The sequence below is a fragment of the Cajanus cajan genome, chromosome 7, assembly GCF_000230855.2.
Source record: "Cajanus cajan strain Asha chromosome 7, NIPB_CcT2T_4, whole genome shotgun sequence".
NCBI classification, from domain to species: Eukaryota; Viridiplantae; Streptophyta; class Magnoliopsida; order Fabales; family Fabaceae; genus Cajanus; species Cajanus cajan.
This window is the reverse complement of record NC_138523.1, coordinates 42,635,694-42,701,850: the sequence shown is the minus strand read 5'-3', so window position 1 is coordinate 42,701,850 and position 66,157 is coordinate 42,635,694. Positions and strand designations below refer to the sequence as shown.

At 30.6% G+C, this 66,157-nt stretch overlaps 4 protein-coding genes, 3 long non-coding RNA genes and 1 other non-coding gene across 14 annotated transcripts in view; 3 read left to right on the top strand and 5 right to left on the bottom strand.

The window, feature by feature from the left end:
- Nucleotides 1-17,751: 17,751 nt before the first annotated feature.
- LOC109795270 (uncharacterized) lies at nucleotides 17,752-21,260 on the top strand. Of its 4 annotated transcripts, none has more exons than XM_020354721.3 (5): nucleotides 17,767-17,925; nucleotides 18,539-18,869; nucleotides 20,055-20,159; nucleotides 20,264-20,311; nucleotides 20,773-21,260. In XM_020354721.3, exons 2-5 carry the CDS (start codon nucleotides 18,597-18,599, stop codon nucleotides 21,010-21,012), a joined length of 666 nt encoding a protein of 221 aa, XP_020210310.1. In that variant the 5' UTR covers nucleotides 17,767-17,925; nucleotides 18,539-18,596; the 3' UTR covers nucleotides 21,013-21,260. The 4 variants fall into 4 exon arrangements, with proteins under 4 accessions (XP_020210312.1, XP_020210310.1, XP_082915815.1 ...); XM_020354722.3 differs by lacking the exon at nucleotides 17,767-17,925 and adding an exon at nucleotides 17,995-18,149; XM_083059689.1 differs by lacking the exons at nucleotides 20,264-20,311; nucleotides 20,773-21,260 and adding an exon at nucleotides 20,236-20,254.
- A 552-nt stretch (nucleotides 21,261-21,812) lies between these two features.
- LOC109788588 (C2H2 and C2HC zinc fingers superfamily protein) lies at nucleotides 21,813-22,525 on the bottom strand. The gene is made up of 3 exons (XM_020347351.3): nucleotides 22,295-22,525; nucleotides 22,147-22,222; nucleotides 21,813-22,081 (listed from the first exon to the last, which is right to left on the bottom strand). The coding sequence occupies exons 1-3, from the start codon at nucleotides 22,469-22,471 to the stop codon at nucleotides 21,999-22,001; spliced, it is 336 nt and encodes a 111-aa protein (XP_020202940.1). The 5' UTR covers nucleotides 22,472-22,525; the 3' UTR covers nucleotides 21,813-21,998.
- Nucleotides 22,526-24,094: 1,569 nt separating this feature from the next.
- On the bottom strand, nucleotides 24,095-28,435 carry LOC109815504 (shaggy-related protein kinase alpha). Of its 4 annotated transcripts, none has more exons than XM_020380256.3 (13): nucleotides 28,280-28,435; nucleotides 27,507-27,681; nucleotides 27,278-27,370; nucleotides 26,619-26,678; nucleotides 26,232-26,504; nucleotides 26,082-26,156; nucleotides 25,847-25,903; nucleotides 25,600-25,740; nucleotides 25,471-25,521; nucleotides 25,103-25,198; nucleotides 24,898-24,981; nucleotides 24,607-24,709; nucleotides 24,095-24,496 (listed from the first exon to the last, which is right to left on the bottom strand). In XM_020380256.3, exons 2-13 carry the CDS (start codon nucleotides 27,627-27,629, stop codon nucleotides 24,414-24,416), a joined length of 1,239 nt encoding a protein of 412 aa, XP_020235845.1. In that variant the 5' UTR covers nucleotides 27,630-27,681; nucleotides 28,280-28,435; the 3' UTR covers nucleotides 24,095-24,413. The 4 variants fall into 4 exon arrangements, with proteins under 4 accessions (XP_020235845.1, XP_020235851.1, XP_020235857.1 ...); XM_020380262.2 differs by lacking the exon at nucleotides 28,280-28,435 and adding an exon at nucleotides 28,032-28,273; XM_020380268.2 differs by lacking the exon at nucleotides 28,280-28,435 and adding an exon at nucleotides 28,037-28,273.
- Nucleotides 28,436-33,690: 5,255 nt separating this feature from the next.
- LOC109808593 (uncharacterized) lies at nucleotides 33,691-36,299 on the bottom strand. Its single transcript, XR_014427848.1, has 2 exons — nucleotides 36,258-36,299; nucleotides 33,691-34,002 (listed from the first exon to the last, which is right to left on the bottom strand). It is a non-coding gene; the product is annotated as an uncharacterized LOC109808593 (long non-coding RNA).
- Nucleotides 36,300-38,672: 2,373 nt separating this feature from the next.
- On the bottom strand, nucleotides 38,673-41,245 carry LOC145949556 (uncharacterized). The gene is made up of 2 exons (XR_014427847.1): nucleotides 39,459-41,245; nucleotides 38,673-39,380 (listed from the first exon to the last, which is right to left on the bottom strand). It is a non-coding gene; the product is annotated as an uncharacterized LOC145949556 (long non-coding RNA).
- Nucleotides 41,246-44,685: 3,440 nt separating this feature from the next.
- TRNAI-UAU (transfer RNA isoleucine (anticodon UAU)) lies at nucleotides 44,686-44,759 on the top strand. The gene has a single exon. It is a non-coding gene; the product is annotated as a tRNA-Ile (tRNA).
- Nucleotides 44,760-44,805: 46 nt separating this feature from the next.
- On the bottom strand, nucleotides 44,806-48,506 carry LOC145949555 (uncharacterized). Its single transcript, XR_014427846.1, has 2 exons — nucleotides 45,835-48,506; nucleotides 44,806-45,206 (listed from the first exon to the last, which is right to left on the bottom strand). It is a non-coding gene; the product is annotated as an uncharacterized LOC145949555 (long non-coding RNA).
- Nucleotides 48,507-57,543: 9,037 nt separating this feature from the next.
- The window catches only part of LOC109792125 (uncharacterized), a 12,436-nt gene continuing 3,822 nt past the window's right edge, over nucleotides 57,544-66,157 (top strand). The window contains 12 exon segments of the mRNA XM_083060950.1: nucleotides 57,544-57,624; nucleotides 58,289-58,340; nucleotides 59,240-59,337; nucleotides 59,440-59,510; nucleotides 61,081-61,177; nucleotides 61,276-61,335; nucleotides 61,446-61,500; nucleotides 61,580-61,965; nucleotides 62,036-62,622; nucleotides 62,624-62,842; nucleotides 62,939-63,290; nucleotides 64,949-64,958. Of these exon segments, the coding sequence (XP_082917076.1) occupies nucleotides 57,544-57,624; nucleotides 58,289-58,340; nucleotides 59,240-59,337; nucleotides 59,440-59,510; nucleotides 61,081-61,177; nucleotides 61,276-61,335; nucleotides 61,446-61,500; nucleotides 61,580-61,965; nucleotides 62,036-62,622; nucleotides 62,624-62,842; nucleotides 62,939-63,290; nucleotides 64,949-64,958 (2,068 nt within the window).

Genomic DNA, 66,157 nt, shown 5'->3' with positions numbered 1-66,157 from the left:
AACGTCTAAAGTACAATAGTAAAATGATAATTGGATGTCAAAAAAGAAAAACCGTATAAAGAGTGGAAATATACGACATGCACTTGTAAAATCAACCGTGAAAACTTTCTAAATTCAAAGTTGTTTTGAATTTTGATAATGCATAACAAAAAAATATTTTCTTATGAACCAACTATTTCCTTAAAATGTCACACTAGGGAAAATTTTGCTTGTCATATTTGGTTCTTCACGTTCTTAATTTGAACATGGCCTTAATCCTCGAATTAAATATTAGCCTTGCTTCTACCAAGCAACACGATAAACCTGTAAAACGTTGTCTTGTTCTCTTCTTAAGCCTTGTTTATATGCATATATAAAATTGAATGTGCAATTTAAGATCATTATTATGAGGAAGAATCAACTCTTTCATCCAAGTGGCATGTCTACCCTTTTTATGGGTAGATTGACTATGTTTCCCACCTTGTGAAAGAGAGATACTTGATGGATCATTCATAGGTATGCTAACAGAAACAAAAATAAGAAACATGGACACAATATCATTACAATAACAAATAATATAAATAAAAGTAAAAAAAATAATTATAAACGATGTTTAATACACACATAATTGATGTGTGTCATGCACATTGTTTACTTCATTATCCACATTCAAGATTGACATGCATGTAGAAGAAAAAGGAGTATCAAGTGTTGAATCTTCATGGTCATGAGTATTATGCATGTTTTTTTTTTCTTAGAGAACTACTTGTCATTTTTTGTTAGTAGGATCAATGATATAAAACAATTTGTGCTTGATATGCCATGATGAATGATGACATATCGCCTAACATAGGACCTATCACAAGGACAATGTCAAGGAGGATATAAAAAGAGTGGACTGAGGTGAAGGAAAAAGACATAAGCTCTTATTGAGTTATAGGCTTGTTATTTAGTCCATTTTCTCTGTGTATATTTTTTCTTATAAATATTTTCTTTTATTCTTGACTTTGTATTTGGTTAAATAGTATAAGAATTATTGTATTTGTATTTATTTTAATTTTGGGGTGTAAATAGTAGTTTAGAAGGGTGCAACTAGTAAAGGTTATTTTGAACTTATTGAGTTTGGACGGGCAAAAACATTCGTCTTGGCTTATACTTGGACGTCAACTTGCTTATGCAAGTGAGTTGGATGTCCAATACATGAAGAGGATAACATGTTCCTAATTCATCCAAGTGGCCAACATGTTACATGGCCTTATCTAGTCACACCAAACATGTCATGCCTCATGACAAACTCCTATTGACTCTTCCAAATCTAGGATGATGACATGAGTCACACTTTCTTTACCTTTTCACATGACAAGCTTTTATTGGCTATTCTAGATCTAAGAAAGTGACTTGTTGAGCTTAGGTTGACTAAATGGGTTAAGTAGACTAGGGTTAATTGTTTTGAGTTCAAGTTAACCTAACTTAGGTTATTTTTAACCTAGGTTAGAGTAACTTACACCACAAGCTACTAAACCCTATATATAGGACTCTATTTGTATATTTCAGTCACTTTTGAGATTGATATGAGATATATTGTTGAGTTTTCTCTCTTTCAAAAGTCTTAATTTTCTTCCTTGAAGAAATCTCTCCTTAAGAACTTTTATCAAGGAATTTTCCCTTGTAGCAAGTTCAACTCTCTTTTGCTTATCTTCTCTCTAGAAGTGGTGCACCATTCCTCATCATCCTCCACCATTTTTGGTCATTTGAAGCTTGAATCAACCATGGAAGAAGATAGGGAGTACAACTAGAAGCTAGTGGAAGAATTACACCATTCAACTCTAAGCTAGTTTCATCAATGAATGACTCTTTTTAGAACTTATCTTCTCTAAATTAACCAAGGTAAAATCTAAATCATCAATCTTGACACCAATCTTACATTTAAAAATCAAAACTCTAAAATTAGTAATTGATCATCCAGATGTCTTCAATAATTCTAATAGAACATAAAATCAACCTTAATAAACAACTCCTAAAGGGCTTAAAATGAGCCCCAATTGAGCCATCAAACATCCCTCAAATCAGTTCCTACAACCAAAAAATAAAAATACAATAAATCCAAATCAAACCCCAATAAAAATGCTTCTAAAGAGTTCATAAACAACCCCAAAACCAACATTAATCAACCCCACATGAGCACCTTAAATAATTTTTTAAAATACAATATAATAAATCAACACTCAAAACAACACTTATGAGCATATAGAATACCTTAAAATATCCTCAAATTAGACAAACCAAAACCTCCAAACAACTTCCCATACTCGTTCACACATTTATGCTAATAGGTTATATGCAAACTTTAAAAAATTTAATCCATAAGTTGTTCATCAATTGTCCACAAAATTCAAGACTATAACAACATATTAAACAGTGGAATCGACGTTGCTAAAAAAAATAGAAGAAATTGAACTTGTTAGGCATGAGGTAGTTGAAAATCGTATGGAGAAAAAGAAAACGAAAGAGAATGACGATCAGTAGGCCAAAACAAAGCTCACTAGAGCATTTGGGGATGAAAACAATTGTTCATGCAAGGTCATCAATGTTAGAGAGCAAAAGTTACGAGAAAGAATAATGAAAGCAGAGCATGAATTGAAGTCACGTTTTGATCCCTAATAAAAATGTTTTATATGTTTGATTATGCAAATAACTAACATAGGAAATACATTTCATGTTGGGTGTAATGTCACTCAACATAATAAAATTATATGTGTATCTTCATGTTATATAGAGGTGATAAAATGGGTCAGTTCGACCTATTTTGGTCTAATTAGCCAATGACTCGCCAAAAATGGGTCGAGCTGGCCCATCCCACTATTGAAAAATGAATTGAAAATTTTGGTCTGTCCCGCCTAAATACGGGCTGGCGAGCTAGTGGACTAGCCTGCATTGTATTAAAAAAATGTAAAAAAAAATTGCAAAAAAATTGTCGACGAGTTGGCGGACTTAGCGGGACTATAGTTTTAAAAACTAGACCGGTCATTGAACCGGTTAGGATACTGGGTCAGTGGGTCAAAGGTTGAACCGGTGGGTCACTAATTGAACCGCATGACTCAATTTTTATTAATTTTTTTTAAAAATATTCATGTTAAATATATTTTATACTTATGAATTTTAATAAATTCATATCCTATTTTAAATTTTAATTTTCTTCTTATTTAAAATTATCTTTATTTTTATTTTGTATAAAGAAATACATAAAAAAAAATTACATGTTAAACTATATATTAATACAAATTAAAAATATAAATAATATGTACATATATAATATGCTTGCAATTGATATCACAAAATAAAATATGTAATATCTACATAGATATTATATTATTAAATATATAATTTAAAATTAATAATATGTTATAAAAGTTATTTAAGTTGCATATATTACAAATAAATACATTAGAACAAGTAGTCATTGTTATGTTTAATAAGACTCTTTGTTCTACCATTAAAAGATTCAATTCTCATTGTTATTTTTGTGGTTTGTAGTCCCTTAAAAAAAAATAAAAAAAACTGTGGTTGAACCAGTTTGACCCACCGGTTCATTGGTCGGACCGGAAAATTGATCAGTTCAATCCAGTTTGAAACGAGTCAAATGCATAATCGATCCAACTTAAGGTTCAGACCGGTTGAACCACCAGTTCTCGATTCAACCGGTCCAACTGGCCGATTCGATTCGGTTTTTACAACACTGAGCGAGACGGACTTGTCAGGTTGAAGGATTGGAATAATAGACCCGATCTGCCAATTTTTGACGGCCAATGGGTCAGCCCCGGGCCACGACCCATTTTATCACCCCTAATGTCATATATCTTATATAAGTCACTTGACATAAAATGTATTTTTTTTTATATCGGTTAAAAGTTCAACCAACATAATAAAATCATCTAAAACTACAACTTCATTGAGTCACTTTTTATGACATGTTATGAACTGGCCTAAAAATCTGACAAAAAAAAAACCTTGCACCTGTGTATGTAGGTAAAGAAGTAAAGAGAAGTTATTGTTACAGTGACCTGAATTTGTTCTATAGCGTTGCTTGTTTTGCAGTCATCAAGATGTACTGGTTTAAATACAAGAGACCCGAATCTTTTAAACACGTGATTTGAAGTTTAATTTCATCCACAAAATATTCTACACGTTATCACTTGATCATGTGCCATGTCCTTACATTACTCACCTACGAAGATGCAATTAAAAAAGTACTAGCATCAGTACCATGTTCGATGGCGAAATACAATGAAAATTGAATAAACAAGGCAACTTGGTCTGCAAAATAATGCTAGGCAAGGCAACAATTCCATTACACGGTATTTATGGTTAATTATAAAGAAAGCGTTAGGTCTAAATCATCATCACTTGGTTTCTTGTTATTTCCTTTTTGGGCCTGTGGCTCTGCAGCTTCTTCCTCCTTTGTTTCTTTCCCTGAAGAAGGACCTGCACGTTGATGTAAAACATTTAGCTTCTTCAACTCTTCATCATCCATGAAATCTTCTGCTTCAAACGTTGGTTTCCAGACACCCTTTGCTCTCTCTTCCTCTTTCTCTTTAGAGAGCCGATCCCTCGCATTCTTCGTGCTCTTTATCAGGGCAAAGAATTTCTCCATCTGCTCCTCTTCACTTTCTACCTCCTTCTCCATTTTCCTCTTTCTTCTTTCTCCTTCCATGCTCCGATCTCACTTTCAACTATGCCCTACAAACAAACACAACACCAAGGTTGTTCTTATAGCATACTACGTAATACACATGAAGAAATTAATTAATTAATTAGTATTATTATACTCTCACTCACGTACTCGCTAATAATCCTTTTACTTTTTTGTTCTTCTTGGAATGGTCGATGATGAACCACAAAAAAAAAAAGAAAGGAATTGACAAAGTGAACCAAAATTAAATTAAATAAACACAGTAAACGTGAAGAATTCCAGAATAGAATAATATGTTACCTGCCAATGCCATAGTCAAGTATGGGATCCTCTAATCTAATAATCAATTACACTTCAATGCGTGTTGATTCAAGAAACTGAATGAATGGCACGAGAGGTAATTAATCGAAGACCGTGTGCTTTTATTTGCTAATTGACAAAAATGGCCACGAGGCCAATAAATGAAACATCGTGATTTCATGGGGGTACCCTGGTAATTAACGAAGCACAAGATTTCTAGATATATATATTTTGCGTCATCCCACAATATTTTATAATCTTACGATTGTATGCGTCAAGGTTGCTTTATAACAACCTATGTGGCAACTTTAGGGAAGATGGATTCATGAGAGGAATACTTTAGGTGGGTCATCATGGATGCAGGTGGGGCCCACAATAAAAATATCATAAGGTGAATTCAAGTCCCAATTAATTTTTGTGTCTCAACAAGAGCGACTTCACTAGAATAGCATATGGCCAACTAAGGAGATGATAGTATGTCGTCGTCTTCATCGCATATTTTCTTTTATTCTTAAAGCATCATTGCATGTGTGGGTCAAACGATAATTTTTTAAGTAATGTATAAATAAATATATTTTGAAAAAGATTTGTAGATGGAGTAACTTGGATTTTTGCGAAAATCAAAGAACAAATTATGTTCCACATTGATTTATTATTGTGGAATAATTATAATAACGTCATTTGAAGTGTAATGGTTTGGGTGGTTGGGAGAGAAAACGGAGGAGAACAAGGAGATGAAAGAAAGAATGAGTCGGCGCTTATGAAAATTACCTTCCTCCTAATGGGGGCAAGTTATTTTTTTTAATTCATTTAATAACACATTAATTGTAAAAATTATAGTAGTAACTAATAAGTTTTAATTTTTTTAATTAAACTCACTTTCTATTATTATAAAAATATGTTATATATATATTTTTTATATTTTAAAATATATTAAAATATAAATATTTTAATTACATTTAAATTATTTTTTAATTTTAAAAAAATTTAATATCCACGTATAAAATGATATAGAATTATAATTCAGTTGTTAAATCAACAAAAATTACATTTAATTAAAAATCATTAAATAATATAATAATTGATAAAAGTTATATTAATATTATTTGAATTCATATATATATATATATATATATATATATATATATATATATATAATTCATACATCAATATTATTAATAATATGAAAATTTTAGCATAAGCACTCAAGTCTATGTGCTAATAGTCTCTATGTGCTAATAGTTTAATTTGTTAAAAAATATTATATTAACTAGTAAAATAAAGATACTCCATATGTACACTGTATTAAAATAAAATAATTATTTTTATAAACAATTATTTATTAGTAACTTTGAAATGATTTTTTTTAAAAAAAAAAACAACAATTACTCGTAAGTAGTTTCAGAAGTAAAAAAGAAAAAAAAAAAAAAAAAAAACTGTAGCAACGAAAGAATAAAAGAAAAGAAAAATACTACCATAGAGAGTGATTTTCGGAGAGGCAAAAAGCAAATAGAAGTTAAACTATTTCAGGTGAAAAATAGAAATCAGAACGTTTAAAGAAAGCAATATTCTCTTTTATTAATAGTATAGATAAAGATAAATTTAAAGAATAAAGTTTTGTCCGATTGTTTTTAAAAAGAAAATCTGTTTTTAAAAATAAAATAAAAAATCACAATAATAGTTTTTATTTTAAAAATCAATACATTTTTTAGCTTTTAAAAGTAGAAAACTAATATCTTTAATTTATTTTGATTTTCTATTGGTTATATTTTTTTTTACACCTTCATATTTTCTTTCCTCGTTTCTAATCTGTAAAATGATTTTTTTAAAAAATTATCTTATAAAATAATTTGAAAAATATAAAATATAAGGAAACAGAGCATAGGATTTTAGTGAGGTAGAGATGGTACGTAGCGGTATGGAAAACACAGAACACAGTGATATGACGATGGTGAGAAGAAAGTAGAAAGTGAAGTAACGTGTTATGCTTTCATCAGGGGAATGGAACAGGGATGGTATCATACGCAACTGTAATTCATCCAACTTATCGTATTCCGCATGTGGCCCCCACATTGAAACATTAAAATAGATACACGATCACCCTTCAGCTATCCTTTTTGTCTTTTCCCACAAAATATTACAACCTTCAACTAATCCCTCTCATCATATATGTTCCTATTTTATCATCTATAGCTATTACTATTACTTTTACTTTGTTACAGGTCTTTTTTAAAATTTACAAAGTCCTTCATAGCATGCATGAGACAGCTATAAATTTGTGTTTCTGACTTACATGGACTGCTGTAAGCAACTTATTGTGTTTGAATAACATTGAGAATCAATTCTACCTCTGAATATCAATATTGTAAGAAAAAAAGGTAAATTATTATCTGAAAAGTAAAATACACATACGAATGACCAACATGTGAGAACTATATTAATGGCATGCATAGTTACATTAACATGTTAAGGACTATATATGTTAATATGTCATCTAATAAACTATTATTTGGGTAGGAAAATGTAAATTATATACTCAATGTCGTGTCATGAATAATCCCACTAACTATAATGAAGCTGGTGTTATTCATGCTTCATGAATATCATAAACTATTACTTAGGAGAGAAAAATGTCGGAAATTCTATATTGTTTTAGGTTTACAAATTTTATATTCAAAATATTCGATTGTTAATTAAAGGAGAATGTGTTAGAGATCTCATATTTATTAAAGATAATTTAATATAATTTTTTAAGCAAAAATATTCATATAAACTATTAAAGTAAATATAATGATCGCAAGACACAAGACATAAGCGATATTCAAATTTCAAAGAGTGCTAGCTGCTAGTTGTTTGGTGGAGGGTGTGGACCTTGATCCCATTTCTTGCTGCCATATACCTTGCTTTCATGAATTATTTCTTCTACAAGCAAAGCATTTATTTGTCCCCACATTTCAGTGTGAAAGGTTTTGATTTAACAAAAAAGCTACACTATCCTAATTAATAATATTGATTAAGCACAGAACATAATTGATGGAGGGAACTGAACATTTTTTTTTTTCATTCTCATGGTAGAAATACATTAAAATAACTTTCTGTTTCAAATCAGAATTGAAGGAACTAATTCCAACTGAAGAAATAGAAATCAGAAACATGTTAATTTTTATACATTAGAATTAAAATCTCACGAGATTTCATCGGCTGTATATGCATCTAATTAAGTTGGGAACAATTTTTCACCAACCATGGCTAGCAATCAATTTCCCAAATTGATATCATTTCAAGTGTTGTAATTTGACTTCTCTAGAACCTTGTAAGCATAAATATAATAAAGAATGTCACTGAAAATGGAAAAAAGAAAAAGAAAAAAAAAACAACTATTACTGTATAACATGCTTAAGCATAATCAATATAATAGATTAGTTAATTCTCATTTTTATTTTTATTAATAATAGAAAGATCTTACTTTTTCAAAATCTTGCTAGTGTTCAGTGTAGAAAGTGAAATATGTAAGAGAAGCATCAAGGGCAACTCTGAGGCATATAGCTTTAGCTCCTTTTATAAATAAAAGAATTATTGCTTTGCCCAATTATGCATTGGAAATGAATGATGCATGTGATATACAATTATAAGATTAGGTAGCTTAATTATGGAAGAAATGCTTTTTATTTTTATCATGTTATTGGAGCCCAGTTTGGTAAGATATTAATGTTGATATGATATATAAAGTTGTGTGATAATTTATGAAGTTTTTCAGTAAATTTTTAAAATTGTATTATTTTGGAAGAGGAATACTAAAATTAAATTAGAAAATAATAATATTATATAACTAATATTGTCCAGCGAGTGGATGAAATACCGAATTATTTTAGTTTAATATACAATTTTAAATTCAAATTCTAGCATATAACTTGATTAAATACTTTAAATGTAAATTGTTATTCATAATAATCTATCTAACAAGCAAAAAATTATTTACAGAAAAAAATATATATATATATAATTTTGACTAAATTATAATGGGCTTTTTGGGTTGGTCCAATTTATTTATATAACAAATTTAAATATTTTATACAATGTTTAAAAACTCGGATCCGTCATCCAATCAGTCAGAATACTAGGCCACTAAGTCTCGGATTTGATTAGAACCATATGATTCAATATTTTATTAATTATTTTTAAAAAATATATTATACATATTTTATATTTATAAATTTCTCTCTAAAAAAAATATTTATAAATTTTAATAACATTCATATCATATCTTTAAAAAGTTTCAAAAAAGGTTGTAGTCAATACAATATTAATAAAATAATTAAATTATAAACTAACTAAATCACATAAATTAATATAATTAAATATTTAATTTTAAATTAAAATATACTATATAAATTATTTAAACTAATTGTATAATAATAAAGTATATTGATATAGTGAACACTAAATTGATAAATAATCACATTCATCTAGTTCAAGTTCCATCTTATCTAAAATAATCTTTTGTATTTTTGTTTGTACAAAGAAATACATAAGAAAGTATTTTATTATAAATAATTAATAAAAAATTGGATATTATTAATAAAAAATATAACTATATATAGTTATATATAATTATATATATATATATATATATTATATTTATCAAGTATAATCACACAAGCTAATCTATACTAATATATAAAGAGAATACTTGGATGTGTAACTACCTTTAGTCTTCACTTTTTAATAGACCATTATATCACTCAAACATAAAAAAAAATCTTATATATTCTTTATAAATAATTACATATAATCTTTTAATATTCTATCTATGTATAACTATTAAAGGCACGAAGTACCTCGACCCTTCTAATATAATATAATAGTCATTCAAGCAGTCCAACAACAGTAAGACTCAATTCTCTCTAATTTATCTTAAGTGCTTTAATGACTTCAATTTTAATTTTAGGGTTTAAAATTTTTTATGTGCATAATGAATTTTTTTTTGTCCTACCAAAAATTAAACTAATCATGTTTATTATAATTGCTCTCAAAGAATTTTTGCATATTACAAGAATTGAATATAAGTATAATCTTTCATCATTAATTAAATTTTAATGGACAAAATTTTGTTAATCATTATCTTAAATAAAAATCATTAAAAATATAATATTTATTGTTATTAATTAATGATTAATTTTTAATTAAATTTTATATTTTAAGTTTAATTTTTATCGTTACCTTAAAAAAATTATAAAAAAAATCCAATAAAAACAAAACCTCGACATGAAGTTGGTGTAGTACATAACACAAAATGATGATGATACGCTCAATCAATTGCATCTCAATAATATATATGGATGCACAAAAAACATGTGATTTGTCAAATTAATATAATTAATGTGTGCATAAACGGCCTACAAGCTAAGGGCATTCCCGTTTTGACTAACTCTGTATATCTTTAAGTTCCACTCATGACAATTAACTGTACAACTTGGGTTTAAATTTATAGATTTTATTAATAAATTAAAATATTATTTTAATTTCTATAGCTACGTTTACTTTATTTTTTAGTTTTATAATTTTAAACAGATTTTTGTTTTTGTTTTTATATTTATACTTTTTAATTATTTTTAGTTTTTATAATTTAAAATATATAATTTTAGTTTATATATTTAAAAATTCAGGGAAAAAATTATATACTTACAATTTTTTAATCTTTTTAAGTTTTTATCATTAATTTTTTTTATAATATTGTTTATTTTATATCGATATGATAGAAGTTTTCAATTATGTGAGAGAGTAAAAAATATATATTTTAACAATAAACGTCACAAATAAGAATATAAAAAAATATAAAATGTCAAAAAATTTAATTAAAAGTAACTAATAAAATAAATTCGACATTAAACACATAAAGTTGAATTAATACCTATGTCATATTAACACAAAAGAGAAAATTTTACAAAAGAAAAATTAACAACAAGAATTAAAATCATTAAAAATTACAAATATATTAAATTATAGGGACTAAATAATTGAAAGGAAAAAAAAGTATTAAAATTTAAAATATTTATTTTAAATTATATGAACTAAAAGGTAAAGTAAGTAAAAATATAGAAAAAAAATATTTTAAGCTTATTAATAAATACAATACTGTCTAATTTTATTATATTTTTATTAAATTATTAATTTGTTTTTTTTTTTTAATAAAGAGAATCTTATCTTAGCAATAGCATAGACTTTCATTTAAAAAAGAAAGTGTAAAGCGATGTAATAATTCTATTGAAGCAGCAGGGAGTACTTGTAAAGTGGAAACTGATTATGCTAAACCAAAAAAACAAAAGAATGTTAAATGTTAGGGAGGGAAAAAGAAGAAGCAAGGTGCACTAATTAGGAGATGCTTTCACTGCTTTATTTTCAACAAACAAACAAACAAAAGTTTGTTATTGATTTAAAAAAATTAAAGCAAATTTATAAATAAAGTCTTTTTTTATATTCTTATTCTTAATTGTGTAATGATGGGCACTTGAAATACTATAAAGCAAGAGGAATAAAATAAAAGAATCCATACTTTTCTTCCTTTGTCTCATTGTCTTTTTTTTTTTAGTATATTTTTCTAATCATTGTTTTTCATTTTTCAATGCTTTAATAGAATTCAGAGGATAATGAGCAAAGAATTCTTAAATGGACGGCGGAATGGCCATTGGATTTACTTTGTTAAGATCCAATATCTATCCCAGATCCAATCTATATATCATGTTATTTATTTTAATTTTAATAAAGTATTGTTCTTTATTTTGTTTTCATATCTATTGTTTGATTAATAGTGTATATACGACAAGGTTCTTGATTAAAACATGATTTATTATTATGAGAGAGATTATGACAAGTTTTTTTTATATTTAAATTCAAATTATAAGATTATTATAAATGAGAGATTAATAATTTGGATATATAATAATATTTATTTCTCGATCAAATTATATTAGTTTAAGATGAAGGTTTAAAATATTGGTACAAAATAATAAAATATGATAATATTTATTAAATAAATATTGATAAATATAATTTATAAATATACATATTTAGATGTTGTACATGTTTATGTAATAATTGAATTGACTTATTCATAATTTTTAATGGTTAATATTATTTTTAAATTTTCAATAAGAATTTTTTTAAAAAAAAATTAATAATTTTCTTTAGCTTAATATTGTCATAGTAATTCAGAAGTTGTTTATTATATTTAAATTTCAGACACATATGCCTTAACTAAGATACTAATTAGATAAACAATAGATATAATTAAATACTTGTGTACTTAATGATAAAGAGTTTTATGATAATATTAAGATCTTAGTCAAAGTAATTAAATAAATGAAAAATAATAATTTCCCAAATTGTTCACTTAATAAAAATATGTTTAACTTATTATAAGTAATTAAATAAATGAAAAAAATAATTTCCCAAATTGTTCACTTAATAAAAATATGTTTAACTTATTATAGTATAATATCAATATCATATATTAATATTAGCATAAAATTGTAAATGATTGAAGAAAATATTACATTATTTTTTTACTAATTCTTAAAAGTAAAAGATGTTACTTCATATAATTTCAATAATGAGGGTTGAACCTAAATCTCTATGCTTCTAATTATCTCAATTCCTTTCCACCCAATCACTGGACTAACTTTAGTGATTTTGATTAATTTACTATTAAATTAGTATAAAACATGTAAGATCACACATAAATAAATTTTCTAATTAACATAAGAAATATTTTATTTGAAAATTAAATTAAAAAATTGAATTTAATCAAATGAATATTTTTAATGAAATATTATGATTTTTTTTTTTTTTGTAAATACAACAAATATATAAGCTAACATTTTATTAATGTGGAAGTTGTTCACGAGAATATTTTATCAAAGTAATGCTGGTGATATTTTATTGTTAAAAATACTGTAACTTTTGATTTAGTCAAAAATAATTTCAAATACTATTTTAAATGGCAATGAGAAGATAACCCTCTTTGAAATTGTTTCGTAAAGATAACAAATAAATTAGTTTGTTTCTATTGGATATCATCAAAACTTATATTTTGTGGACTATAAAATAATACCTGCACTTATAAAATCACTTTTCACCTTTTTCCACGCACCGGTAAACGAGGTACAGGAAAAAAGTTTTCATTATTATATATTTGTTAAAATAAAGTTAATTAATAAAAATGATTAGAATTTTAAGTGATTAAAAATAGTTAATTTATTTTTTTTTTAGGTTCGTTCCTGGAGTATCCACCGCCGACAGCAGTGACTAATCTCCTCGCTACGTTGGAGGCACCTCAAAGGGTGGGATAGCTGGCCCCAAGATTTAACGCGGCTGCATACACAGGGTGGGATAGCTGGCCCCAAGATTTAACGCGGCTACATACACAAGGCAGGATTCGAACCCCTGACCTTGCTTAAGCGTGGATCAACCCCTACCGCTGAACCACACGCTTGGGGTTATAGTTAATTTATTTAAATGACTAAATAAGTGATTAATTTTTTATATTATTTTTTATTGTTTAAAAATTTAAAAGTAAAATTATTTATAAAATATAAAGATAAAACAACAGTTATAAATTTATATATCTTTTCCTTATATAATTTATACCTATTATATAAGAAATATTGAGATATATACCTGTTTTTGATTTTCACCTTTTAATAGATGATTATACTTTCAAATGTAATAAAAAAATTATTTTATATTCTTCTTGAATAATTATCTGTAATTTTTTATTTGAGTGTAACTATAAAAGATCAAAGTGCCTCAACCTTCTAATAAAAATAAATATAGTTCCATTTATCTATTTATAATAAATATTAATTTTAATATTGATATAAAAAATCCAAGTTTTCCACTGCGTGTGTTGTAAACACCATTTGTTTTTACAATCATACCTGGATTCAACTTTGAATATAAAGAATACAGCCATTTAATTTAATCATTTTTCTTTATAAAGACAAAACTTACGTATAATATTATAGGTATTATATTTTAATTACGTTTGAAATTTCACTTTAATAATATGTAACTATATTAATTTATAAAAGAAATATGTCTTTTAATAATTAACTTAATCTTAATGTGATAGATTATTATACCTTTTATTATTAAAAATTAATTTTTTTTATTAAATCTAAGACTTAAATTCAAAACCTTCAAATATGAGGACAAATCACAATAATAATTAAACTAACATATTTTTATTATTTAATCTTATTTTTATTTTATTTTTAATCAAAATATAAAATGTTTTGATTCCACTAATAATAAATAATTTAATTAAATGTTAATATATATTATGAAGGTAAAACTTTAATTTTAATAAAAAAAAGACTAAATTATATTTTTTTCCTTTAACATATTTTTAATATTCATTTAAATTCTTTATCTTATTAAAATGTTTCTAAATTTGGGTCGATTATATCCGTTTAAAATAACAATTATTTTCGATTTTTATATATGACTTTGAATTATTTTTCGACTAATTAAAGAATTTAAATTTGTCTAATTAAATTCATTTATGTGAAAATTATTAAACAAAAATAAAGTTCAAACAAAAAAGTATCATAAACATGATAAAAATTACATAAAAATAAGTTAAAAAATAATTATAAGATAAAAAACATTATTTTATATTATTTTTTAGCTACTTGTGAAATATATTTTTTCACATAATTTTTATTATATTTATAATGTGAATTGGATTTCAGTTTATATATAGATGAATTTAATGTTACAAGTCTCATGTCTATGATCAATAAAATATTAAATCAAAATTATGTCATAAAATTAAAAATGATCATTTTAAAATAATCAAATTGATTAAAAAAATATCAAAATAAATATTTTAATAGATAAAAAAATTGCCTTAAAAAACAACACAAATAATATATATTCTTTTGGTATATTGATAAATAAACAAACAAAGAAAACTATATGAAATATAAACCAACTTCATGCAAAAATTATTTGTAACACTATACTTTTTTTCAATTGTTATTTCTTTCAATAATTATTTGTTGTGGTGATTTTATTGCTTATTGTTGAAAAACTTTGAGAATTTAGAAATTCTCATGAGTTTAGGTGGTTTATAAGTTTTTTTTTTTTTTTTTACACAAAGATCCAGTTTGATTTTGAAGAAAAAATATATAAGGTTTCTTTTGAGATTTAAGTTTCATAAACTAAACTGACTTCTCATAGAACCTTAGAGAAAAGTTAGAGAGAAAAACTTTAAGATTATGAAGTCCTCGTTCTCTCTTTCTAACCTTTTTGAGTGTGTAAAAAATTGTAGTTGAACAATTGAGTAGAAATTTGACGTTGAAAAACTTGAAATCAGACCCGTTATATATGCAGCATTCTAAATTTTTAATTGTAATGATTTTTTTAGCAAGTTGAGTGGATATAAGGGATACTTAATTATATTATCATGGAATGATAAAATTTTAAAAGTGTTAGTATTTAATTTTATGTTTGGGTTCCTAAAAATATATATTTATATATAAATTATGTAAAAGTTTATTATATAAATAATATAATATAAATATAAATGTAAAATAGTAGTTTATTTTAGATATTATATATATATATATATATATATATATATATATATATAACCATATCCATTAGGATTTATTAAATAAAGTATATAATGAGAAAAATGAATACTAGTTCTTTCTTTAAAAAAAAAATATGACGAAATAAGGTTACAATGCATATATAAGATAGTGGGGTAAGATGTTTAGTTGTAATGCTAAGTTGTAGACCATGAGGTGTATGTTGTTTAGTTTACATATTAGTGTTTGTTATATAATTGTTTTACTTCAATATTTGTGCGTGATTATTCTTTTGCAATCTAGCTTACCTGTACATATTTTTCTTGTGATTGGATTGCGATGATTATGTTTACATGGAAGCAGTGAAAGGTTAGGTTGAGCAAGATGCGTTGGTAAATACTAGTGGTTGGCTTGTTGTAGTTAGTTGGATTACTCTGAAGTGACCAATTGGTTTAATTGTTCATTGTTTTATTTTCTCAATTATTTTACCCACATATATATAGTACTGTGCATATATCGAAATATTGTATATATTAATTCTAGGTAGTTGTAGCCTTATTTTTTGCTACTAGTAGTTAAACCATTAAATGTAGAGATTATGGAGTATTGTTACAATATTTTATAATTTTTATAAGACTAAAATTTTACTTTTTATCTTTTGTTCTTATTAAAGATTTTTCATATGTGTGTTTCTTGTTATGAATAATGAAAAGAAAAATTAATAAATAATTTTTTTTCTCACCTCTTAAACTCTCTAATTATCATTTATTAATTTTAATTGGTATTGATATATATATATATATATATATATATATATATATATATAATAATATTTTTACATCGTAATTCTGTTTTATAAAATTAACAAAAAAAATTAATTAATATGACTTCTTATATTGATATTAAGAATATTTTATAATAAAATAAAGATTAGAAGTGATGGAGGCCCATGGGCCAAGGGCCCAATCACTAGGGCCATGGTCAAGAGATTGGAGGAAGGATGAATCAATAATCAAGAAAAGCCCATAGTACTCTTTAGTTAGGCTATGCTTTAAAGCTCATATAGAATAGGGTTGACTCATTGGACTTGTAATTTTGTTTGTGGGCCTTGTATTTTGGCCAAATAAGATAGGATTTTGAGCCTTGTAATTTTTGGCCATTTCTAGACTTAGGAATAATTAAGCACATGTGTCATCTCATTTACATGTAATTTAGCTTGCATTTAGTTAGCATTTGAACCATGTGACCGGCCAAGTGGAGTGGCGCACATGGCATGACTCAAATGCTACTCAAATGCAAGCCAAATCACATTTAAATAAGACTTGCACGTGGCCAGAGTCAAATTTGAATTTTTGAATTCAAATTTGGTGCCTTAGGTTAATTTAAACCATACCATGGTTTATCTTAACCTTAGGTTAATGCTAACTTCTCTTACACACTTCCTAAGTCTATATATTTCATATGGCCATGTACTTTCACTCACTTTGGCATTTGAATGAGAATTAACCTTCTTCTAGATTTCAAATTCTCTCACCGAAGTCACCAAGGAGAAATCTAATCTCCAAGTTTCCTTGAGCCTTCCTCTTTGTAGCTTTAAGTTGAATCTTCTTCTATTTCAAGAAGCTTTGTTGACCTTGGAAGCAAGATTCTTCAAGAGATAGGTTCTTCATCTTTTGGTGTGATTTTTCTTGTTATGAATAATGAAAAGAAAAATTAATAAATAAATTTTTTTTCTCACCTCTTAAACTCTCTAATTATCATTTATTAATTTTAATTGGTATTGATATATATATATATATATATATATATTTTGATATAAAATAATATTTTTACATCATAATTCTTTTTCATAAAATTAATTAATATGACTTCTTATATTGATATTAAGAATACTTTATAATAAAATAAAAATTAGAAGGAATATTAATTTTCATATTTGAATTTAAATCTTATTATATAACTTATTTTAAGTCTTTCAACTTTTGTTAGATTGGGTGGATTTGAACCTCTCTAGTTGTAGCAATATTCAAGGTGTGGGACATCTTGTTAAATCTTATATTTAATAATGAGAAAAAGCATGCCGATCAAGTATTATTAGAATAATTAATATTGTAGCAGATGGCATGATATGAACATGATAACAATCCATTACATTACGACGTTATGCTTTGTTGTTTGAAAGTGACTCCCACGTAGCCTACTCTTCTATAATATTATATATTCTCTGCCTTCTCTCTCTTTTCTTTTCTCTAAATAAATCTAATCAGAATCTTCACCAGTTAATCAGCTTTGAGTAGATAAGACTGGTGGATGTGTCATCTCTTTTATTCAACCTTCAATTTTGTTATTATTCCTCTCCCGGTAAGAGAAAAAAAGAAACTCTCTCCATATTCACTAATTAATTCTCATAACACATATGATATGCTTAATCTTAATTATGGTCTCTTCTGTTTGATCATTCGCCTCTGCGATCTTCAATCACCTCGGTGTGTTTTGGTCTAAGGATCCTTTTTGGGGAAACAAACTCATGTGCTCAGTCCCCAAGAGACTAATATTCTTTGAAACATCTTAAAAAAGCCTTGGATGTATGTGTGTCCTTGGGTTTTGATACTCAATTATCCTGTTTGTGTCAATCTTGAAATCTTGGATTTGCTTGCAAGATTATATCAAGACCCTTTCCTGCCTCCTTTCATTAGGAAAACTGGCTTTGCAAAATTGGCAATCTTTGTGGGTTTAGTGATATGGGGTGCTCTTTGTATCTTCTCTAATTTGTTTTCCTTATAAAAAGCCTTGAAATTTGATGGAGTATATTCATTGCTATTACCCTATGCATGCAATTCAACAAAAAAATGTTGGGTTGAAATAAAGTTTGATTATGATTTAGGATTATGAGATAATTTGTATATAATCCACATAATAAAAAAAGTTCAAATTTTGTGCCTTTTAACTTAATTTTGTTCATCGTTTGATGCAGGCATTGAGGAAATACTTTGTTGTTGAAGCTTTGAATATTAACAGACCATCATCTGCAGATGGGGTCTGAAGGTCCTTCAGCAGCAGTAACAACAGTTCATGTAACAGGTTTCAAAAAATTCCATGGAGTTTCAGAGAATCCTACAGAGACAATTGCCAATAATTTGACGGAGTATTTGAACAAGAAGGGTTTGCCAAAAGGCTTAGTTATTGGAGGCTGCAACATTCTTGAGACTGCTGGTCAAGGAGCACTTGTTCCTCTCTACCAGACATTGCAGTCTGCCATTACTTCCAAGGACACTGAATCTTCAAGTTCCAACAAAGTTATATGGGTGAGTTCCTCATATACGTGATGTGTAGGTTCATAGTTTATGCTCTCTTGTCAATCCTTATGAAGTTCTCGTTTATGTTATCAGATCAAGATTCATACCTCTCCATGAACTTCCAGGTGAATTACTTACAAATTAAAAACAAAATAAAAAATGAGACAAGATCATTAGCATGGTAAATAGCTATGATCCTGTTTGGACAATTTTTTCCATACACACTTGTAGAAGTCTACTAAGCTAAAATTAACTTATGTACTTAACTTATATAGATGTTGTCTCATTTGACTTCTCCAAAAGTTCAAGTGTACAAGTTGATATTAGTTTATAAGAGAAGCTCAATTCATTTTACTTACTTATGTTCTTCTCTTAGAAGAGTTTAAGAAGAAATTTATCTGAATAAAGCTTAAATTCAAGACTATTCAGTCTTATTCCTTGTACTCCAACCTACACTAGTTCAATTTGCAGTAACTACGGACAAAGCTAATATTTTCTATTAACTTAGAACAAGCAATGTTGCACGTAGACAGTGGCACAGATAATCTTCCTCTATTACTCTCTCAAGGTCTTCTTGTTAAAAGCTATTATGCAATCATTGGTGTCTTAGTATTCAAACCAACTGGATCTATATTCAAATATGATCATAAATTTAGGATTTGACTATTGGGATTTGGCTCCATTAAAGTGAGCGAAGATAAAATAAATAATCTTAGTCTAGGTAATGAGAAAATCAACAATTGATATTTTAACACATTTGTGATTTGTTTTATATATAAACATAATAACAGCAGTTGATTTTTTTATGAACTACTAACTTATTTTATCTTCTAAACTGAACAACGTACTTAAAAGAATCTGAATCGATACAATTAAGCGTTAACAGTGATTAAAAATCACTGGACTATGAAGTATGAACTGAAATTTCTTGGAAAAGTTTAGTACAGAGCTAAAACGAAACTTTGATTGGACTTCTTTCTTAGTACCTTAACACTAATACTAAGCTGAACTAGAAAGGATAATAGTGAAAGGTGGATGGTCTTTAGATCATCGCTGAGGCATTTTTACCCTCAGAAAGAATGGTGAGAGTACCCAATATGCAAAGACTTTTTCTTGGTTGGATTCAGCTATCTATTTTTTCATTTTACATCCATAAATCTAACATTTTGGCTGTTTCTAATTTTGTTCATTTAGCTGCATTTTGGAGTTAACAGTGGTGCAACAAGGTTTGCTATAGAGCATCAAGCTGTCAATGAGGCTACATTCCGCTGCCCTGATGAAATGGGATGGAAGCCCCAGGTTAGATTGGATTAATAGATGCATTCTAAACTTGCTTTCATCAAACCTGATCTTGAAGAACTCTACCCTCCTTTAGTGAAATTTCCATATTTTTTATGTTGCAGAAAGTGCCTATTGTTCCTTCAGATGGTGCAATTACAAGAATACGGGAGGTAAATTGGATCACCAATTTTTCTCACACTTTAATTCCTAAACTAATTTTACTATTTGGCTGGTGTTAGGCTGTTAATCCTAATATAGTAATGTTGAGGTTGGTTTGTAGATTGCAAATATTTTAAGGTCCTGTTATTTGCTTAATTGATTTGTTGGCCCCGGTCAATATCACTTAGCAGGCCTTTCAATTGTGTTTTGGGGGCCATAGCATCTAGATTCTTTATGTTCTTCGTTTGTCAAAAGTTAGATATAAGGACTCATAGAGATATATTTTTGTTTTATCAGTCTGTACCTCTTGATGGAGGCATGTAGTATAGGTGCTAAGTACAAAGTTATTGGTTTGCATACTGACAACATGATGCAAATGAATGCATGCTTGCTGTATCAAAATTTTGGTATAATGATTCTCTGCTGTTTTCGTCTATCTTATGATTTTGTCTTATGTCCAAATTTTATGCAGACCACCCTTCCGGTAGCGGAGATCACCAAGGCCTTGGCAATGAAAGGTTATAACGTAACGACATCTGACGATGCAGGCAGGTTTGTGTGCAACTACGTCTACTATCATTCCCTTCGCTTTGCAGAGCAGAATGGGACCAAATCCCTTTTTGTGCACGTGCCACTTTTCTCAACAATTGATGAAGAAACCCAAATGCAATTTGCTGCTTCATTGTTAGAGATACTTGGTTCAACATGCTAGTGACACCCGGCTCATGTAAAATGTACGGGTGTTGCCATGCTTACGAAACTGGATGAGTGTACTTTGAATGATGTTATAAATTATGATAACAAGATATTGTTTTGAAATGGAAAACGGTTTATTGCAAATGGCATGTGTAGCAGAGGTGTTTGCTTTGATTGGTAAATGCTTCTGATTAAAGGCTTCAGCAAATTGTCAAGACATTTCAGTGCTACCTTGTGAATAAACGTTCCTTTTACTTGTCCTTACCGCTGTGTTTTTTTTCTTAGCAACTTTCTAATGAATGAAATGTATCCGAGTAAAACTGAAAACTAACAATTCGGTGTTTGTTCAGTTAGATGCTCAAACTAAACTGATGAAACTATTCATAGTTCTTTTAATTGAATTTTATCATTCAGATCACTATTTCCTCGTCATTTATATGAGTTGGTCATTAGTTTATACATGTTAAGTGACTTAGCTGCTCAAACGAATGTCTTTGTCTTCCTGAAACATTCACTTCAAAGACAATACTGCACACTTTTGAAAGTTGAGAATATTTACAAGAATATTCAATTTTTTTTGTTTGAAAAAAAGAATCCTGCCGGATAATGCCAAAACTATCTCTTGTTTCTTGTTAAAAGTGCAATCTTTTTTTTTTTTTTTTCTCGTCAAAATATCCATTGCTCGGCCATTTTTGACTAACACCATAAAAACATAATTGAGGCAGAGTCAGTGGATTTCCATGTAGAAGGCATAAAACCGATGGAATTGTGAGTGTGGAATTGTGAGTAGCAAAATGGGTTGACCAAAATCTGGCCTTGTGCAAGAAACAAATCCACTTTAGATAGAATGAGGTTTATGCATTGAACATAATCACTTGAAGAGAAACGCATTGAAAGGCTCTCATATCAGAAGTTCCACTTATGTTTGTGTATGAAACATGGAAAACTGAAACCACCCCAAAAGGGATAAAAATTTGCATTGTGGTGCGGCATGGTGTCTATCTATCCCCAGTCAAGAAAGGGAAGGTGGGGATATCCACCCTGAGGAGGGGGTTGGAGCGACGGAGGCAGATTCAACACATTCCCTGCAATGCCATTTTTATTATTTTCATTCTCGTGTCATACAAATTGTTAAAGATTAATTAATTACCCGGAGAGGGAGTGGTTTCGATTGGGGACTTGGTGGGATGAAGATACTTGCAAGACTCGCCGTGACGGCAAAATCCCTAAAAAAAACATAGATTAGGGTTAGAGAGAATGAATGAATGATTGAGAATTGAGAAATGAAAAGAGCGTACCGTGTTGAGCAAGTGAAAGCAGAGGGGTGGATTAGGATTAGGGATTTGTTTGAAGGAATCGTACCAACGAGCTTTGGCTTGCTGATGGAGAATGCCCTTAACGTGTCGTTTCCGATCAGCTGGTGTGTCTTGGAATTGCTTGTCGCAGTAATCGCAGTAAAACTTCCTCGCCGGCATCTTCAAATTTCTGGGACAACTTCACCATACATCTAGCCTCCCGCATGCCCAATCTTATAATTAAAAAAATATTTATATATTAATTTAATAAATAATAGACCTAACTTTCATATTAATTTTCTAAAAAAATTATTTTTAAATTATGTATAAAATAAAGCTTATGAATTCTTTTCTATTTTTTTTATAAAGTACTTCAAAAAAAAAAATTATCCAAACAAGATCTAACTCAAATGGAACCAAAATGACCAAGTTTAATCTGCATTTGAATTTTGGAATGAGGAAACAGGGTAAAAAAAAAGTTTAAAATTTAAATTAGAAAAAAAAGTGAAAAGAAAAAATAAATTTTTATTTCTTGAAATAACTCTTTTCTTTACTTTTTTTTTAAACTAGACAAGAAAATATATTTTTTACTTGTATTTTCTTTTCTTTATTTTTTTTTTTTAGGTTCGTCCATGAAGTATCCACCGCCGATAGTAGTAACTAATATCCTCGTTAAGTTGGAAGCACTTCAAAGGGTGGGATAGCTGGCCCCAAGATTTAACACGGCTTGCATACATAAAGCAAGATTCGAACCCCTGACCTTGTTAATTATTACACCGGGGTAACTCTTACTAATTATTACACCGCTCAATAACTCTATGTTAAATGTGAATTTTGTAAATCTAACCGTTAGATTGAAAGTTCATATCTCTTAGATCATATATACAAAATTTTATATTAATTCAAGATGATTTGATACTTTATTTTTATATAAAAAAATTGACATAATATATTCATTTCAAAATACACTAAAATATGAACAATTTGATTGCCTTCAAGTTGTTCAATTTTAACAAAATTTGATATGCACGTATAAAGTGATATGAAGTTTCAATCTAACGGTTAGATTTATAAAATTCACAATTAATATAAAATTATTAAGTTGTGCAATACTTAGTAAAAGTTATACCGGTGTAATTATATCCTCTCTCTCTATATATATATATATATATATATGTTTATTAAACTCTATTTATATTATACATATAATCAGATATTTAGATGTACAAGATAGTCGTGATGAAATGGTCATAGGTCACCCTCATGCTATGAATCCAACGACTAACCATCAAATTGACCTTAGACCCCTTGATCAAAGTAGCTAAGGAATTGTGCTAGTAACCTTGAATATTGGGATTCAAAGTAGTTAGTTAAGGAATACCTCTCAATATGAAAGTGCCTCATGGAAATTAATATAGTCTCCATTGACGTAGATATTCTTACGGTAAAGAAAGATGGAGAAAAACTAGCACCAAACCAATTTGACCTACTTACTCGAACGCACTTGTATATATTTATATTATCTTTGTACCGTAAACAAAAGTCATGCTTGCCTATCCAAGTTTGAGTGTTCAAACAAATCCACTCAAACACCTCAGCCTCGAATTGATAAAATAAAATAAAAGGGCGAATCAGCTTAACTGTTTGATTAAATTAACAACCATCTCTTTCACTTAGGGTGTTTAATATTCGTTAATCCAGCAATATATTCATATTCAAGACAAGCAGGGAGACTTTATGCCATGTCGTTTGGCCAGAGATTACCTAACGAGTGGAAAATGAACACATGCAGAGACAATGCCATTACAACTTCCAACCACCACGCTACGCATAATAACTAAATTAAACCACCCATCGTTGTCTCAACAAATACAAATACTGATGCAACATTTAGATAATTGCAGACATTTGTCTTCTATTGTATGTTACAATCTGCTGTGATACAGGAAACAGGGTATTCTTCATACCCATCGGGGGTTTGGGTAATAATGAGTAGCATGTATCTCTAAATCTGCTTTTACAGGGCAACCGAATACAATAAAGATACCAACAAATATCATATCAAATAGAAGGAAAGAGCAGCATTCTCATACGGTAACAACACTTGCGGTTCTGTTACACTTCACAAGCCAAGAAACGGGCATTGCTTCCTCGCATGCTCTGGAACCAATTTCACCAAAATCTCAGCTGGGACTCCTTTCAGTTCTGGTACACAGGCACCAATAACATAGTAAAAAGTCAGCCAGAACCATTTAATGAAAACAAAAGAAGAGCAGTCACATGAACACAAATAGCCTTTACCAAAATCAACATACCATGAGATTTGAAATTAAATAGTGGTGGAAGGAATCGGCCATTTGGCAAGCGAGTATTTGGATCACGAAGCTCGTCAAAGAAAGGATGGGTCAGGGCATCTAACTGCACCACATAAAGCAAAATCACAAATAACACATTTGGGGATGAGAAACAGCCGTTAAATAATTAGATTAGAAAACATAAAACTGAATACAAACTTGCAAAACCATTATCTGACACAAAGGGAAGCACTATTATTATCTTTTTCCTAAGGTGGATACTAAAGCTTCGATAAGAAGTCATATACTCACAGCTGTGCACCGCAAGTTAGGTGAGTATTGTAGTAGTCTTGATACCAAATCAACAGCCTCTGGAGGCATGCGCTTATGGAAGATCTAGTAGAAGAGAATCAACGATTATATGTTAGTATAGTGTGTACAATAAGGAATTTTAAATACGTTCATATGATGAGCTCAAGAATAAAGCATGAAATGCTATTGAATTTATTTTTGATACCTTGTGCCATGGATGAGCTTTAATCTGTGGGAATTTAAATTCTGTATAATTAGGGTTCATGCATTTAATCTCTTCCCTTGTTGGAGTGCCCAGAACCTATCAAGACAATAAATGGATCATTTACTAGTTATAATACTGGCACTGCATAAAAAAGTAAGGCCAACTATATAATTGATCCAAGTTATCAATTCAATCATAAAAGGCTAAAGCAAAATATGAGACCAACAGTTTAACATCTATCACACACTGCTGTTACAAGTCAGTGAATTGAAATCCAAGTACAACAAGCTCACTCAACGAGTTGCAATGCACTTGCAAACAAGAAAAATATAACATTAATGAAATAAGTTAAAAATCACAAAGATTACCTTGATGATCTCAACAAGCTGATCAACTCCACTCTCACCAGGGAACAAAGGCTGTAAAAAGCAAATGCAAATCTTAGTTAAACATGCTAAACCACAAGAATTAATGAGATCACATCATCAGCCACCAACCTGTCCAAGCAGCAGCTCAGCTAAAACACATCCAACAGACCAGATGTCAATGGCTGTAGTATATTCAGTTGCTCCAAATATGAGCTCAGGTGCTCTATAATATCTAGAACATATGTACGATATATTTGGTTCGCCTTTTACCTGCCAAAAGACAGACCAGATAAGGAAAAACAAAACTACTAACAAACCTAGGAAAACAAAAGATTGAATGAAAATGAAGGGACAGAAATAGAGATATATAACATACCAAAACCTTTGCACTTCCAAAGTCGCATAATTTAACCTGGTGAGTGTGTGGATTGACCTGCACAGAAAAACATTTAGTTAGTAATTTCCAAACAACAGTCTTGTCACCAGAGTTTAATCAATCCTTTCCTATCTTTTAGCTACCCTAAACACAACCATAACTATGAAGCAACAGAACTGGAATAAAAACAGAATAAATTATGAATGATTTACGCAAAATAAAACAAAGGCCATACCAATAGATTTTGAGGCTTGATATCGCGATGGCAGACTCCAATACAACGGTGAATATAAGATAATGCCCTAAAGATCTGCAATATATCAAAAGAAAATTGTTAAGACCTGAGCAATTATGAAAGCTGAATACAGGAAGGGAACAGGCATACCTGGTATGTATATAGTTTCACATATATCAGCGGCATCCTTTGGTTCAATTTGTTGTAATGTTTGATCACACGATTAACTGTTTCAGGAACATACTCAAGTACCAAATTCAGGTATAGTTCATCCTTTTCAGTGGTTGAAAAGAAACAGTGCTTCAAAGAGACAACATTCGGGTGGTCAAGAAGGCGCATTGTTTGAAGCTCCCGGTTCTTGTACCTCTTGTCTTGAAGAACCTTTTTGATAGCCACAGTTTCACCAGTTTCCAAGCACTTAGCCTACAATCATACACAATGTCAGAACTAAGGCAACAATTATAATTTATGAGTCACTTGTGTTGAGAAGGCTAAATATACACATCTCATTTAGTCAATTGGCTACATTTTTTTTACCTGGAAGACAACTCCAAATGATCCATGCCCTACTACCCGCTCTGCCATGTAGCTTATAGTCTGACATATTAATAAAGATATAGAATTATTTTAAAGTAATAAACACATAGAAGAAAAAAAGCAAAAGGAATAAAAATAGACAGTTAAAGAGAATACGTAAGATGAAAGAACCACATCACGGCATTTTTACACTATCCAATAATATCTAAGAGATTCATCCGTTAGTAACCAATCAGTGACAATAATCGCAAATCACTCACAAGACATGTCAAAGACACGTTGAACAGAGCAAGAAGTTATGCTAGAAACCGTAAAAAGATTCTTGTTGGAAAGCAGCGACCTAGTTAATCAATTTTGGGGATTTTTTTCTCCTTTTTCTGACTTAAAGATAAATACAACAACTTCGTGCTAAATTTTAATATTTGGCAGAAATTCCCAATTCTCAATCCAAATATCAAGTCAAAATCACAGCAGTTATAGAAGTGAGGAGAACATTTGCACACAAATAATGATATGAAGCTGGAGCATTGATTGCTATTGGCCTTCCGAGTACCATGAGTACCATGAGGTAGGCATGATCCAGTGCAAGAGTTAAATTATTTCAAACTGTCAAACCACATACATGATTGATAGCAGAAAACAAGGGGAGAAAGGTATACCTGCTTTGGCTGACCATTTCTACCTCCAATGGTAGTCACAATGATATGTCCCGTCTCCGTTCCATTGCCATCAACAACCGTGGCTTCCATGTCCTACAAAATGAAGCACACTGTAAGTAACTGGGCCAGAAATTCAAAATCAACCACAAAGACACACACACCAAAAAAAAAAAAAAAAAAAAAACTAACATTAAAAAAATGTAAATTTAAGAAAGCAGGGATTACATACTCTATCATCCCTAATTTTCATATCGTTCATCTCCTCTGGCAATCTATCAACACCTGCTGCTCCATGCCCACTGGCTTCTCTCAAACCTGAACCCGAAGTTGGTGCCACACCAACCGATGTCATCTTCACTGAATCCCTTTCTCTTCCAATTGCTGCTCAAAAACCACTCATTTACCTGCCAGAATGAACAATTCCACCACAATTAAAAAAAGTATTTCCTTTTTCATTTCGAGCATTAATCAGAAGCAAAAACGGAGTCAACAGAGATCATGAAAAACGAACCAAAAAGGAAAGTTGCATCACCGTTCAAACATGAATTAAAAAAAATTAAAAATGCAAATCTATTTTGTCCATAAATAAATACCAATTGTGCAAAAAAGAGAAAACATTCAAGGAATCTCAAAAATCCATTAATCTCACGTAAAACAGCAAATCCAACTGAAAACTCATCAATAACGGAAATAGAAAATAAATTAAAAAAAAAAGTTAAAAAAAAAAACGGAAAACAAAAAAAAAATCTCTAACCAAACCTAAACCGAAGATCCCCGTAACAGAAGGCGAAAGAAGTCGATCCAAACACAGAAAACAAAATTAAGAAGCGCAGGGCGTTTGACACGTACGGAAAAGACGCAAAGAAAGAGCTATGACAGCGGAGAGAGAAAAGCGAGAAGAAAAACGAAAACTGTAAGAGAAAGAAAAGAGGGAAAGGAAATCTAGTGAGAAGGAAGAAACGGCGTGAAGGAAGAAAGGGTTAGATTAGATCCATAGCATACCCATGGCGTGTTTGGATTTGTGTGAGTAACAGTTGTTCTCTGCTTTTTTGTGTGCGCTGGTGACAGTCAAAGAAGAAACCCCATTCTAATTTATTTTTAAAATAATTATATATTTTGGGGTAAATCGGAAATAAATAAAATAATAGAAAAATGTAGCGAGTGTAACCTCGTTTTCTCTTAGCTTTTGACCGTTCAAACTTCAAACTTCAAACTCACTGTATTAAAATGGTAACAACTATTAATTGGGCACACCCGCATGTGCCTTTTTGGCGCCTTCTTTTATGGGTTTTTTTTATTTTTATTTTTTTTCTTATTTTTTATCACATGCCAAAAATTACAACGGCCAGGCCAGCAAATGAATAGACCGATTAATAATTTACATTATTTCTTTGATCTCCAGTTTAACTTTAACATGTTACAGCTAAAGAAAAACAGTGTGCTCAATAATTTAACATAGCTATAACTGTGAACATAAAAAATTGACAGTAATATATTTCTTAATATTTTTTTTTTGTCTTTATTTAACGAGATTTATATCTAGTTTTTTAGTCTTAGTAAATTTTAATTAATAATAATATATTGAAAAATACGTTATTCATATTCTTCTTTGGCATGTATTTTGAAAGCTGGCAGTTATGTATTTTACCTGCATAACCAACCAAAGAAACGATTCTATTTTTATTTTTAAATTTTAATTTGTGTCACATAGAGGATAATTATTTATTTTATTAAATTAAATTTATAAAAATAAATATTTATTATAAAGTATATTATAATTTAAATTTATAATAAATAAATAGTTTTGAATATATGGAATATATTTTAAATTTATAAGAAATAATTTATATTATGATATAAAAATATTTTTAATATCGATAATCTTTATTAAAAATATTCAAATAATACGAAAATATATATTTAAATGTATAAAATATTAAAATAATTAAAATAACATAAAAATTGATAAAAAAAATAAGAGATTAAAAATATTAATAATATATATAAATAATACAGATAAATAATATTTAAATTTTAAAATCAAAATATATAATTCATTTTAATATTTAACTATTTTAGTTGGATAGTTTGTTTAATATATGTATATATATATATATACATATATATAAAATAAAAATTATATATATATATAAAGTTCATATTCTCGTAAAAAAAATATTCAAATAAAAATGAATAAAAAGAAGAGCATAAATAGAGAACGATTACAAAATAAAAATATTTTTTTTAATATATATATAATGAAATGAAGAATAATTGAATCATAATATATTAAAAATTATGCTTAATAATTTTTAATTATATTCTAATAAAAATATAATTTTGATATGTATGATCAATCCACCATATTATGCAAGAACATTTTTAGACATTTATTTTTAAGAAGAGAAATTTTAGAAATTCTTTTAATTTTTATAAATTTTAAATTTTATTTACTATATATTTATATAAAAATTAACTTTGAATAAAAATAAATTAACACCTATATATTAGATGTGAACTTTTATTTTTTGTGGAACCATCATGTTTCGTGTTCTAAGACAAATCTTGTAACCATTAAATTAAGAAGTTTGATTAAGAAGTTTTTTAAACTCTTAACTAATTTAATATCTTTATTTATTATAACTGTTTATGAATTAAAATTTAATATTTTTAAAATACATTATCAATAATTAAAAATAATTTAATGTCATAGTATAAATTATTTATCTTAAGTAAAAATATAATTTATAAATTTAAAAATACATATTTTTATAAGTTTTAAATATAATTTATTATAAAACTTTATTATATACAATAAATATTTGACTAAACTAAAATATTAGTTATTAAAAATTAAAAATAATATGCATAATAATATAAAATATTTATTATAAATTTAAAATATAATTTATATATTTATAAATATTTATTTATATATAATTTATATAAATCTTTATTTTATATATTAAATATTTAGTTCATAAAATATATGACTTGAAATACTAATAATTTATTAGTAAATATTAGTAATAAATAGTCACTCGTCATTCATTTTACATATTTTTATATATAACAATATCAACAAAAATTAATTCAAAACATTATATGGTATGCTACTCAAATTCTCCGCGAATAACATCAATTTTAGGAGATTGCAAAATGTCATTCATATAATCCGAGAGACAAAAATTGAATGGGATTAAAAAATTGAAGCCAACTTTCAAAGTATGTTAATGTTAAAAGAGTTACACTTAATTTAGTTTTTTTTTTAACTTCATATTTTAAAATAAATTATTTATAATATAAATTATTTATCATAATTTTAAAATATAATGTACATGTTTAAATTTATTTATGTATACTAATTTTAAATATAATTTATATATTCAAACTTAGTATTTATTTATATATAGTTTATTATATATTTTAATTATATCTTCACTTTTTGGGACCATTATACCCTTTTATTTTAAAAAAATTATAAAAAATATTTTTAATCAAATTTAAAATCTTGAAACTAATGAATTTGTACTAATATATAAAGGGATTTCACTTTCAATAATTACTTTTAATTTTCATTTTTATATGGACCATTTTATCCTTTATTTGTTTTTTAATAACTACTTTTTTATGAGTAACTTCTTATTTTATTAATATTTTTTTCAATACAATATAGGCACGAAGTGTCTTTTTCCTGCTAGTTTTGTATAATGAACATACATGTACGTTACACATGTTAAAATATTAATTTATCATAAATTTAAAATATAAAATTTATATGTTTAAAAACATTTATTTATATAAACTCTAAATATAGTATTTATATATATAATTTATTATAAATTTTAATTATATGCAATAAACATACTTATACATTGCATGTACTAAGATACTGATTTTAATTAAAGACTAAATAAAATCTCAAATAAATATAAAATAAAAAAAACCTAATTTTGAATTAAAGACTAATTAAAATTTTAAACAAATCTATAAATACAATTTTAATAAAGAAATATATTATTCAATTAAATATGAGTTAATTTCCTAATTTAAATTAAGAAAGCAAGTCAAATAACATTGAGGTCTTGATTGCATCTATTCTAAAAATAAAATATTTATATATGGAGAAAAAAAAAGAGAAAGATTGTTTCATGTAAAAACACTCCTTATAATAAAAAAGAAATAATTAATAATAACCCATAGATTAACATAAACAACTTAAATTATATGTTGTGATGATTTGTGATTTGTTATTGGGTTCTAAGCATTTAAGAAATTTCTCTAGACAAAGGTCCAATTTAACTTTGAGGGTAAGGTTTATAAGGTCTTTATTTAGAGGTGGACTTCATAAGTCCATTCAATCAAAAATTCTAAAGAGAAGGCCTTTGGGTCGAAAAACCTTTTTCTTCCCCTTTTTCTACTAAAACCCTTCTTTCATCCTTCCTTACAACTAATTTGAGGTGAACAGGTTGTGGATTGAAGCTTTTGAGTAAAAATCAATTTTGTGATTGGTGGTGATGTGAAGTTCTGAGAGTTTAGCCCATTTTCCTCTTCATCTTTGACTTTGGGAATTCTAGAGGTAAAAAAAATTAGAACTTCATTCTTATTGATTTATGTTGTTGTATGAGTTTGAGTTCATTGAATCTTATGGTTGTGTTGTGGTTGATTAAGGATTTGGTGACAGTTTAACAAAGTTGGGCATGAGTGTTGAGGCTCTATGCCTGAAATAAGGTTGAGTATCATATTTGACCACGCCAGACGTGAGAGCAACAAATTCTCTATCTCAACCACATCAGGAGTAGGTTGAGCGACGCCTAGCGCTAGACATGGGTTGCCTTGTGAAAAGGTGTTGCTTTATTGATGAATTGGTGAATGTGTGTAAGTTAATTGAATCTACTACATGTTATATGTTGACATATGTTGCTTGTCCTTTATACATTGATCTAGAATAATGTATATCGATGATTAAATGTTGATAGTTGAATATTTTTGAATGATGTTGGTTCTATATATATTAATTTGGGATAATATATATAAATGATTGGTTGTTGAACTATTGAGGTGATGAGGCTGAGAATGCTTGAGGCATTAAGGCATCAAGGTGTGTTGTGTTGATTGACTTAGGATTAGAGGAGAAAGTATTTTTATAAAGTTGCATATTTCATTGTGATGATATTAGTGTGGTGCTCTACGATCCCAGTTAATAAAAACACTTTTTAAGTAGTTGACTTTTGAAGTGGATGGTTGAGTCTCTATTGAGATCGTAGTTGATGTAGTGTGTGGATAAGGTCAAGACATATCGAGTACAAGTGACCATAATATAGGGGTCAAGTCAAATTATATTAATTATAAGTGACCAATATTGATCTATATGTGAACAAGGTTGAGATATACATGTATAAAGTGACAAACCAAGTAAGGTACAAGGTCGGAGACCAAAATTCCTAACTAAATACTGAAAGGGTATTTGGAGTGTAGTCGGTGAACTAATCACACAAGTGACTAATTTATGCAAGCTACATCGTGGTAGACTTAGACTCAAATTGTTTTATTTTGACAAGAATACTAGATTTTCTCGTTTGAGTGGAAAAATTCGAAAAATCATGTTATATATTTTTATCCAAATTGGTTGTTGATTTAGATGAACTGAAAAGATCACGTTGTTGGTTTGAAAGGATCAAGCCACTTAAATTATTCACCTTTATTGAAAGAGATCTCCATATATGAATACATAACGACACATGTAATTAAGGTGTTATGCATATAACGTATTGTTGCCAAGTTATTCATATGTTATGTGGATTTGTATGTTAAATGATATGGTCGTGGTATAAGTTTAAATGATTAAGTTATTTTTTTTTTTTAAAGTTGTTTGATGTCATGTTGAGATGTTATTGATATGTTGCTATGTTGTAAGCCATGAGGTGTTATTCATCTATATACTTCTACTTTAAAGTTAAAGTTTAATAAATAAATAAATAAATGATAAAGATAATCAAACCTGATCATCTCATTTTCATCTTTTCCTAACAATTACACTCATCTCTTCCATACCAGTTACATGCTCGAAATACCATATCCACAACAAAAAAAAAATTATGCTTGCTTGGGAACAGAATTACAGAGCCAGCGTATGATGAGCAAATAAGATAGCATAATGCAGTAAAAGCGGTGTGGGCAGGGGACAAAGTAAAAACAAAATTATATTGTATACTCATCCATGACCATTTAGATGATATTTAAAAATTGAATATAAAAAAATTTATCATATGGCCATCTAATTTTCTATTACTATCCTCTTCAATTTAGAAGGAAAAAAAAAAAGACTAAACTTTTAAACATCTTCAGTCATTCCAACATCTTCAGTCATTCCCTATTTTGAAACCTTTGATGGCACTGCGATGAGATCACAGTTTTCACTCTTCAAAAGTCAAAACTTAGCATTGAACATTCTCAATAATTATTACAATGTAAAGAATACCACTTGGCATACCATACAAGCTTACAAGAAAAGAAACGTTCAAATAAGATTCATGACGGTGTATAGTAGTAGGCATGAGAATCGCAATTTATGGGTAGCTTTAAGAAATTCCAAGTCATTCTAAATCAAGATATTCCCTAGTCAGCTATACCAAATACACCGGCTGCAACTAATTTAAATTCCCAAGTAACCATCTACATTTGCTTCTTCTCGTGAGAATGGTTTTGCTTCTTACTAAACATACCTGACATTAAAAAGTATTAAATAGTTACAGTGATTTCAATTACAACATGCACTGATATTATCTTGCAATAGCAGGATAAGAAATTATAAAAGAAATAAGGCCGCATTTCCAAGCTGGTTCAGTCCAGTTTTAGAAAACACTGGCATTGTAAAGACTTCCAAAAAGGCTGCTAATTGCTAAAAATAAAATTGCAACGTATGTTGCTTCAGTAACAAATTAATTGAAGATTTGAGTATTTATTATAACTATATCAAAAGGCTGTGGAAGTATTGTGTACAAAGAATCTATAATTCTACATTTACTTGCATGTTAAGAATTGAGAATAGTAGCTAAATCAGAGGCTAAGCATGGTTGTCAAACTCGCAAGTTAACTTGTAAACTCGTACGAGTCTATGAGTCTAGGTTAGCAAAACTGGTTAACTCGCAAATAGAATCTTTTTTTGGTGGACTCGGGTAGACTCGCTCAGAATCGTGAGTCTGAGGGCGAGTCAGCGAGTCAATTTTTTGCCCCCTAAATGCCCCAAAACGACGTCGTTTCAGCTAGGGTTCCTAAGTACCTCTCTTTTCTTTGATCTTTCTCCCTCTGCGCATACGAAAAGAACACTGCCTCCTCTTTGTTCTTCGACCTCTCTCCCTCCGCGCATACCTCTTTGTTCTTCAATCTCTCTCCCTCCGCCGCATACGAAAAGAACACTTTGCCTCCTCTATGTTCTTCGATCTCTCTCCATCCGCCGACTTCGTTCAATCCGCCCGACGCCGTCATTGCAGCTTCCGGCATCGTCCCTACACTTTGACGAGCTATTGGTGTTACTTATTACTCCTAACATTTTGATTTTTTGGTCTGTTAGATTGTTAGTGTTACTTACTCTTACTCCTAACATTTTGATTTTTTGGTCTGTTAGACTATTAGTGTTACTTACTCTTACTCCTAACATTTTGATTTTTTGGTCTGTTAGAGCTGTTAATGTTACTTTTTACTCCTAACATGTATGGTTAAGACTTGTATTATGACATTTTATTGTTGTTATTTGACTTATTTCAAACTTAGAATGTTGAATTAGTGAAATCATATTGTGTGTGTTCATGTTTTTTAATATCTTTTAATATTAGATAGACTCTTACGAGTCTACGAGTTGAGTCTACGAGAGCTCCACGAGTTTGTGTAGACTCTCGAGTTTGACAACCTTGAGGCTAAGATATAAAGGGCTCTCATAATGGTATATTGCAGCGCTACAAATGATTTGCATATTGAATGCTAAGAATATAAATATATAAGCCCCCCAAGAATTGTATGTTTTTGTGCCTATTTTGGCTTGGATCTCTAATTTACAACTGCAGCGAAGGAAATAATTGGTGCAGAAGTATCAACTTTGTAAGTTTTTGACCAAAGGTTATTATCAGATAAATGTAGAAGTTGGTAAGATGATATATATAGATCTGACTTCCAAAATTTACATATAGCCTATATATTATGGTCGATAGAGACAAATCTAGGAGAATACTGAAGTAAAAAGATGATGGGATTATTTTATGATATTTGTCAGAGGGGATATTTTATGAAAGTTATTTTTATAAGGTTATTATACAAACATATTCCACAATGATGAGATATTGTCCGCTTTGGGCCTAAGCCCTCACGGTTTTGCTTTTGGTCATCACCCAAAAGGTCTCTCAATCATTGAAGTATGTTTGTATTATATAAGTTGTTATTTATTGTGTTATTTTATCGATGTGAGACTTGTTTGTATCCTAACAATCCTCCTCTCAAACAAGGAACCTAACTTTTCATGCAGTGAAATCTGTCTTTATATAGCACATTATATGTTATGAGTTATGAGGGGTTATTGGTTGTCACCGAATCCAACTTGCGACTCTAATACCACTGATGGGGTTATTTTATGGTATTTGTTTGAGGAGATATTTTATGAAAGTTATTTTTATAAGGCTATTACACAAACATACTTTACAATGATGAGATATTGTCCGCTTTGGGCCTAAGCCCTCATAGTTTTGCTTTTGGTCATCACCCAAAAGGCCTCTCAATCATTGAAGTATGTTTGTATTATATAAATTGTTATTTGTTGTGTTATTTTATCAATGTGGGACTTGTTTGTATCCAAACAAAAGATATTATTTATTAAGAGTTTGCACAGGTGGAAAAATGGCAGTGTGCAGTTTACTACATGAATGTAAAATATTCTCTGCAGTGATATGTATTCCTAATTAACAAGAGTAAGTGCAATCAAAACTAGCACCTTAATATCCATATATCATTATAATCCAGCAAACTACCTGCATGTTAAGAAATGCTGAATGCAATTAATGTTACTACTTAAAAATATGGATGAGAAGGGAGGAGATGCACTACCTCTTGATGAATTGAGTAGCATATCGTATAACGAAACACATTAATACAAACACCAAAATATCTGCAAAAGCTTAGGAACTCCAACAAGCAGTACCAAACAGACATGATAGCATATGAATTCAAGAAATTTCTTAACTTGGTCAAAATTCTTTAACATGGTTTCAGTTGGCTTACTAAACAAAGGACACCAAAAACATTAACCATCAATGTTCAGCTAACTTAGAAGGCATGTGACAAACAAGTTTCCAACAATTGATGAACTATTTAAAGAAAAAACCTCACATAAATATCTAGAAATGATCAAATTTTTGCATTCAAGGAGAATCACAAAGGAAAAGACGCATAAAGGAGTTAAAATCCAAGAGAGTGCAACAAAGGATACTGAAAGTACAACGCTCCCACCAATCCAACATATAAAGCCCAAAAGTCACATTGTAAAGGTAGATCTTACGCTGAACCCAATTCATATCTTCCACAGCTGCAAAAACAATTTTCTTTTCTACTTTTGGGTCAGAATCAAGACAAAATAGCTCAAAACGCATCCTCGGCATATAAAATCTCTGAAATTGTTTTCATCAGACTATAGAAACACACAAGCATTAACTACTAGCATGCAATAACTTCAGGTGTATTCCCTATTAATATTATTTCTTACACACATAAGATTAGGGAATTAATTTCTACGTATAGCCTTGACCAGTGCACTAATAGTGGACAGAAATAAACAATTTATAACACACAAGAATTTTTCTAAAAAGTAAAGATTACCCAAAATAAAATAAAATAAAAATCATATTTAATAATCAAAAAGTCTAAAAGGAGCATTAGGGGAAAAAAATACCCAAAGGAATGAAGTCAAAAAATAAAACAGTAGATTTAAAAGGTTTCGTACAAAGCAGTGATCCAGATCTCGTTGACAAAACGAACTCATGAGATCGCTTCGACGTTTTCTACTACACTTTTCATCTTTCTGGAATGCCGCTAACGTTCTATCTCGATCGACAACTGTCAATTGGCAGACATCGGTGGTCTGTCCAAAGTATCAAGCTAAAGTAACCAGTTATCATCTTGAGCATGATTTTCGACAATGACCTGTAGGCAGCTAAGGCCCTTTCTACATCAACCACTTCCTATAGTCATCTCTCTTACCCCCAGGTATAGAGGGAACTTGTAGTGTGCAAGGGTTTGTGTACAGTTTATTTCAAACAAGTGCAAAAATTTAACAAACAAGCAATTATTAAAGCCATGCTAAAAACAAATATTTACAAACAAGGCAAAAGGGGTAAAAATTTAATTATTATTTTTTATTATGCTAAATTTATCATTAAATGGGTCTGACCCTCTTTTAGCTTTCCCAATGGAGTCGCCATCTGTCGGAACCCAAAAAATTTCGATCTTGTCCACAAATGATTTGGACTTCGTTTTGAAAATCTCATCAATTTTGGAATGCCCTAAGACCGGACTAATCCTTCACTAATGGTTTTTGAAAAATGTTCGAAGGAGTCGTCACCGATATTTTACTCAAAACACCAAAAAAAGAAAAAGTTTTCAAAAATTAATTATGGCCTTCATAGCCAGAATCAAGTTCGGGGGTCGATTACGTGTGGGAAAGGTGTTAGACATCCCATAACGCCCTAATTCGGTACTCTATGATAAGTTTAGCATAATAATGGATATAATTAAATCTTTACCCCTTTTATTTTATTATTCATACAATAATTTACATTATATTAATTTACAACATGAGTACTAATCCGCTATCTACATGATAATCAATCTGTTGCATGCACGTAGCGTTATAAGTAAAATAAATAAAGGAGAAAGCGAGAGAGAATTAAAAGAACCTCCAGAGCAAGCTTTTATAGAAAAATCTTCTTAAATGCGTATAGGGGGTGTGTTTTGGCAATCTTTCGCTCTACAAAAAGCCTCACAATCACTTAGAAATTTATAGAGAGCGAGTCAAATCTGATAGAAGTTTGCTTTGTGAGTGAGAAGTGTTGGAGAATGAGCCTTGTGCACGCTTATATAGGCACCCAGGGAAGGGAAACAATCGTTCCCAATACTGGTACCGTTGAGGACCGCAAGTTTGATTAGACACTTGATAATAAGTTTGTTTTCTAAAATAAATGGTAAAGATAATCAAACTTGATCATCTAATTTTCATCTATATACTTTTAGTTTAAAGTTAAAGTTTTAAAAAAATAAATAAATGGTAAAGATAATCAAACTTGATCATCTCATTTTCATCTTTTCCTAACAATTACACTCATCTCTTCCAATATACCCAGTTATATGCTCGAAATACCATATCCTCCAGAAAAAAACATTATGCCTGCTTGGGAACAGAATTACAGAGCCAACGTGTCATGAGCAAAGAAGATAGCATAATGCAGTAAAAGCGGTGTGGGCAGGGGACAAGGTAAAAACAAACTATATTTAGTGGTAACAAGAGAATAGTAGTAGGAATGATTACTTAAACCCAGTCAATGAATGGTTGCTTATTAGAAAAGAGCAATTTAAAAAAAAGAAGTGGGAAAGAGACCCACGTCCTGCCAGAGGGTTATACCATGGGGACAGCATAATTCTAAGGATATAGCACTTCTATTATATAATAAGGAGATTACTAAAAAAAAATATCTTAAATAACTTGTAACTTGATGGCACTTGTTTGGCTGCTCCTGGCACGAAAAATTATTACCTAAGCACTTTTTCCTTCAACTGGCCTACCAAAGAAGGCAACTAGCCTGGCAAACAAAAAGAATCAACTTCATCTGGATTGACCTTGTCTGAGGGGTCTCCTAAGCTAAGACAGGCTTTTTAACTGGACGGCTCGAGAGGAACAAAGAGGTATTTCAGCTGTCTATCCTTTGCCAACGTCAAGGTAGACTGATGGGGAATCGCAACAACTTAAGAAGACTCGTGACGGTACAGAACTCATCAGTTTTAGTTAATACTTGTTGACGGTACAGATCTCAATGTACACAAACCATAGATCTCAATGTACATGAACCTAAACAAACATAATATTAATATTAATACTGATTGCTAAAGTAGAAAAAAAAAATATTACGAATTGTGTATTACATACCATTTCTTACACACCCGCTGTTCCCTTCCTGTATAACTTGTACAATGTAGGTATATTATTAATATTAATATTATGTTTGTAATCAAATTCTCTTAATCAACTAAAAATAATTTTAGCCCTCCCTTATATATAGTCCATATGAAAGGGAGGGCTAAACTAAACAAATTATACCTAAATTTGTTTTCTCTACAATGTATCAGGTACCGTTGACCAAATAATAACAAGTGTCTCCTTTCAAAGGATAACAATGAATGTAACATAAAATCATGTTTGTTTTCTAAGTGGGTCCTTTTGTTCACAATCAAAGCAAGCAAGCCTGGGTGTTGGCTGTGTGCCTAGTGGACCAGCACCACCCCAATCCAATTGCACAGCCCGTTACAGCACCACAACAAACATTTTTCTAAACCATTTTTTCGTATGTGACAATAAAAGTATGCTTACAATCACTATTGTTCCCTTGTGAGGTGAAGTTTAGGTTAGGTGTCCTAATAATAAGACGTGAGTGTCGACGAGTATGAGATCCCAGCATAATGGTATGCCTATTACTTGATTGTAGTTCCTACTGCCTATAATTGCCCAAATGTAAAAGCTATAATTTTCTACTGTTAATAAATTATATGATGTCGTTTAAGAATGATTAATAAATGTGTTTTATATTGAGTACTAAAGGCTGAACAGGTCTGAATTATGTCCAGTAAGAAAGAGATTGAATCATCTATATTCTATACACATATACAGTCAATGATATTTGGATGCAACTTGTAAATTCAAACACATATTCAACAGCTTTCCAAATTCATATTGTTTGTTATGAAATTTGGATGCAACTGGCAGAGAGGCAGCTTTGTGAGGTTATGGTGGGTCATCAAATTCATTGACTTCTACGGTGGTTAACACAAGGAGACTCAACCAAGCATTAGCTAGTGGTTATCGCTCGACCAAGAAACAAAACTTGATCTAGCTTGGAGAAGGCAAGATATGGAGTCATATATCCATATCATTACATTAGGAAATCAGATACCAACTTTGCTAAAGTTAATTTAAATAACTAAAGAGAGATGGGGGATGCAAGGAGAAGGATTCAGATTCCTAAAACCTCGGACGGATTGAAGAAAGACAAAAGAAAAAAAAATGCAGGTGACAACAATGCTGTTATGCTTTGCAGTGGACAAAAGTTTCTTTCAACCAAAGATGACAACAAAGGGAAAAACACTCACATGGCATTATTTGTGCTAATTAGCTCGCTTACATATTCCAGTTCGTAGTTCAGATTTTATTGAATACCCTCCTCCAACTTTAATGGACATCCACGGTCAATGCTACGAAACACAGTTTTCTACAGAAAGAATTCTACTCCATTAACGGTTCCTTTCCTAACCCATTGGGATCTCAGTTCCCATGAACCTAATCAATTGGGGCGACGCATTTGTCGCACACTGTTTAAAGGGAGCTAAGACTAATCTATATTTTGCAATTCTTGTTAATTTGGGGTTAGGGGTTGGTAACTAATTGTAACTATTCTGAATTCATAAACTGATTCCTTGGCTTTCCTAATGATTGATCTAAAGGCTCTCGCCTTCCTTACCAATAATAAACAGCACAGTCTACAACAGAGCATTATTTCATCACAATTTATAACAGAGAAATACCAAGTCCCAAACCCAACGACAAAGACGAAATTAATTAACGAAGCCACACACCATGAACAAATTCAGATATCAGAGTAAACAAAAAACATATTCTGAAAAAAAAAAAAACTAAAACTAAAACTACAATCCAATAACAACACAAACCTGGAGTAAAACGACGAGAGGAATTCTGGAAATCAAAGAGAGACCAATGCTTAGACGAATCAAAGATGAAGATGCTTAGATTATTAGAAGAAGTAGGTCACGATAGTGCAGAGCGTAAAACACCGTGAGACAGTCACTGTTATTTAAGATTTTAATTTTAACTAGGATGTTTTTGTCCAAAAATTTCACTAAACCACTTTTTTTTTAATGTTTTAAGTTGTTTCTAAAAAAAACCTTCTATTTCTTTCAAAATAAATTATATAAACGTGCATAAAAATTCAATAATTAATTTAATATATGAAGAAAGTTTAATTTAATTGGTTGAATTTAAGTAGAATATGCGTATAATGTAAATTTCTTGTATTGAGTATGATTCTCATTGTAAAAAAAACGCGTATTTTAATATGATAACAATTAAATTGATTTATGAGAATTAAATCTAATAATAGTTAAATTTATGCAAAACTCATTCTTATCATTTCGTAAATTATTTGGAGTTTTTTTTATGTAAATTATTTATATTTTTTTTTATTTTTTACTAGTGCAATTTATATAATTTACATGTATCATGTGTAATATATATATATATATATATATATATATATATATAATAGAGATCATAATATTTATAAATAATTTATTATGGCATTTTATGGTATGTGAATTGACATAAAAGTTTTAAAATTAATATAATGAAATTATAGATTTACATAAGACATGTTGAAAATATATTTTTCATAAATTTTAAAATTATAAATATGTTGATATGACCATTAATATTTTTATTTCACTTTTAAATATGTTTGAAAGAGATGAGAGTGAGAAGATAGAAATAAAATATGATGATAATAATTTTTTTATTTGATTAAAAAGAAAATTTGAAATTTCGAGTGTGTGGTTCAACGGTAGTGGTTAATTTATGCTTAAGCAAGATCAGGAGTTCGAATTCTACCTTGTGTATGCAGTTGCGTTAAATCTTGGAGTTAGGAAAATTAGTCATTGCTATTAGCCCTGAATACTCTAGGACGAACCTAAAAAAAAAGGTTTACTTTCTATTAAAGAAGTTTAAAATTATTTTTCTTCTCACTTTCCATTTAATTTATATTTAATTTTTTTTTCTCTTTCCTCACTTGTCATCCTCCTCGACTCTCGACTGACCAAACATAGGTTTAATGTTACAAAATGTTTCCTTTTGAATATCTTTTTGGTTTTTACTAATACATTTCTTGATATTGTAGCAATAATATTCTTTACGATTTGTTAATGAAAGTAATAAAATCAGATAAAAAGTAAAGGAAAAAAATTAATTTAATTTAAATATTATTAAATTAATTCAACTTAACTATTAATTAGCTATGAAAAGTGACAAGAAAAAGTGTCTTTGTTAGTTCAGCAAGTTGAGTGGATGGAGGACTTGGTAACTGGTGAATGATCTTTGACTAAAGCTTCTTTTTATTTTCGGTTTCGAATTTTGTGGATATAAAAAATATAATTAAAAAATATTTAAAATATTATATCATATTTTTCAGTGAATATTAATTATCAACAAAATTGGTAGTATTTTTATATGAATAATATGATTTCTTTGAAGAAATAACAACCAAATCAATATGATTGTTGTTTCATGCAATCTTGGGAAATTTGATTGGCATACTTCTTGTCACAATAAAGGGAAATGGGCACATGAGTTAGGGTTTAGGGTTTAACATCTTTTATCTTTGAGCTGATCTTATTAATTAGTTATTTTTGACAGATCATACAAGTCCAGATCCACAAGTATGCTTTTTCATATCTGCCAAAACAAGCAGCCCTCCTCTAGTAGAGAAAAAAAATCATGCAAAAACAAAAGAAGTTTGCAGACAAGGTAAAGTCATGATTTGGAAGAAAATAGATCCAAAATTTAAGTACCAGAATAAATAATAATTATCTCCAAACAAAATTCAAGAATTAGCATATTGATTTTGAAGTGCTATCTCCTTCTGTGTTTACTCACTCCCACTTCCCCAAAAAAAACCAATGAATAGAAATAAATGAAAATATACCACAGAAAATTGCAATCTAGATAATTTTCTTTCTTTCTATTTTTAGGACAGGAAAGCACTTTGAATCTAATTATGAAGATACAATTCGCCAAATTAACACATTCCAGGATGAACTTAAAGTTTCTATAAAGCATCCTTCTACGACCAATTAGCCAAGTCAAGCATCCACACAAGATATTCTAAATGTAAGATTGAATACTTTAAGATTAACCTCTTCTCACCTCTAATGTCTCACTTTGATATGCTTCTACATGCACATACTAAATTCTAAATGTTTCCCCTATCTAAAACATCAAAGTGTCCTAGACTCTCGGTATTTGTCAAGCATTTGCTTTCATTATGATGAGTTTTACTTTTAGGTGATCCAAATTTCATTAATGTAAATTGCTTCAGAACCCATATGTAATGTTGATAACAACTGGGCACCGCAGTGGAATTCATATATAATAAGGACAATTAGCACAGGACAGGATAGAGGATATTCGTAAAGATGGTGTTGGTGTCTATCAATTGTCTGCATGCAAACCACCATATTTAATTGAAACTTCCTAACAGAACACTACAATCAGTACCTATGTTATGATTGTTGCACTTGTTGGGAAATTTGTAGTATCCAACCCACTTTGTTAGATCAGATGTAAAACGAATTCATCGATTTGCTTCAATAGTGTTGATTCTTGTAGATCCATATGATGTTATCCGCCAAATGTAATTAATGACAAAACTCAATTTTACAAGAAAACAAACCACAACAGAGGAAATAAGAAATTAATGCATAGGAATGGAGTATTATTCAATTCCCCATATAACCAGTGTACCAATATATCAGGCTAGTAAACTACGTAGTCTCAACAGAAGAAAAAGATGAGTCAAGGAAGAGAAATTACACAACACTCAATGCCCCTCTTTTCTTGCTCCTTCCCCAATAACTCCAATCTTCAATTGCTTGACTTTTGTTTCGGTGGCAATATTCGAAAGGAAAAGTAAAACAACTAATGTGATTTAATTTGAGTTTCATCATGTTTAACGTGTTTATACCAAATGGAATGAAGTGTTAAATTATATATAAAAAAAATGTTAGCAAGCTACATGATTTAATTTGGCTTGATCATGGCAAATAACTTATTTGCCGCATAATGATACTAAACACAGTTAAATTTGTAGAGATATAAATTCATAACTAATGGAGTTACATATACAGCTACTAATATATAACCTCTGTAATAGCAGAAACATTCTGCTCTGTCTTTCTTTACGTAAGCTGCAAGCTTGTATGATTATTTTCGCGACTAATGGAACATCTCTTTATGTATAGTGAAAGCTTGTAAAATTTGGCTTCCAAAAATGTAATCACAAAAATCCATAAAGAAATAATGATCAAAATAATATCAAGGTCCCGTAGCTCAGCTGGTTAGAGCGTTGGTCTTATGAGCCGAAGGTCGCGGGTTCGAGCCCCGCCGGGACCACCTTTTTTAACAAAATCCTGCACAGTCATCAGTAAGACACAAAGGCTTCATCATTCTCCACGATAAAGAGTTACATTACTAATAATCTTAAGAAATGTCTTTGATACACTTAGGATATGTTTTTATGGAAAAATAATAACACTACTAATTTCACCTCAATTTGCAACATTGATCTGTCAACTAATACGAGACGATGTGACATAAAAGACATTAATAATAATAGATCCACATGATACATTTTGAGTGTTTTTGGACTAAATCCTAGTCTTTACTGCTGCTGCTATCTCCAACCTTTGTTATGGAAACCTATTGGTATTGGTGTCTGAGTTGGGTAGATGTAGATGTAGATGTGATCAACTCCTCTGTCAATGTCCAGAGATTTTTAAGGACCCTGACTCTTGTTTGAACATCAACTTTCGTTAGTTGGCCAGATTCATCAATTCCCACCTATAATAATAAATGATCTTAAAACTTACTACTTAGTATTATGTATCTCGTGCTTCATCATCGACCATGATTTTTACAACTCAGATGTTCCCATGGCTTAGACCAGCTTAATATATGTTTAATTTCAAATAGGATTCTCCAGGTTAGCTAATAAATAATTTTAAATTTTCTACTACAGTGTTTAACATTAGCGGCATTTTTTGTTATATTTTTAATAAAAATATTCTATTTATTAATTCTTAAGCATTATATTTAATTCGAAAATATAACAGCTTAAGCTTTTTTTTTTTTTTTAATTTCTTTTTTGGATAAAAAAGGAGACTAAAAATCAAACAAAAACACTTTGAAAATTGTATTTGAACTGTTTTCTATGCAGTAATAAGAGAGACAAAAAAAGGAAAATGTAAAATAAATAACTAGTATGATACTATATAATAAATGTTGTAGAAAAATACTACTACTACTACTAAATGTAAAATATAAGATTAAATTTTTTATTTGTAAGTTGAAAGATAATAATAGCATTCAATTAAAAAAAGTGTACCTACATAGGAATGGTGCATTTAAAAGCAAAGGGCAAAGGGATTGGCAGTATAAAAGGGAGAGAAATGTCTCCTAGCATACATACCTAAGTGCTCTCAGAATACAAAGGAAGGAGTGCGTGAGAGAAGATATTAAAAAGAGAATGGAGAAACTGGGTAAGGTGTTGGTGATGTTGGTCATGGTAGTCATGGTGGTTGCTTCAAATGTGGAAGGTGGAAGATTACTGAAGGAGGAGAATGTGGATAAGCCTCAGAACTTTCTTGGATCTGGAGGCCTTGGTGGGATATTTCCAAGCCCAAGCCCAGGTTTCAGCTTCACCGGTATTGGGTTTGGCCCATCAGGGTTTTGCACTTTCCCTGGTGGTTGCACCCCAAATTTGCCCACTATACCCGGTGCTGGAGGCTCACCACCTCATGCATAAAGAAATGGGGAGTCTTACTCTTATTGGCTTTGGTACAAGACCTATGTTATTACTTATTATTACTACCTATTACTTATTACTTAATGCTTAGTAGTACCTTAGAACTTGTTTAAGCTTTAATTTGCCTTTTCTATGTATGTGCCTTGTCTAGATATTAGGGTTTGTTTTGGTCTCGTGAATGACTAGGTTTGGTTTGAGTTCGTGTCTTTGTTTCTATTTGGCTTGTCACTGCTACCATCTCACTGCTCACTACTGTAATAGTGTAAGCTTCTATCATGGATGCTACGATTTATTTATGCTATAATTATGATTTTATTATCATTTGGTTCCTTAAGACACACTATGCCTTTATTCTTGTTGCATTATGTTGAAGAAAAAAAATATTGCTTAATTTGTATATAAACAAAAAAAATCATGTTTAATATCAATTAATTTCATCTTATTTAATGTTATTAGCTAAAAATACTCTTTTATTTAATTAAAATTATAGTTCAGGTGTTTTTTTTATTCATGATATCAAATTTAAAGGAAGAATAATTTTAAAAAAAATGTTGTATTTCTAATGAAATTAGTAAAATTAAATAATGTAAATTAACTTTTTCACATACTGTAAAACAATTATATTAAGAACCCAAGGGAGTACTTTTTTTTTCCTTTACAATGATCGAAATTCAAATATAAGACTTTATATAAATTATTTCATTATGTTACTTTCAAACTAATTTTAAAAGTTTGCTCTCTAGTTCTAAAACTAGTTTTATTTATTTATTTGTTTATTTTTAGTTTTTAAATATTTTTTCAAACTTTAAATCTTATTGTGTTTTTTATTGTCTATATTCCTATTTAAAAATTGTTACATAATTATATGTACTAATATTATAAAAAAAAATACCACATTTTGATATTTCGGTTGGTCACTTCAATTATAATATGAATTGACTATACATTCATCTTGTTCCATATAAATCTAAGAGGGAACAACTTAAAGAACATAACTTTTTTTTAGTCTAAATGTAATTCAAATGAGGCATGTATCTTCATCACATACCTAACAATTTATCAACTTAATCAATTATAACATCGTACAACTTTACCACTTAATCATCTATCAGCTTACAACTTGGCAACATAAACATCATTGCACATTACATCAACTTAATGCATAATGAGTTATCATCATACAACATTCATCATATATTTTAATCATCATTATTTAACTAATAAACAAATTAAAACATCACATTTATAAGTGACTCACACCTGATGCTATTGAGACAGGAGCTTTCTGTCTTGTTCATGCCCAATACCAATACATTTGTACCTAGTGTAAAGAAGGTAAAGAGCCCTTGAGTCTTTCAAGTTTGGCGTGGCAAAACTTCACACTCGACCTCAATTAGGCAAATAGTCTTTGCCTTATTTATGCTCAGCATCACGACACTAGTGCCTAACGCCAATTTAGGGAAAAAATATTCTTTCTCCTCGTGCCTAACATTATTTAACTTATACTTAATGTGACTAAGTTAAAAACAATTATCTGTCTTCACACTCGGTGTCACCAATCCTACACCTAATGTCATTAGAGTTGAGAATCCTTGATTTGAGCCACGTTTGGTGCCATGAAAGTGCACTCGACATGAAGACAGTTTTTCACTTAGTAGGAACTCAATTTTGTCCTAAATCACTTGAAACTTAGAAAATACAACATACAATACAATATACAACATATAAACAATGAGTGAAATTCATTTCCATCACGAGAAACAACATGCATCCATTCTAAATAAGAATCATCAAATTCTATCCAAAACATCTTCAAGGAACCAAAAACCACAAACAACTCATCATCTCATCTTCACTCAATCAAAACAATCAACAATAGATCAAATTCCAACAACAAAAAACCAACACAATCCAATAGTGATCAAAATAAAGCTTCCTTTACTTCTAGTCACTTAAAAGAGAAGAAAAAAGGAAGAAATCTTTACATAATACTGACTTGGTATTCTCGGCTTTGTAAACTTCAAATCATCAATCTACCAACTTCAATCAACTGTAAGAAGAGTTTGAGAGGAATTAGAGGAATGGGGAAACGAAAAGATTTATCGAGCTCTAGAGACCTTCTCTTTAACATCTTTATAGTTTTCATTAAAAATTAACTTATAAAATTTACGTCTTAAGAAAAATCTTATATATATTTATTTTAGTTGACTTAACTAACTCTAATTCAATTAACTCAAAGATAACTTAATTCTTAGGCTCCTTAAACTCTCAAAGTTCTAAGACAACAACAATAACAACACAACAAAATTTAATCATATATCATATAATTAAATTAAAACATCTAAAACACACAATGCTACATTTTTAAATTAAAAAATATTTATACTTATTACCACTTCTGTCATTATATATAAGATTCTTTTCACTTTTTTGTTTGTTTCTTTTATAATATCATCTTCTAATTGTCAGTTACATTAATTATATCTTTTCTAAAATATTATTATTTAATAAATAATTATTTTAGATAAAAGATAATAAATATTTGAAATTAATTGGATAAAAAAATTTCTCTTATTAAGATTGAAGAGAATAAATGGACACATAGACGTCTATCTCTTCCAAACATTAATTAATTACAAGAAAAATGATAAGTAAAAAGAGAGAATATTAATTTAAAAAATGTTAAAGGTAATTTTGAAAAAATAATTTAAATTATTAATTAATTTAATATTTTTTATCAAATTAATTACTTTTCTTAAAAAAAATATAATTTAATTGTAAGGGTCTTATAACTAATGATGAAAGTAATAAATATTTTTTTTAATAGTAATAAGCATTAACCTTTAACATCAATAATTTTATACATTTTCACTAATAACATTTGAACAAAAGAAAAAAATAAGAGTTTTTAAAAGTGTATGAATCAAAATAATTAATTTTATATTTGAAGAATTAAAATCAAATTTACAATATATTTAAAGCACTAAAAGCGTATTTAAGAAGAAAAAAAAATCATTACCCACACCTGAATGACATATAAAACAAAATGGGTACAGTTGATTTTATAACAAATTTAATCTGAATTGTCCATTGTAAATACAATAGAAAACCAATATTATCTCAAAATTTGCATTTTACAAATTAAGCTTTCAAAATTGAAATTGGCTCAAACGGCCAATTGTCAAAGTACTGTGAGTAGGTATTCACTCGCATTCATGCAACACCCTTCATCTCTTTGTTTCACGTTCAAAATATTCTTTCAATGTCTTTTATAAGAGAAAAAAAAAAGGCACTTGTGATACTAATATTGTGAGATGTGAAAGTTAGAAAACGATAATCATATAGTTCAATTAATAAAGTGAATATCTTTTATTATAAAAAAAACTGTATAATTACTATAATAAATAAAAAATAAAAATATCTTTAAAAAAATTGTGTATGTCAAAACAATGAATTGTCTTTATATATTATTATAATGACTAAAAACCTATTTTAGTCCCTTATAATAATTGTTTGTTTCAATTTAGTCCCACTTTTATTTTTTGTTTCAATTTGGTCTCAAACTAATTAATTGGTTTCAATTTGGTCTCTAATAAATTAATTGGTTTCAATGTGGGACTTCCGTCCAAATTATTTAAACAGAGTTAACTGTTCGCCACGTGGATGCCACGTAGATGTATAGGTGGACGCCACGTAGATGCATAGGTGGACGCCACGTGGATGACAAATTTTTTGAAAACAACAGGAACTAGAACGGCCCGCTCTGGTTGCATTTTTGGTGTGTTAATTTTGCATCTGGAACGGCCCGTTCCAGGTGCAAAATTAACACACTAAAAGTGAAATTAGAACAGGCCGTTCTGGTTTTAGAACGGGCCGTTCTGGTTCCAGACTGCTAAACATAAGCGATCAATGATTATAGTTCACGGTTGTGAATCATGGAAGAAAAAAGACTCAATGTACAAAGCATTTCAAACACTGAATTTTGTAATATTGTCAATAAAAATTGATAACTTCAATTGTTAAACAGTTAGACTATACAGTGTATTATTAAGGACAATGCAATGTATCACTAAAAACAATGGTAACAGATTTTATTTCATTTCAAACTGGAGTGAACCACTTACAACCAAATTGACACTATACAGTAAAGGATGAAATGACATGGTATTTTTCCTTGAAGTCATTAACAATGTACCCCAACAACAACCTGTTCTTAAAGAGGTAGAACCTGAAGTAAAGGAAGAGGATACACAGGACTAATATTTCACCATACAACCATATGCAGGAACAGATCTAAGTTAATCATAATGGACAGACCTAAGATAATATTAATAATTTTATAAAAAATATATTATTAATTATATTTTAATTATCTTGTTATATCTAATATAATAAATATATTAATATTTTTTTTTTATATTTTATGTTGTTTAATGTTCTATATTAAATTTTTAAGAATTTAATTGTTAAATTAAAAAGTTTTTCATGTATAGATCAAATTTATAAAAAATTTTAAAAAATTAAAAATCATATAATACTTCGTTAAATTAATTCAAATTAACATATAAAATATTTTTGTTTTAAATGAATGTAAAAATTTAGAGGACACTAAAAGAAAATAAATTAATAATTATGTTTATCTTATTAATTTTTATCATTTTATTCCTCTAATTTTAAATAAGTTACAAAAAATTATAAAGTGACACTTAAATATTTCTTCAGATAGAAAGAGAAAAAGAAAAAGTTATTACTCTATTTATAAGACAATTGTATTTTATAAAAATAAGTAATTTTAAAATTTTTACCATAAAAAATTATTTTTCAAAATTATTATATTTTTTAATAAAATTAATAAATAATATTCTATTCTCAGTTTTGGAACGGCCCGTTCTGAATCCAGAACGGGCCGTTCTGGTTTCAGAACAAATTGTTCTACTATACTCTTGGTGTGTTAATTTTACATCTGGAATGACCCGTTTTAGATGCAAAATTAACACACCAAGAGTGCATCCAGAACTACCCATTCTGGTTCCAGGTGTTTTCCCAAAAATTGGCATCCACGTGTCATCCACGTGGCATCTACCTATGCATCTACGTGACATCTACGTGACCAACAGTTAATGCCGTTAAAGAAATTTGGACAGAAGTCCCACATTGAAACTAATTAATTTATTAGGGACCAAATTGAAACCAATTAATTAATTTAGGACCAAATTGAGACAAAAATAAAAATAAGACTAAATTAAAATAAATAATTATTATAAAGGACCAAATAGGATTTTAGCCTATTATACTTATTCAAAGTTGCAATGAAACAATATTCTCTTACCATATGTAACCCTTCTTTGTTGACATGCATTTTTATCATCTCCAGTTCTCCACCTTCTCCACCTTTGTTAGTAGCACGACAATATGGTTACCAACATTACAGTCATTAACGTCCCTTTTTTTTTTCTTTGTCAATTCAATCACACCCATTTGGCGCACTCATCATTTTTTTTATTAGTTCACTCGCGTCATTTGAATGACCCTAAATCCAACTCCTATTATGTGATTTTTGGTTTCAACTTACCCTTCCCCAGTTGCTCATTCATACTCTACAATACTTCTTTTGTTTTTAATACAATTTTATTAACATAATTTCATTCTCTTAATAACTATATCATTTTTAATTGTAATTATTAAAAAGATAAATTACAAATAGTTAATATTATTTTGAGACAATTTTTTAAATATTATAATCGCAGTCAAATTAGTATATAGGGAAAATGTTGATTTGATGTTCAAATAATGAGCTAACTGTTAACTTGTCATGATTTCATGTATAACGGTTGTCATAGATCTATATTCATGAACCAACTTCTTTTTTCGTGGAAAACAACTATATGTGTCTCTTCGTCTCCACAAACTTCAAATACTGCAACAATTCCACCCAAATAACTTTTGGGATTTATTGTCAACACAATCAGTTGAATGCCATTGATCCATGACCTTTGCATTCAAAAGCAAAATATTTTTTTTCCCTGCAGTATCTAGGGCCGATTGCAGTGGTTAATCTCCTCGCTACGCTAAAGACATTTCAAAAGGTGGGATAGTTGGTCTAAAAATTTAACGCGACTGCATACACAAAGCAGGATTCAGACCCCTAACCTTACTTAAGCGTGGATCAACCCCTACTACTGAACCACACACTTGGGGTTAAAAACAAAAAATATATGTGGACACAAGTTCTTTTTTTTTTTTTTTTTCCATAATCAACCAAAATATTAATATAGCACTAGTGATACTTAGACAAATACAAAAAAAAAAAGAAGAATAAGCTTAAAATAAAATCATATACACATATTAAATATTATATCTATTTAATAATTAGTAATCACTTTGTACACATATATATACTCATAAAAAAAATGAATTTACATAACATGTGTTTTGCAAACAACAGAATTGTATATTAGAAATTTAGATTTATTTAATTATATGATCCTTATTAGTGAAGTCAAATCATTTCGCATCTCTATACTTATTTAAAAATTAATAAGATAAAATAATTATAAAATTATATAAACAAAAATAAAATATTTTCTTTATAATAGATATAAATATTTATATTTTATATTATATATATGAAGTACAAAAAATTGAGGGTATTGGTGGGAGGAAAAGAATATGGTGCTTACGGAATGAATGAAAATGTTTATTTTTATGATTCTTCCATAAAGTCATGGTTATTAGTTTTTGGTAGTGGAAAGTGAATATTGAGATTCAATTGGAGAGATGTTTTGTGGTTGCATTTTCAACGTAACTTGTACTTTCTACACCTCCAATACCAATTTAAATGTCTGCACGCGGTAACTCCTTCTTAATTACAATCTTTTCATAAAAAAATGCTAAAACAAAATATTGGTTAAATAAGATTACGTTGACACAGTAACCAATTACACACGCAAATGAAAAGTGGTTGCTTTTGCTTATTCATCAATTTCCAAACATGAGGATGTCATTTTTGCTTCTTCTAGTATACGTAGGTTACACAACATTATGAAAACAAATTTTAAATTTTTAAATCATCTTTTCCAATCCTCAGAAGCTAAGGGGCAAGTGAAATATTGTCCCGCGATCAAATCCATCTTTTTCATAACAAACAACTTATCAACCTAACATTAGATTGTTTGGATATAAACCATTTTATCTATATATATATATATATATATATATATATATATATTAATTTATGATATTTTATTTGTAATTTATTTGTTTATTAACACTTATGTAATTAAGAAGTTATAAGATTATCTAAGTGATGTGGAAAAAGTGACAAAGGATTAGAGTAATAAGAAAGAATTATGTTCAAATCTTTTTGACTAATATAACTCATCAATTTACTAATATTTGTCGATAAAAAAATATTTATACTATTTTTTATTTACAAAATTTAATTATTAGTAATCAATAGAGAATTCAAACACACCCTCTTTATGACTTCAATCCTATGTCTCTTCCCTCAAAACATTTATATCGTATATTTATATTATTATTGTTGATGTGTTTATTTGTTGTATTATAAACTTATTTAATTTAATATCATTGATAAACTTATTAAATGTATGTTATATTGAGCAATTCTAAGACGTCAATGCAAGAGACATAAATTTACGTTAGACACGTAAAATGGTTTCCATTATGCGTTGCCTAATCATCCATGCCTGCATCACCATCATCATCATAATCAAAACGCTCTTTCTCCTTCGCCGAATTCTCCAACCCTTCTTGACCCTTGACATTCGACATCGATTCCAGAAACGAAGGACCCAACGCTTCCCTCACTTCCTTCAAATACGCCCCCACCTCATCAAACGCTTCCTTCCAACTATTCAGCCCTGCGAGCCTCTCGTGAAACCTAGGATCCCAAACCGCGGTATCCACGTCGTTGAGCCACCGCGCCAACTCGCCGAAAGAGGTGATCCTGCTGCGTCACACCTACAGTGCCGCCACACGGCCGCGCCAGATGTGGTCGATGGCGGCAGAGTACTCGGTGGAGGAGGCGTCGGGGACGACAGCGAGGTACTTGACAGTGCACTTGGCGATGACTAGGGATGGCAACTATACCCGTACCCACGGGTAATACACGAACCCGTCCCGATTTTGACGGAGAATACTCGGTTTGACCGGGTACGGGTACGGGTAAAACCCGATATATTAAATCGGGTACAGGTATGTACTTACCCACCCCATACCCGTACCTGTACCGTCCCCGTTCCCATTTGTAATTTAATACTCACTTTCAATTTAATCAAGCAGATAACAAGCAATGCATGTGTGTCAAATTCCTTATTCTTGGTTCACTTACAATTTCATTTCACAAGCATGAACCTTAAACGAATTTTCAGCCACAATTATTGCAATGGAACATGACAATGTGCAAACAAAAGTTTCAAAAGAGATCAAAGAACTGAGAAAAGCTAATGACTATCTGTGTATGCATCCTCACTAGGAAAATGTTTCTCTCTATGCACACTAGTGTATCAGGGTGAGTGTTTCTCTCTAGTCTACTACTCACGCCACATAATTCAACTTTGCTCTTCGTTTCCAAATGAAACCAGTGGTAAAACAAATGCAGACACTTATCCCAAGGTCTTTATTAGGGCAATCTGGGTCAAGCAGGGTCAAGCGGTAGCAGTTTTATGGTTTTTCAAGGATTGAAGGTGCTATAGCTTAAGAGAGCAAATAAGATTTTTCAATGATGTCCCTCTCCATACCCCATTACAACAATTAAGCACATGCCCTCAACCAATTCCAGCCATTAGCCTTTATATGATGCATCTGTACACTTTTGCATCTTATTTCAAATATTTTTTTTTTTTTTTTTTTTTTTTTTTTTTTTTTTTTACTGACCACATACTTCTTCTTTCTCAAGTTTCTTCATTCTTCAACTCCCCCAAACTTATTTGATGTCATCAATATACTCTCTTAACCAAAACAAGGATTTAAGGTTAATTTTTCAAAGTTGGGATAAGTGGAAGGTTGAGTGTTTAAGCTTAGGAAGATATGGGTCAAAAGAAAAATAAATATGGCTTTTTGGCTTAGATGGTTATCAAAATATAGAAATGCCTTGATCATGTAAATACACTACACTAGCAAACCACCCGGGAAACTCAAGCAAAGTCTATCATGCAACATAAGTGTAGTTTCTCTCATCAGTATTTAGGCTCAGACCTCACTCGGTTGGCATCCACAGATTATCACACTCAGCTCAGTCTATGATCAACATTGAAACCCGTATGCAACTAATCATGAACTAAAGCTCTAATATGACTTGAAAATGTCTAAAGTACACACACCATAAACATTAAGCAAACCTCAATCCAAAATTGATCACATACAAAACAAGTATTCAACAAGATTAAAAACCATGCTCTAGCAGGATATTCAAAAAGATGTACCAACCAGAGTAATCCAAAAACAATTAAAATACTGAAAATAACAACAGAAAAATAAATTGCAAACAGAGGTGAACTAAGGTGAGCTTCATCTATTTCCATCAAATTTGGTCATCTTCCTCAGTAAGTGCTCAACCGCATCTGCATCAGCAGCTCCACTCCCCCACATTTAGAAGCCTGGTCCCCAGGCCAACCAGTATATGCCTGCAAGTCCTAGTAACCAGAAGTTGTGAAAGAGTATAATCATGAAGAACATGGTGAGCATAGTATACAATGATGACCATACAATTATATCAAAAATGAAGAACAACCTTAGACCAAAATTAACCACAAAGAAACATGCTTGAAAACAGAGAAATATAGGTTCAGGAGAGTGCTCGCGCCGGGCGCAGCACAAACTCGCGCCAGGCGCCATCTCAGTAAAAGGCCAACGAGGTTCAAATTCTGATACCGCGCCGGGCGCAGCACAAACTCGCGCCGGGCGTGGTACTCTGAAATGGTTACATTTTGCCTAAATTTGCTTTGAAGGGAGCCTTGTAACCAACCAGAACCAGAATTACCTCATATCTCACACTCCAAACAAAGTATAACCTATATTTACTCATTTCAAACATGATTCACACACTTAACAAATAACACAAACAATACATAACACAAACAACATATAACACAAAACATATTTACATATAAACAAACAAGTCACAAATAGCTATAAATACTCAATTTGCCATTCTAATCCCCGGCAACGGCGCCAAAAACTTGTTGAGATTTCCGTTGAAGTACTTTTATTTATAATTATAGATTAGGTTACTTCCCTCAACGGACTCAAACACGGCAAGTGTACCGGCCGTACAAGTAGTAAAAATATCGTATCCACAGGGATTAGAAGGTAAACTAAGCATTCATTGGCTACTTGTGACTTGAGAACAATCCCAATAAATATGAATATGAATTTAAGAACAAAACTACTGGAATTGTTAAAACACAAATGAATGAATTAGAAATGAAATGGGGTGAGAAATGGTAAAATGGACACTTGAAGTTGTGGGGGTTTGATTTCACCAAAGAAACACTAGTGAATCCTATGTCTCTTGTTACATTCATTGTTCAGTCAACCATAAATTTACTCAGACCTAATTCCTTAGAGAAAGAGCCTAGGTGCAAAATATTGAGTACTCAAGGGATTGATATTCAATATTTTGCACCTAGGCTCTTTCTCTAAGGAATTAGGTCTGAGTAAATTTATGGTTGACTGAACAATGAATGTAACAAGAGACATAGGATTCACTAGTGTTTCTTTGGTGAAATCAAACCCCCACAACTTCAAGTGTCCATTTTACCATTTCTCACCCCATTTCATTTCTAATTCATTCATTTGTGTTTTAACAATTCCAGTAGTTTTGTTCTTAAATTCATATTCATATTTATTGGGATTGTTCTCAAGTCACAAGTAGCCAATGAATGCTTAGTTTACCTTCTAATCCCTGTGGATACGATATTTTTACTACTTGTACGGCCGGTACACTTGCCGTGTTTGAGTCCGTTGAGGGAAGTAACCTAATCTATAATTATAAATAAAAGTACTTCAACGGAAATCTCAACAGTACGGGTACGGGTAAAACCCGATATATTAAATCGGGTACAGGTATGTACTTACCCACCCCATACCCGTACCTGTACCGTCCCCGTTCCCATTTGTAATTTAATACTCACTTTCAATTTAATTATATTAAAAAAAATTAATATTTTTTTTATGTATGATTATTTATTATAGTATGAGATAGATAAATAATTTAATTATAATTATAATATAATAAAAAAATAATTTAAAAATATCATTTTAAAAAATAAAAAATAAAAAATAAAAAATAAAAAATTTAACAGGTATGGGTACGGGTACTAGTATACCCGATACCCAACGGGGACGGGGATGTGGATGAAAATCCCATACCCGACGGGTACTGGGACGGGGACGGATTTGGGTTTGATTTGCGGGGACGGGGACAGACGGGTATCATAAAACTCGTACCCGTCCCGCCCCGTTGCCATCCCTAATGACGACGCGGTAGGCGTGGCAGAGGCATCATTGGAGAGGGGCTCGAGGAGTTCGAGGATGTGGAGGGCGGTGTCAGGGAGGGAGGCATGGAGGAGGAGGGTGTGCTTGAGGCGGAGATCAACGCCAGAGAGGGAGTGAGGTTAGGGCTTTTTGGATGAGGAAATCAGGGACGGAGTCAAAATAGGCACCAAATTTATAACATATACCAAATTGATAAGTTTTTTTTACGTTAGACCTCGTGGTATCTGACGTAAAAAACTTGATTATAATTTTAAAAATGTCACCACATTTTTTTTACGTTGAATTTTTCTTTGTCTGACAAAAATATAGAGATATAAATTTCATATTTTGTATTAGTGAACTCATGACTAATTTTATAATATTTGATCATAAAATTTGGAAAAAAAAATTAAGACAAGTAAAATGGAAATAATTTTTAAGTTTTTTAATGAGTTGGGTTTGGATTTTCAAGCTAATGAGAAAAAGAATCCAACTTAAGCAACCCATTTTTGAGTGGGTTAAGCCTATTTGAACTCTTACCTAAATGTTGAATTCTCCTTGTATAGGTTCTAGCTTCTACTTCTTCCTTAAAATGCTTTATTTCTCCTCGTCATTGCAGATGGTGAATGGTGGGAATGTGCCTCACTGTGCTACTTTGGTTACAAAAGCCAGTATGGTCTAACTACTAGTACGTTAATCCTGGTAGATAATTCTACAAAAACACTTGGAATCCGTACTGTTTTAAAAATATTTTTTTTTATTTTTAAAATCAATTTAAAATATTTTAAAAATAAATAGAAAACACATGTTTAATAAAGATTACAAATAAGAATAAACTAGCATTTTAACATATAAATGTACGGGCTAAGTATTTATTAAATATAACAAAACTTTATAATAAATTATACACAATTAAATATTATATTTGATATACATCTGTAAGACCTCAAATCTCTCCCCCCCTCTTCTGTGTTTTCTGTATTTTATCAATAACATCTATAATCTATTACAGTAGGTAAAATTAATACCTTTTTCTCTAATTGCTTTTGGTCTCCATTTTTAATAGGAACATTTTGTCCTTCAAAACATCCAAAAACACAAATCCATTTATTTATAGATATAGAAACTTTTGTTTTCATGTTTTGGACTATTTTAGTCTTTCACTTTACATTTCTATTGTAAATAAAAACTTTCCAATACTCACACAATTGCCTTCTCTCTCTCTTCTCATCTCTTGCTTTCCATCTCCCTATAAGGCTTTCATCTTCACTCACTATAAGATTTTAGGAAGCTAATGCATCAGTGCTTAACTGCTTATAATTAAATGAGCTCATTCTCATAATTTTATAATATTTTTTTATTAAAATAAAATAAATAGAAACACAAAGTGTCTCGATCCCAAGTGTGTTACTAATTTGCTCCATTAATAAACATGCTCAACTTATTTTGTCTGGACTAACATAAAATTGGAATTTGGTCATGCTTTTCTAATTGGGTTCAGTCCGACCCTCTTATTATCTTTTCTATCTTTATTTGAATTTTTACAGTTCTTTCATGACTAAATGCTGAGTTTTCAATGGTTGGCAGTCTTATGTTTTGGATGTTCACCCTTTTAACCCTCGAATAGCTATGAGTGCTGGGTATGATGGACGAACCATTGTGTGGGATGTAAGCTTTTTTTTTTTTTTTTTGTGTCCTTAATCTTAGCGTTGGAATGCTCTTTGTAAAAAAGATTAGTTTATATGCCTTTCTGGTACATGCTTTTTTCAGATATGGGAGGGCATACCTATTCGGACATATGAAATTAGACGTTTTAAGTTGGTTGATGGGAAGTTTTCTCCGTAAGTATCTATTGAATTTTTTCCTCTATAGATTTTGATTTGTTGCACACTTTGGTAATACTTGGTGACGTCTTCTATATCCTTCTGTCTTTGGCTTATTAAACTTGTGTTTGGCAAAGAAACTCATTAGACATAAAGAGATTGGCTATCTCCAAAACTACCTATAACTTTCTGAGAGTTAGTTACTGATTACAGCTGTCGAATAACTAGCTGATAACTGCAGCAAGTGATTTTCATGTAAAGCAAGTATACTTGAGCTGTTAGGTAAAGACTATTAATGTTTTTTTTTTTTTTTAATCTAAGACACCCCTTCATGCAAGATCCATTTGGCTTGGAGCATAGGCAATGCACAGGTCCACCTATGGCTGTTTGGCCTAGTGCTACTAGACATGTACTTGCAGCAAAGGAATGGTTGTTCAACATTAACATGTTTGAATACTTTTTCACTGCCATTAAAAGAGTTGACTTCTGAGAAGTAAAACTTTCTTGCTTTTTGGGTGAAAGAATTTATTCTAGATGCAGTATCCACATAATTTTTAAAAAATATACCAATTTACATCTCAAAGTAGTTCCAATTTACTATCCAAACAGAATCGATTTTCTATTTTCTAAACTATCTTATGAAATATTATTCCAATTATTATGAGTCTACTAGCAATGTATTCACTGCATGTATTTGAGCCTAGACCATCTGTCTTGGATCTTGGCCCACAGCTTACAAGTGCAACCTAGCCATCTTTCAGTATCTGCTTCTGTTATTGGCAAGCTGTAACTGTTAGAGGCAGTTACATCTGTTCTAATGCTAACTGATATTAAAAATACTAAACTTTGTACTTTATCTCAGTGTGTAAAATTCTTTCAGATCAATACAATTAAGTTCTCTTAATTTTCTTTTCCCTTTCTGTTGTATTATTTTCTCTCTACTACACTATGAATTCTAAAACGCAAACCCAAGCTAAGTCTTTTGACATTAATTTCTTTTAATATAATTGTTTACATCAATTCTTTCAAAAGCAATTCTATTAAAATCTAAACCAAATTTGCCCTCTACATTGTGCTTAAATTCAATTTTTAATTAGAAGAATGGGGAATGTAAGCATTAAACACTTAACTACTATGTCATGATGAGATTTGCTTTAAAGTGAAAGCCAATAGGTAACGACTCTTGAATGGCATTATATCTAACTTCTTTTTTTAAAAGGCCCGTAGTTGCCTCCTTCCTATATATATTGGATAATTCTGAATCTTGTCATATGGACAATAGTTTTCTGTTCTACTTCTATGTTCAATCTGATTGACATTTTTACTTTGTTGTTACCAATAGTAATTGTCTGCATCCATCATCCATGCCACCAATATGCTATGACTGTCAATTTTGTATATTGATCATGTCAAGCGGAGTTTATGCCTGCTGAATTGGGTCTTGATGGGGAAACTCTGTAGGCTATATATATCTACATTGCTGATCATGAGTGTTCCATGTCACATGAATTATGTTGTCTTGTATTCATCTTAGATTAATCAGGATCTCTGCTGATGTGTATTTCATTGAAAATTGTGTTCATTTTAGGGATGGAACATCAATTGTGCTTTCAGATGATGTTGGCCAAATATATTTTCTGAACACAGGTCAAGGCGAGTCTCAAAAAGATGCAAAATATGATCAGGTGGTCAAATATCACAATATTGCTCCTTTTTACTTTAAATTAATATCAGCTTCTTGGGAAGTAAGTTTATATGGCCATCTCTTTCATTTTTCTGGCAGTTTTTTCTTGGTGATTATCGACCCCTTATTCAGGATACTCAGGGAAATGTTCTTGATCAGGTTGAGAGCAGTCATTGTGCCCCTGTACTTTGTTGATTGTCACCATGATTGAATTAATAAGTTTGTTGAGTTTTCAATGTGCTTGCTAACCTATGTCACATCTGATGCAGGAGACTCAACTTCCACCACACCGAAGAAACATTCAGGAACCTCTATGTGATTCTAGTATGTTGTGGCTCTTAATTCTGAAATTCTTATCTTACTAGGAAGCAAATTTCTCTTATAATAATTATTTCATTACCAGGTATGGTGCCATATCCAGAACCTTATCAGAGTCAATTTCAGCAACGTCGGCTTGGTGCTCTTGGTGTTGAATGGCGTCCTTCATTGATAAAATATGCTCTTGGTCCAGATTTTAGTGTTGGTCAGGACTACCCTGTGATACCTTTGGTAGATTTGGAAGGAATGGTGGAGCCACAACCACAGTTCTTAGATGCCATGTTCTGGGAACCAGAATATGACATTATTGCTAGTGATGATAATGACTCTGAATACAATGCGAACGAGGATAGTTCTAGTGCAGCCGGGCAAGGGAGTTTTATCTCTTCTAGTGATCTAGAATGCAGTGAAGATGACTCTAGTAGTAGGGATGGCCTTCGAAGATCAAGAAGGAGAAAACATAATGTTGGAGTAAGTGTCATGTTTTTTGGTTGGATCAATTGTTAATTACAATTTGTTATCTAACCATAATGTTTTTCAGGTTGAGGCAATGACTTCCTCTGGAAGGCGTGTTAGGAAAAGGAATTTGGATGAGTGTAATGGAAATACTTCAGGAAGTAACAAACCAACCAAAAAATCCAAGGGCAGATCAAAATCCTCAAAAAGAAAATCTTCCAAAGCTAAGACATCGAGACCCCAGAGAATTGCTGCACATAATGCTCGTAATATGTTCTCTCAAATTGGTGAATCATCTACTGATAGGGAAGATAATGATTCTGATGAGGAATCATCAGATAGTTTCCAAGATACAGATGATCTTAGTGAACCTGAGAGGGAAATGGATAATAAGCGTGATGAGCTTAAAAAGCCCCTTTTGGAAAAGTTTGCAAATGTGTCCAAGCCTCCTGAATGCTCTGAGTCCCCAGCAAATGTTGAAAGTAGACCGAGACTGGTTGTTAAGTTTTCACTTCGTGATTCTAAGAAGAATGTTCCCACAGAGGACACAAGATTAGCATGTGAGACTCAAGATGATGTGGTATGCCAGTCTTCTAGACCTCAACCTCAAGAAAGCGATAAAAAGACTTTTCCAGAAACAATCTTTGGACCTTGCATTGTCTTCTATGCATCCAACTAGTGCTAAACTTCCCCAAAGCCACAACGGAAATGAAAATAATGATAAATCACAAACTGAAAATGCTACAAATAATCTGGACACATCCAGTTATGTTGAGGCAAACACAGATCGGTGCAGAAAGTTGAAGACACAAGCGTATGAACTTTCAAGATCAGGGGATGCTTTGCTGACTGATGCCGAAGTTGATGACCATTTTGAACACGATGCCAATGGGTATGTAAAGCCCGACATGAATGTCCAAAATGATACTGCTTTCTTTATTTGGAAATCTCTTCAGAATCCAATGCTTTTTCCTACCATGTTTTGCAGGATATCAGAACATATGGCCACCAAGATGGAGACTGTTGGTAGTATGATTAATACAGAACTGACTGATTTTGAAGATGCACCTAAATTTTCATCACTTGAACCTTTGTTGTTAGGCAATCATCAGCCAAATGCTGATGGCTCCTTGACATCTGCTTATGATAAGTTCAATGGTGGTGATAAAGGCCAGTCTGGATCTGACAAATGTGCAGAGGACTTGCTAGAAAACAATGAAGTTGTTCACTCAAGCCACTCTGGTGACCTCAAAATGAAAGCGCCTGTGAGATCAGCCAAATTGGTTATTAAAAAGAAGCAGCTTTCAGCAGACACTGAAGGTCCTTGTAAACTGAAATTTGTTAGTTCCAAGGCAGATTCAACTGTGTTAGGCAACTGGCATTAAAAGAGAGAATAAAAGGATAGAAGAGAGAAATAAACAATACTAAGAGTATTTGTTTTTGGTGTGTCTTAAACCTTACAAGGTGCCTCTATATATATAGCATAAGGAAGAGGCAAGCATTACAAACTAAGTGATGTGGGACTTAATAAGTAAGTTAAACTAAACAATGTGGGACTACTTCAATTTTAGAACTTAGACTACACACTTAACAATTCTCCCACTTGGAGTCTGAGTTCTAGTTAGCTTCCTTGTAAGCATCGAGTTCATATGCTCCTTCGCCTAGTGCAGCTTTCTTTATCTTCAATTATCCCTGAAGACCAGCTGAGGTAATGCAGAGCCTCAGTTTGTCAGTTGTAACAGTCTTAGTTAGCATATCTGCTGGATTTTCTGATCCTGAAATCTTCAGCAGAGATAATTCTTCATCATTTATCAATTCTCTAATGAAATGATATCTTAATTGAATGTGCTTGCATCTAGAATGGAAGACAGGATTCTTCGCAAGACATATAGCACTCTGACTGTCACTGAACAATGGAGCGTTCTTTTGTTCTTTCCCTAATTCACTGAGAAAGTTCTTTAGCCAGATCATCTCCTTGGCTGCTTCTGAGATAGCTATGTACTCAGCTTCGGTAGTTGAGAGAGCAACTCTATTCTGAAGCTTAGACTTCCAACTCACTGCAGTTCTCCCCAAGGTGAAAATGTAACCAGTGGTGCTTTTTCTAGTGTCCAAATCTCCTCCCAAATCTGCATCAGAGAACCCTTGTAAAGTGAAATTACCTCTTTTGAAGAGCAAATTTATTCCTGAAGTACCCTTCAGATATCTTAATATCCACTTTACACCTTCCCAATGCTTCTTCCCGGGATTCGATAGGAATCGACTGACAACTCCAACAGCATGTGCTATGTCAGGTCTGGTGCACACCATGGCATACATTAAGCTCCCAACTGCTGATGCATATGGTACTCTTGACATGTGGTCCTTTTCTTCAACTGTCTCTGGAGATTGCTTCTTTGAGAACTTCATGTGAGTTCCCAAAGGGGTGTTCCTGATTTTGGCATCTCCAACATTAAATCTGTCAAGAAGCTTTTCTATGTATTTCTCTTGAGACAACTTCAAGACTCCTTCTAGTCTGTTTCTAGAAATCCTCATGCCAAGAATTTGTTTAGCTGGACCAAGATCCTTCATCTCGAAGTGGTCTGTCAATTGCTGCTTTAGCCTGTTAATTTCTGTCATATTTGGCCCTGCAATTAGCATGTCATCAACATATAGAGCAAGGATAATATAACTGTTAACATATTTCTTAACATAACAGCAATGATCCATGTCACATCTGCTAAATCCTGAGTTTTGCATAAACTCATTAAATTTTTTGTACCACTGCCTTGGTGCTTGTTTCAAGCCATACAAGCTTTTATGAAGCTTGCATACAAGATTTTCCTTGCCTGAAACTTTAAAACCTTCTGGCTGAGTCATATAAATATCTTCATCTAAATCTCCATGCAAGAATGCAGTTTTAACATCTAACTGCTCCAAATGAAGATTCTCTGCAGCAACAATGCTCAGTATGACTCTGATGGTAGTCATTTTTACAACTGGAGAGAAAATTTCTGTGAAGTCAATTCCTGGTTTCTGCTGAAATCCTTTGACCACAAGTCTCGCCTTGTATCTTTTTCTGCCATCAGATTCTTCCTTCAGCCTGTAAACCCACTTGTTTTGTAGAGCCATCTTTCCTTCTGGCAATTCAGTTAACGACCAAGTACCATTCTTTTGAAGAGATGTCATCTCATCCTTCATTGCTAACTCCCACTTGACAGAATCATTCCCCTGTATAGCCTCATCGAAGTATTCTGGCTCACCAGCATCAGTCAACAATAAATAGTGCAATGAAGGAGAATACCTTTCTGGTGCAACTGAAACTCTGCAGGATCTTCTCAAAGGAGGAGATGCTGGTTCTGATTCAACCTCTATATTTGTACTCTGGCTTCTGTTGGTTATGTCGCTTTCTGAAATTTCTTCAAGTTCTACTTTCTCAGAAGGCTCTGGCAACTTGTTTGTATCAATAGATTCTGCAGAAAATCTATCCTTATAAAATAGATTCTCATTAAAAGTGACATTCCTGCTTCTGATGATTTTCTTGTTTTGGTCATCCCAAAATCTGTAGCCATACATGTCAGAACCATAACCAATAAAATAACACTTTTTGGCCTTGGGATCCAATTTGTCTCTACTATCAGAGTCTATCAAAACATATGACACGCAGCCAAATACTCTTAAATGTGAAAGATTTACCTCCTTCCCAGACCATACCTCTTCAGGCAATTGATAACCCAAAGGAACTGATGGTCCTCTATTTATGAGATATGCTGCTGTGTTGATTGCATCTGCCCAAAACACCTTAGGCAAGCCCGATTGGATCCGCATGCACCTAGCCCTCTCGTTCAATGTTCTATTCATTCTTTCTGCAACACCGTTTTGTTCTGGTGTTCCTGGTATTGTCTTGATCATTCTGATCCCATGTTCTGAACAGAAGTTCTTGAATTCGTGGCTATTATACTCTCCACCATTGTCAGATTTCAGACTTTTCAACTTTAAACCTGTCTGATTTTCAACTTCTGTTTTCCATCTTTTAAACACAGAAAACACGTCAGATTTATTTTTGAGAAAATAAACCCATACCTTTCTCGTAGCATCATCGATAAAGGTGACATAATAGCATGAGCCTCCAAGAGATTTCACTGGAGCTGGCCCCCAAACATCTGTATGCACCAATTCAAGCCTTTCTGTTTTCAGTGTCTTTCCTTGCCTTGAGAAACTAATTTTTCTC

Bases quoted from the DNA above. Each gene is read 5' to 3' on its own strand.
- LOC109815504 (XM_020380256.3), bottom strand. From the start codon at position 27,629: ATGACATCGGTTGGTGTGGCACCAACTTCGGGTTCAGGTTTGAGAGAA. The intron at 27,371-27,506 runs GTATGTAATCCC...TTCATTTTGTAG, and splicing joins TGAAAATTAGGGATGATAGA to GACATGGAAGCCACGGTTGT. The intron at 25,904-26,081 runs GTATGGCCTTTG...TTTTCTGTGCAG, and splicing joins TCAAGCCTCAAAATCTATTG to GTCAATCCACACACTCACCA.
- LOC109795270 (XM_020354721.3), top strand. From the start codon at position 18,597: ATGGGGTCTGAAGGTCCTTCAGCAGCAGTAACAACAGTTCATGTAACA. The intron at 20,160-20,263 runs GTTAGATTGGAT...TTTATGTTGCAG, and splicing joins AAATGGGATGGAAGCCCCAG to AAAGTGCCTATTGTTCCTTC. The intron at 20,312-20,772 runs GTAAATTGGATC...AATTTTATGCAG, and splicing joins CAATTACAAGAATACGGGAG to ACCACCCTTCCGGTAGCGGA.
- LOC109788588 (XM_020347351.3), bottom strand. From the start codon at position 22,471: ATGCCGGCGAGGAAGTTTTACTGCGATTACTGCGACAAGCAATTCCAA. The intron at 22,223-22,294 runs GTACGCTCTTTT...TGTTTTTTTTAG, and splicing joins GCTTTCACTTGCTCAACACG to GGATTTTGCCGTCACGGCGA. The intron at 22,082-22,146 runs GTAATTAATTAA...ATGGCATTGCAG, and splicing joins CGAAACCACTCCCTCTCCGG to GGAATGTGTTGAATCTGCCT.